General features: G+C 49.3%; 1 protein-coding gene across 1 annotated transcript; it reads left to right on the top strand.

The window, feature by feature from the left end:
- Window positions 1–47,245: 47,245 nt before the first annotated feature.
- On the top strand, window positions 47,246–58,827 carry LOC103630125 (heat shock 70 kDa protein 14). Its single transcript, XM_008651212.3, has 10 exons — window positions 47,246–47,815; window positions 48,133–49,361; window positions 56,055–56,264; window positions 56,340–56,435; window positions 56,527–56,742; window positions 57,064–57,258; window positions 57,337–57,483; window positions 57,582–57,731; window positions 57,950–58,080; window positions 58,165–58,827. The coding sequence occupies exons 2-10, from the start codon at window positions 48,192–48,194 to the stop codon at window positions 58,379–58,381; spliced, it is 2,532 nt and encodes an 843-aa protein (XP_008649434.1). The 5' UTR covers window positions 47,246–47,815; window positions 48,133–48,191; the 3' UTR covers window positions 58,382–58,827.
- Window positions 58,828–71,785: the final 12,958 nt, after the last annotated feature.

Raw genomic sequence — 71,785 nt, 5'->3', positions numbered from 1 at the left:
AGAAGGCCCTGGTCCTTCCTTTTATAGTCGTAAGGAGAGGATCCAGGTGTACAATGGGGGGTGTAGCAGAGTGCTACGTGTCTAGCGGAGGGAGAGCTAGCGCCCTAGGTACATGCCAATGTGGCAGCCGGAGAGATCTGGGCACCCTGCTGGCGTGATGTCGTGGCTGTCGGAGGTGCGGCGGAGCCTGATGGAGGGACAGCTGTTGGAGCGGTCGAGTCCCTGCTGACGTTGTCCTGCTTCCGTAAGAGAGCCGGGGGCCGCCGTCGTCATAGAGCTTATGGAGCGCCATCATTGCCCCTCTGGCGGAGCTGGCCGGATGAGACGCCGGTCTTGTTCTCCGTGACCCGAGTCGATTCGGGATAGGATGATGATGGCGCCTCCTGTTGACGTGGCGGTCTGTGCCCTAGGCAGGGCGACGTGGGGGTTCCTCCGAAGCCGAGGTTGAGTCTGCCTTTTGTTGCCGCGGCCGAGCCCGAGCCAAGGGGTCGGGCGAGGCGGAAGTCGTTCGGCCGAGGCCAGGGCGGAGTCCGAGCCCTGGGGTCGGGCGAGGCGGAGTTTCGTCGTCTTCCGGGTCTTAGCCCGAGTCCGAGCCCTGGGGTCGGGCGGAGCGGAGTTCGCCGTCTTCCGGGTCTTAGCCCGAGTCCGAGCCCTGGGGTCGGGCGGAGCGTAGTTCGCCGTCTTCCGGGTCTTAGCCCGAGTCCGAGCCCTGGGGTCGGGCGGAGCGGAGTTCGCCGTCTTCCGGGTCTTAGCCCGAGTCCGAGGCCTGGGGTCGGGCGGAGCGGAGTTCGCCGTCTTCCGGGTCTTAGCCCGAGTTCGAGCCCTGGGGTCGGGCGGAGCGGAGTTCGCCGTCTTCCGGGTCTTAGCCCGAGTCCGAGCCCTGGGGTCGGGCGGAGCGGAGTTCGCCGTCTTCCGGGTCTTAGCCCGAGTCCGAGCCCTGGGGTCGGGCGGAGCGGAGTTCGCCGTGGCAAGGCCTGACTGCCTGTCAGACTCACTCTGTCGAGTGGCACTGCAGTCGGAGTGGCGCAGGCGGCGCTGTCCTTCTGTCAGACTGGCCAGTGGAGCGGTGGAGTGACGGCGGTCACTTCGGCCCTGCCGGGGGCGCGTGTCAGGATAGAGGTGTTAGGCCACCTTTGCGTTTAATGCCCCTGCAATTTGGTCAGTCGGTGTGGCGATTTAGTCAAGGTTGCTTCTGAGCGAAGCCAAGGCCTCGGGCGAGCCGGTGATGTGTCCGCCATAAAAAGGGGGCCTCGGGCGAGACGGAAGTCTCTCGAGGTCGGCTGTCTTTGGCCGAGGCTAGGCTCGGGCGAAGCGTGATCGAGTCACTCGTGTGGACTGATCCCTGACTTAATCGTGCCCATCAGGCCTTTGCAGCTTTGTGCTGATGGGGGTTACCAGCTGAGAATTAGGCGTCTTGAGGGTACCCCTAATTATGGTCCCCGACAGTAGCCCCCGAGCCTCGAAGGGAGTGTCAGCACTCGCTTGGAGGCTTTTGTCGCACTTTTTTGCAAGGGGACCAGCCTTTCTCGGTTGCATTTCGTTCCGGCGGGTGCGCGCGAGCGCACCCGCCGGGTGTAGCCCCCGAGGCCTCGGAGGAGTGGTTACACTCCTTCGAGGTCTTAATACTTCGCTTAACGCTTCGGCTGGTCTGGTCGTTCCCTCATGCGAACTGGCCGTAGCCCGGGTGCACGGTCGGGGCCCAAGCTCTCGGGCTGGTATGTTGACGCTGTCAACGATTTGGCCGGAGCCAGTTTTTGCGAGAGCAGCCCCTGAGCCTCTGCACAGGGCGAGAGGACGATCAGGGACAGACTCGACTTTTTACATACGCCCCTACGTCGCCTTTCCGCAAGGAGGAGGGGGGGAGTGCGCCATGTTACCCTCGATGGGCACCGAACATGGTGTCTCCGGTGAGCTGCGAGCGGGTAATCCGAGTGGACGTCCGTGCCCCGTTCGTTGGGGGTCGGCTAGGGGCCCAGAGGCACGCCCAAAAGTACCTGCGGGTGATTTGCCGGACCCGGTCCCCTGGCGACGGGGTCCGAGGGCTCGATGCCTCCCTCCGATGGGATTCCGTTACAAGATCGTTCCCGCTGGTCTCGGAAATGTCCTAGGGTACCTCGGGAGCGCAGCCCGAGCCTTGGTTATGTATCGAACGTACCCCTGGTCATCCCTCGCTCGGTGTCTGAGGCGACTGTGAACCCTTCGGGGGCCAGCCTTCGAACCCCTGATCAGTAATGGGCGCGGAGCCCGAGTAGCCTGAGGCGGCCATGGAGCCCTTCGGGGGGCTGGCCTTCGAACCCCTGACCAGTAGTGGGTGTCGGGCCCACGCGATCTGAGGCGACTGTTGAACCCTTTGGGGGGCCAGCCTTCGAACCCCTGATCAGTAATGGGGGGCTCGGAGCCCGGTTCCTTCGCGGAGAAGGATCCCTTTCGGGGTATCCCCCTTTCCCGGTCCCTGTTGCAAGAGATAGAGAAAGAGGAAAACGGAAAAGGATACGAAATCGGACGACGTGGCGTACCTTTTCTGACGCGTTTATTACGGCGAAGGTGAAGCGTCGCGCGCTCCGCCTGCCAGAGGCGCCGCGTGTCCCGCCGCGGAGTTAATGCGACGGGGCGAGTGGTTGGCGGGGCGGCCGTTGCGCGCGTGCGATCCGTTCGAGGAACGGGTCACGGGTGCACCGTTTCCACGCCGTGAGTGGAGGCTCTCTTGCTGTCTCAGGATGGGACGTGAGCCTGGCTGACGACGTGACCGCTGCGCCCGCCCGCCTGCCACCGCTATTACTGCCGGCCCACTTTCGGTCGCTTCGACGCGCCAGGCTGGCGCTGTTGAGTCGCCTCGAGTCGTGGCATAGGCTTTGCAACCGAAGAGGCGCGATGGTGGCACAAGTGGCGGTGCGGTTGCTTGCATGCAGCAACTGGCGCGCCGGTTGCTCGACGCGTGGGCCTGGGTTCCCAAACTGGCGTGTCAGAAGTCGGAGAAGCGCGTCCATCTGGCGCGGTTGCATGCCGCCTGCATGGCTGTCCGCCCCTTCTGCCCGTTGGTCTGGGCGGAAATGGGGGGTCGCTTGTAACCGCCGGTCGGTCGTGCGCACCACGCGCGGCGGTTTGGCTTCTTCTGCCCTGAGCCGGCTTGCATGACATGCGGGACCCAGCCCCCGAGTCGCAGGGGAGGGCCTTGGAGCGTGTTGGAGAAGACTCAGCCCGCGGCGCCTGGGGGCGCACGTAGGGAGAGTTGCCTTTAAAAGGAGGGAGACCCCTTTCGTAAGGCAACCATGTCTTCTTCCTCCCTTAAGCGTCGTGTCTTCCCATCTTCCAAGCCCCCGGATGGGGGGTATCCGCCGCCTTTCCGCCTCCTCGTTGGAGTAACGCAACTCCATGGGAGTTGGTACCTCTCAGCCATCGTTCGGCTTCAAGGATTTTCATCACGCAGCCTGGTCGCACCCCTTCACCGGCGGTCACCCGAGATGGCGACCTCCAGCTTGATGGTGGGGGAAAGCGAGCCGGGCTGCGGCCTCTGCCCCTTCCTCAGCCTCAAGGATTTTCATCACCAAGGCTGGGGAGGGGAGAGTGCCGAGTTGGGGTCGGCTCCTGCGTGGGCGGTGGCCCGCTCCTTCACTCAGTGATGGGGGGAGAAGCGGGCATTGCCCGTGGCGTCCGGCAGCTGCAGCGTGCCTGGTCTTCAGCCGCGAGTGGCTTCGGGGCCACTTGCGGCGCCGGCGTCTGCCACGCCAGCTGGAAGAGGTTCTTCCGCCGGCGCGGCGGCCGGGACCGGCCACGGGCTGACCTCCAACTTCTACGGCCTTCTGCCCGTCCTTGCCTCACGAGTTTTGGCATGGGCGGGGGCCTCCCGGCAGCGGCATCCACCCTGAGGTCAGCGTTGCCGCTGTTCGGCCCCCCGGAGCAGAAGTCGTCGTCGTCGCCGCTGCTGGAGCAGGTGACGGCGCGCCGTTCGTCGGCCTTCCGTTGCTCCGCAGGCCTTCCCCCTCGGAGTGGGGTTGTTCGTACCTGCGGAGGGGGAACCGGAGTTCCGTTTGTAATGGCACTTCGAATGCCAGTGTTTTTTGTTCATTGCGGCTATCGAGGCCTGAACGTGTATGTAATTTCGGCACGGAGCCGTGTTTTTTCCTCATTTTCGAGCATTAAGTCTCGCCTGTTGATTATCTGAACCGCTTTACCAAGCATGAGTTGCCCCGTGTCAAGGTGACGGGTGAGGTATCCGTATCCCGGAGGCGTAGGAATCCCTCGGCCCGTTCGGCCTTGTTGTCTGGGGCTCCTCTAGCTTAGTTGAAGAGACCCCTCGGCCGCCCTTCGGTGGACCGAGGCCAGGGGTAGCGATATCAGTATGAACAGAGGCGGAGTTGGCTCGAGAATGGGAACCTGGTTGGCCGGAGCCTAGCCGTGTTGTCCGTCAGCGGAGCCGACGCCAAAGTCGATCAGTTGATGCCTCGGGTTGGACTGGCGCCCTTGGAAGCCGGTTGACCGAGGCCCCAGGGGTAACCGGTTGAGCCACCTGCTCGGGCCGGATTCCCGGAGGAGTCCCTGGACCGCGGCGCCGCCCGAGGCTGGGTCGGGCTTTGCTGAAGACGTCGTCGATGCCGAGGGTGCTACGGCTCCCTTCAGCGTGAAGACCCGAGCCTGCAGGATCAGATCATCTTGTAGCGTGTGCTTTCTGCGGCCGCCGAGGCCAGAAGAACACACCCTCGCCGCGCTTGCGAAGCTGCGTCTTTTTTCCTCTTGTTTCGAGCGTCTGGACTCTGTCGGTAACAGGGATGTTTGTGTGAGCGAGAGCTGCTTTTCGCGGAAGGGACGAGTGAGGTATCCGTATCCCAGAGGCGTGGGAATCCCTCGGCTCGGTCGGCCTTGCGGCTTACGCGTACTTTCACTCGTCCATGAGGCCCTGTCCCCGACTTAGTCGAGAAAGCTTGAAGGACTGCTTCGGCAGGAGAGCTTCCGAGCGTGATGACTCGTTCGGTCCGCGGAGTCGCTTTATCCGAGCGCAAGTTACTTATCGCAGAAGGTGATGAGTGAGGTATCCGTATCCCGGAGGCATAGGAGTCCCTCGGCTCGGTCAGCCTTGGCTGCTTACGTGTACCTCGTCGTTTCCAGGATCCGCTTTCCGAAGTAGTCAAGAGGCACGGAAGAAATCCTGCTAAAAAGAGATCCTTTTTCGAGGAAAAAATTCGACGCAGAGGGGGTCTCCCCCCTTTTAGCCCCCGAGGGAGGGTCGGGCTTTGCCGAGGCTAGGCCGACCCTTCCTTGACGACTAAACTTTGCGTAGGTGCGAGGTATATGAACAACTTGAAAACATCTTAAGGGTAGAAGCGACGTAGCTGTTTGATGTTCCAAGCGTTGCCGTAGATCTCGCCTTGATTGTTGGCCAGCTTGTATGTTCCGGGCTTCAGAACTTTGGCGATGACGAATGGCCCTTCCCAGGGGGGTGTGAGCTTGTGCCTCCCTCGGGCGTCTTGCCGCAGCCGAAGCACCAGGTCGCCCACCTGGAGTTCTCGGGACCGGACCCCTCGGGCGTGGTAGCGTCGCAGGGACTGTTGGTACCGCGCCGAGTGTAGTAAGGCCCTGTCCCGAGCTTCCTCCAGCTGGTCCAGCGATTCCTCTCGACTAGCTTGGTTACTTTGTTCGGTGTAGGCCCTCGCCCTCGGGGAGCCGTATTCCAGGTCAGTGGGTAAGATAGCTTCAGCTCCGTAGACCAAGAAAAACGGCGTGAAGCCCGTGGCACGACTCGGCGTCGTCCTTAGGCTCCAGACCACCGAGGGGAGTTCCTTCATCCATCGCTTGCCGAACTTGTTGAGGTCGTTGTAGATCCGAGGCTTGAGCCCCTGTAGAATCATGCCATTGGCACGCTCTACTTGCCCATTCGACATGGGATGAGCCACGGCGGCCCAGTCCACCCGGATATGATGATCCTCGCAAAAATCCAAGAATTTTTTGCCGGTGAACTGGGTGCCGTTGTCGGTGATGATGGAGTTCGGGACCCCGAAGCGATGGATGATGTTGGTGAAGAACGCCACCGCCTGCTCGGACCTGATGCTGTTCAGAGGTCGGACCTCGATCCACTTGGAGAATTTGTCGATGGCGACCAGCAGGTGCGTGTAGCCCCCGGGCGCCTTCTGCAAGGGACCGACGAGGTCCAGACCCCATACAGCGAAGGGCCAGGTGATGGGTATTGTCTGCAGGGCCTGAGCGGGCAGGTGTGTCCGCTTCGCATAGAATTGGCACCCTTCGCAGGTGCGGACAATTCTAGTGGCGTCAGCCACCGCCGTTGGCCAGTAGAAGCCTTGCCGGAAAGCATTTCCGACAAGGGCTCGGGGCGCTGCGTGGTGGCCGCAAGCCCCCGAGTGTACTTCCTGCAGCAGTTCCCGACCTTCGGCGATGGAGATGCACCGCTGGAGGATGCCCGAGGGGCTGCGATGGTAGAGCTCCTCTTCGTCGCCCAGCAAGACGAATGACTTGGCGCGTCGCGCTACCCGCCGAGCCTCGACTTGGTCGAGGGGTAGCTCTCCTCGACGGAGATATTGCAGGTACGGGGCCTGCCAATCTTGATCTGGTGTGGCCCCGCTCTGCCCTTCTTCGACGTTCAGTGCTCTGCCCTCGGGGGCCGAGGGTACCTCGGGCTGTGCCGAGGGTACCTCGGGCTGAGCCGAGGGTACCTCGGGCTCGGGCGTGTCGTCGAGCTTGACGGTGGGTTGATGCAGATCCCGGGAGAAGACGTTCGGGGGGACTGTCGTTCGCCCCGAGGCTATCTTAGCCAGCTCGTCTGCGGTTTCGTTGTAGCGTCGAGCGATGTGGTTGAGCTCGAGCCCGAAGAACTTGTCTTCCAGGCGCCGAACCTCGTCGCAGTAGGCCTCCATCTTCGGGTCGCGGCAGTGGGAGTTCTTCATGACTTGGTCGATGACGAGCTGCGAATCACCGCGAGCGTCGAGGCGTCTGACCCCTAGCTCGATGGCGATCCGCAATCCGTTGACCAGAGCTTCGTACTCGGCCACATTGTTGGACGCCGGGAAGTGGAGGCGCAGTACGTAGCGCAAGTGCTTTCCGAGGGGCGAGATGAAGAGCAGGCCCGCGCCGGCCCCCGTCTTCATCAGCGACCCGTCGAAAAACATGGTCCAGAGCTCCGGTTGGATCGGGGTCGTTGGCAGTTGGGTGTCGACCCATTCGGCCACGAAATCCGCCAACACTTGGGACTTGATGGCCTTCCGAGGGGCGAACGAGATCGTTTCGCCCATGATTTCCACCGCCCACTTCGCGATCCTGCCCGAGGCCTCTCGGCATGGATGATCTCCCCCAGAGGGAAGGATGACACCACAGTTACCGGATGGGACTCGAAGTAGTGTCGCAGCTTCCGCCTTGTCAGGATCACAGCATACAGCAGCTTTTGAACTTGTGGGTAGCGGATCTTAGTCTCGGACAGCACTTCGCTGATGAAGTAGACCGGCCTCTGAACGGGCAATGTATGCCCTTCCTCTTGCCTTTCGACCACAATCGCGGCGCTAACCACCTGAGTGGTCGCGGCGACGTAGACCAAGAGGGCTTCTCCGTCCGCCGGCGGCACCAAGACAGGCGCCTTTGTAAGGAGCGCCTTCAGGTTGTCGAGGGCTTCCTCGGCCTCAGGGGTCCAAGCGAAACATTCGGCCTTCCTTAAGAGGCGGTACAGAGGCAGACCTCTTTCGCCGAGGCGTGAGATGAAGCGGCTCAGGGCCGTGAGGCATCCCATGACCCTCTGTACCCCTTTTAAGTCCTTGATGGGTCCCATGCTGATGACGGCCGCAATCTTCTCCGGGTTGGCTTCGATGCCTCGCTCGGAGACGATGAACCCTAGGAGCATGCCTCGGGGCACCCCGAAGACACACTTCTCAGGATTAAGCTTGACTCCTTTCGCCTTGAGACACCGGAATGTCACTTCAAGGTCGGAGAGGAGGTCGGAAGCCTTCCGCGTCTTGACTACGATGTCATCGACGTAGGCCTCGACTGTGCGACCGATGTGTTCGCCGAACACATGGTTCATGCACCGCTGGTACGTCGCGCCCGCATTCCTCAAACCGAACGGCATGGTGACATAGCAGTACATGCCGAACGGCGTGATGAAAGAAGTCGCGAGCTGGTCGGACTCTCTCATCCGGATCTGGTGATACCCTGAGTAGGCATCGAGGAAGGACAGGGTTTCGCACCCAGCAGTGGAATCCACGATTTGGTCGATGCGAGGCAGAGGGTAGGGAACCTTCGGACATGCTTTGTTGAGACCAGTGTAGTCTACACACATCCGCCATTTCCCCCCTTTCTTCCTCACAAGCACAGGGTTGGCAAGCCATTCGGGATGGAATACCTCTTTGATGAACCCTGCTGCCATTAGCTTGTGGATCTCTTCGCCAATCACTCTGCGCTTCTCCTCGTCGAATCGGCGCAGAGGCTGCCTGACGGGTCGGGCTCCGGCCCGAATATCCAGCGAGTGCTCGGCGACATCCCTCGGTATGCCGGGCATGTCCGAGGGACTCCACGCAAAGACGTCGGCGTTTGCGCGGAGAAAGTCGACGAGCACTGCTTCCTATTTGGGGTCAAGCCCGGAACCGATCCGGATCTGCTTGGTGGTGTCGCCACTGGGGTCGAGGGGGACGGCCTTGACCGTCTCCGCTGGCTCGAAGTTGCCGGCATGGCGCTTCACGTCTGGCACCTCCTTGGAGAGGTTCTCCAGGTCGGCGATGAGGGCCTCGGACTCGGCGAGGGCCTCGGCGTACTCCACGCACTCCACGTCGCATTCGAACGCGTGTTTGTACGTGGGGCCGACGGTGATGACCCCGTTGGGGCCCGGCATCTTGAGCTTCAGGTAGGTGTAGTTGGGGACGGCCATGAACTTCGCGTAGCATGGCCTCCCTAGCACGGCGTGGTAGGTTCCTCGGAACCCGACCACTTCAAACGTCAGGGTCTCCCTTCGGAAGTTGGAGGGTGTCCCGAAGCAGACTGGGAGGTCGAGTCGCCCGAGGGGCTGGACGCGCTTCCCAGGGATGATCCCGTGGAAGGGCGCAGCGCCTGCCCGGACGGAGGACGGATCAACGCGCAGGAGCTTGAGGGTCTCGGCGTAGATGATGTTGAGGCAGCTGCCCCCATCCATGAGGACCTTGGTGAGCCTGACATCGCCGACAACGGGGTCGACGACGAGCGGGTATTTCCCCGGGCTCGGCACATGGTCGGGGTGGTCGGCCCGGTCGAAAGTGATGGGCTTGTCGGACCAGTCTAGGTAGACTGGCGCCACCACCTTCACCGAGCAGACCTCCCGGCGCTCTTGCTTGCGGTGCCGAGCCGAGGTATTCGCCGCATGCCCTCCATAGATCATGAAGCAGTCGCGGACCTCGGGGAACTCTCCTGCTGGGCGATCTTCGTTCTTGTCGTCGTCGCGGGCCCTGCCACCCTCGGCGGGTGGCCCGGCCCTGTGGAAATGACGCCGAAGCATAACGCACTCCTCGAGGGTGTGCTTGACGGGCCCCTGATGGTAGGGGCACGGCTCCTTGAGCATCTTGTCGAAAAGGTTCGCACCTCCGGGGGGCTTCCGAGGGTTCTTATACTCGGCGGCGGCGACAAGGTCCACGTCGGCGGCGTCGCGTTTCGATTGCGACTTCTTCTTGCCTTTCTTCTTGGCGCCGCGCGGAGCAGACGCCTCGGGAGCTTCTTCCGACGGGCGGCCCTGGGGCTGCTTGTCCTTTCGGAAGATAGCCTCGACCGCCTCCTGGCCAGAGGCGAACTTGGTGGCGATGTCCATCAGCTCGCTCGCCCTGGTGGGGGTTTTGCGACCCAGCTTGCTCACCAGGTCGCGGCAAGTGGTGCCGACGAGGAACGCGCCGATGACATCCGAGTCGGTGATGTTGGGCAGCTCGGTGCGCTGCTTCGAGAATCACCGGATGTAGTCCCGGAGCGACTCCCCCGGCTGTTGCCGGCAGCTTCGAAGGTCCCAGGAATTCCCGGGGCGCACGTATGTGCCCTGGAAATTGCCAGCGAAGGCTTGGACCAAGTCGCCCCAGTTGGAAATCTGCCCCGGAGGCAGGTGCTCCAACCAGGCGCGAGCAGTGTCGGAGAGGAACAGGGGGGGTTACGGATGATGAGGTTGTCGTCGTCCGTTCCACCCAGTTGGCAGGCAAGGCGGTAGTCCGCGAGCCACAGTTCCGGTCTCGTTTCCCCCGAGTACTTCGTGATAGTAGTCGGGGGTCGGAACCGGGTCGGGAATGGAGCCCGTCGGATGGCCCGACTGAAGGCCTGCGGACCGGGTGGCTCGGGCGAGGGACTCCGATCCTCCCCGCTGTCGTAGCGCCCCCCACGCCTGGGGTGGTAGCCTCGGCACACCCTTTCGTCGAGGTGAGCCCGACGGTCGCGTCGATGGTGCTCGTTGCCGAGGTGGCCCGGGGCCGCAGGCGCGGTGTTGCGCGTGCGCCCGGTGTAGACCGAGGCTTCCCGCATGAATCGGGAAGTCGCGACATGAGGTTCCGAGGGATATCCTTGCCTTCGGGATGCAGTGCTCTCGGCCCGCCGGGCCGCAGCGCCTTCCAGGAGATTCTTGAGTTCTCCCTGGATTCGCCGACCCTTGGTGGTTGACGGCTCCGGCATCGCGCGGATGAGCATTGCTGCGGTTGCCAGGTTCTGACCAACCCCGCTGGATGCGGGCGGCGGTCTGATCCTGACATCGTTGGCGACGCGGTGCTGGAGACCTTGGGGCAGATGGCGTATTTCTCCGGCCAGGGGTTGGCCCACCCATGCCTGTCCGACGTCCCGATGGATCGGCTCAAGCGCTCCTGTTCCCTCGTTGAGCCTGGCCTGCGCCTCGCGGACTTGCTCGAGTTGTGGGTCGTAACCCCCCGCCGGAGCGGGGACCACAGCTAGCTCCCGTGGGATGTCGGCGCGAGGCACCGGCCTAGGGAGATCACCATCCTCCGGCATGCCAAGATGGTTGCCTTCGGTGGGATCCCCTAGCTCGATGTGGAAACATTCGCGGCTTGGGCCACAGCTCTCGTCGCCAAGGCTGCGGCTTCCATCGGAACAGTCGGATAGGCAGTAGTCACATGCGGTCATGAAGTCCCGCACGGCACTGGGGTTGCCAAGTCCGGAGAAATCCCAACCGATGCCGGGATCGTCATCTTCCTCGGACCCAGAGGGCCCGTAGGTCGAGACGTCCGTCAGTCGGTCCCAAGGCGACCGCATACGGAACCTCAGTGGGGTTGCACTCGCCTCAATGAGAGCGCCCGCCAAAACAAGGTCGTTTGGCGGGTTGAGGCCGAGTCGAAATGACGCAAGATGGGAGTTAGTCGTTACCTTTTGGTCGACGAGGAGCGACGTAGTCACATCGGGGACTGGTTGCGCCGTCATCTCTGGTTCGAGGGCGACGTCCTGCAGGCTTTCCGCGAGCGCGCCGGCGTCGTCTTCTTGCTCGGGGTCAGCGCGCCGCGGGGGGACGACGCTTGCCTCCGTCTTGAACGCGAGGTCGACGTCCGGCGTGCCTTCCGTCGGGGCGTCGGGGGCGTCGATTCGCTCGACGGCCGACGAAGCGCGGCCTCCCGTCTGGTCTTGACGGCCCCGCCTCCTCCTCCGTTGGCGGGGGAGGGAACGGAGCGAGCCCGAATGTTGCTCTTCCATCACGCGGGGAAGACGTCGTCGATTCCGCCGCCGGCGGGCGGGTTGTCGGCCGCCATTGTCGTAGTCGCGCGGCGGTGGAAGAAGTATCATGTCGTAGCTGCCGTCGAAAGACATGAACTCAAGAGTCCCGAAACGAAGCACCGTCCCGGGCCGGAGAGGTTGCTGGAGACTGCCCATCTGGAGCTTGACGGGGAGCTGTTCGTCAGCACGCAGCAGGCCCCTACCTGGCGCGCCAACTGTCGGCGTTTCGAGACAGGGGGGTCCCTAAGCCGACGAGTGAGTGTGCTGCGTGCCCCAGCCCAGATGGGTCGAGCGCGTGGGCGAGCGCGAAGGGGGGAGAGGCGAGGTGGCCGGAGTCGAGCGTGAGAGAGGTGTAAGTCCCGCGGCCTTCGTGTTCGTCCCGCGCCCAGGTCAGGTGCGCTTGCAGTAGGGGGGTTACAAGCGTCCACGCGGGTGAGGGAAGCGAGCAGCCCCAAGAGAGCGCCTGTCCCGTCCTCGGTCCCGCGCGGCCAACCTTCTTCTGAGAAGGCCCTGGTCCTTCCTTTTATAGTCGTAAGGAGAGGATCCAGGTGTACAATGGGGGGTGTAGCAGAGTGCTACGTGTCTAGCGGAGGGAGAGCTAGCGCCCTAGGTACATGCCAATGTGGCAGCCGGAGAGATCTGGGCACCCTGCTGGCGTGATGTCGTGGCTGTCGGAGGTGCGGCGGAGCCTGATGGAGGGACAGCTGTTGGAGCGGTCGAGTCCCTGCTGACGTTGTCCTGCTTCCGTAAGAGAGCCAGGGGCCGCCGTCGTCATAGAGCTTATGGAGCGCCATCATTGCCCCTCTGGCGGAGCTGGCCGGATGAGACGCCGGTCTTGTTCTCCGTGACCCGAGTCGATTCGGGATAGGATGATGATGGCGCCTCCTGTTGACGTGGCGGTCTGTGCCCTAGGCAGGGCGACGTGGGGGTTCCTCCGAAGCCGAGGTTGAGTCTGCCTTTTGTTGCCGCGGCCGAGCCCGAGCCAAGGGGTCGGGCGAGGCGGAAGTCGTTCGGCCGAGGCCAGGGCGGAGTCCGAGCCCTGGGGTCGGGCGAGGCGGAGTTTCGTCGTCTTCCGGGTCTTAGCCCGAGTCCGAGCCCTGGGGTCGGGCGGAGCGGAGTTCGCCGTCTTCCGGGTCTTAGCCCGAGTCCGAGCCCTGGGGTCGGGCGGAGCGTAGTTCGCCGTCTTCCGGGTCTTAGCCCGAGTCCGAGCCCTGGGGTCGGGCGGAGCGGAGTTCGCCGTCTTCCGGGTCTTAGCCCGAGTCCGAGCCCTGGGGTCGGGCGGAGCGGGAGTTCGCCGTCTTCCGGGTCTTAGCCCGAGTCCGAGCCCTCGGGTCGGGCGGAGCGGAGTTCGCCGTCTTCCGGGTCTTAGCCCGAGTCCGAGCCCTGGGGTCGGGCGGAGCGGAGTTCGCCGTCTTCCGGGTCTTAGCCCGAGTCCGAGCCCTGGGGTCGGGCGGAGCGGAGTTCGCCGTGGCAAGGCCTGACTGCCTGTCAGACTCACTCTGTCGAGTGGCACTGCAGTCGGAGTGGCGCAGGCGACGCTGTCCTTCTGTCAGACTGGCCAGTGGAGTGGTGGAGTGACGGCGGTCACTTCGGCCCTGCCGGGGGCGCGTGTCGGGATAGAGGTGTCAGGCCACCTTTGCGTTTAATGCCCCTGCAATTTGGTCAGTCGGTGTGGCGATTTAGTCAAGGTTGCTTCTGAGCGAAGCCAAGGCCTCGGGCGAGCCGGTGATGTGTCCGCCATAAAAAGGGGGCCTCAGGCGAGACGGAAGTCTCTCGAGGTCGGCTGCCTTTGGCCGAGGCTAGGCTCGGGCGAAGCGTGATCGAGTCACTCGTGTGGACTGATCCCTGACTTAATCGTGCCCATCAGGCCTTTGCAGCTTTGTGCTGATGGGAGTTACCAGCTAAGAATTAGGCGTCTTGAGGGTACCCCTAATTATGGTCCCCGACAATCAGTTTATTGGATAAAGCGAGGGAAATTTGACAGCACTAAAAATCTGATAACCGGTGTCGCGCCAGATCCCCAGGTCGCGGACCGTCCAGGCTATCAGCATGGATTGTCCGCAGTAGGTTCGGACCGTTCAGGTATGGGTTCCAGACCGTCCAACGTTGCCAGGAAGGTTCTCCTGATCGATTCGACTGATAGCAAAGCCGATGCAATTGATTGGAGGACACCTGTAATTAATTACCTACGAAATCCCAGTGTCAGAACACACAGGAACGTTCAGCGTACATCTTTCAATTATGTTTTAATGAGTGATTAACTCTACCGGCAAACGGTCAACGACGTCCTGCTTAAATGCTTGGGTCTAGATGAGGCTATATTAGCCATGGACGAATTACATTACAGGATTTGTGGTACTCATCAATCGGCTTCAAAGATGAAGTGGTTATTGAAAGGGAAATCAGGTCAGACCTTTTCTTAAATGATTTTGTGGTTAAAATGCCCAACACAAATAATTGGACTAACTAGTTTGCTCTAGATTATATGTTCTACAGGTGCCAAAGGTTCAACACAAACCAATAAAAAGATCCAAGTTAGGGTTCAAAAGAAAGGAGCAAAAGAAACCGAAGAGAACCCTAGTCTGGCGCATCAGACTGTCCGGTGCACCAGGGGCAATCGACTCAAACTCTTTACCTTTGGGTTTCTAAAGAGCCGCTCCGCTATAATTCATCGGACTGTCCGGTGTGCCACCGGACTGTCCAGTGCACCAAGCAGAGCAACGGCTACCGAGCACAACGGTCGACTCCAACGGTCGTCTGCAACGTGAAAAGTGCGCGGGCAGTTCGCGCGGAGTCAGAGCAACGCCAGAAGGCGCACCAAACAGTGAACAGTGCATGTCCAGTTGTCACACCCGGGTTTTAGGGGTCCAAAGCCCGGGTGCGAACATAAACACCAGGTGTGCTGGGACCAAGTCTCACACATATGATGCATAGTGGCACATGATCGAATGTCACGTCTTTACTATATAACAGGAGTTCTATACAAAATAATTAAATAATTACATCATATGAGGAAACGATCCAGCAACCCAAAGTTGACTGGGAGACGACGGCCTAGACCACTCACGAACTCATCATAGCATCCTCCACGCGCCTCATCCTGTGGTACCTGCTCTTGACCTGTGGGGGGGGTGTGAGACAGCAAGAGTGAGCTCACATACGTTCATCGCTCAACAAGTTGTGGGGAATAATGTGAATGAACTCGCCAAAGGTGGGAGTTCATGTGAAGTGTAAGGCTTACCAAAAGAGGATGGTTAGAGCTGAGCATTACTTTTAAAGTTGGTCAAAATTTTATTAGCAATTACTAAGTATAAGTAAATACCAACCCAATTAAATAGTAGAACAGAAGTAACAACATCACCTGCGATGCAATGCATATGACAAATTGAATTTAAGTTCCATAAGTTAATCATGTGAGGGTCCGAGCTGCTCATGACCGTGAGCACGACTAGTATACCAGTTTTACACTCTGCAGAGGTTGCGCATCTTTACCCACAAGTCATGTTACCCATCTGCCAAGGGATCGCGACTTTCCATACACCTCTACCGAGGAGGCGAGGCAGGGTAACACTACGAGGCCTTTACAAAGTTCCACTAGCTTCAGAAAACCCGCTACAGTTTATAGGAAGCTCTAATGCAGGAATCCCTTGCAGGACTGCCATCGCAGCAAAATCCTCCCGAGGGCCTCCCTACACTGACCACTCCCCTACTGCCCTTGCCCCTTTCGGGTAAGGTAGTCCTCCACTAGCTTTCCTAATTAATCAGCCAAGGGCGTCCCATTATACCCTTGTGGTAGCACTGTTTTCCCGGGTGGTCGCTCCATGTTCCAATTAACATAATGATCTTATCATGAACGATAAATAACAACAGATAACAAAAGTATAATCATGAGTAATGTATCTTCATACCCAAAACCACATAAAGCACTAGCAAGTACTACCCAAAAAGTTCAGTGGTAACAAGGTATAAAGATAATCAAACTAGGGTAACCTATTGGGTCCCATCAAAATTAACCTATGCAGATCATTATGATTAATCAGAACATGGCTGGGTAAAAAGAAGTGATCAAGGGCACAACTTGCCTGAGACTTGAGATTCCAGGTACCAGGATGATCTTCAGGTGACTCGTGACCTCACGCTAGTCATAGCAATACAAAAAAAATATGGTATAGGCAAAATTAACATCACACCAAACATAAGAATAAACTGAGTAATAATAATCTACGCGTTGCTACGAGACTAACGCAACTGGAACGAGTCAAATCGGATTTAAAACGAAGGAGATACGAATTTCCTAAGGTTTTATGTATTTGATACGAGATTAGTTAAGAAATAAATTTTAATACCATTTTCATGTTAAAACAGAGGTGCTATGTAATAAACAACATTATTACAAAATTTTAGGAACTAGAATGAAGTAATTTGGAGTTCATATGCATTTTCTATGAATTATTGAAGTTCTAGACATTATTTATACATTGAAAATCAATTTGAAATTTAAATTCTCGGGTTAAAACTATTCTGGACGGGGCCTCATTTTCCAGAAAACCCAGGGGCTATTACAGAAGAATTCCTGAGACTCAGAACCTAGCTAAGTGGACGGTGGGTTCATTAACAAAAAGAACAAGGGCTCTTTTGCAATTGATCGGTCGCGAAGGGGTATCAGTGGTTTCTGGCCGTCCGATCGGAAATCAGGGGCCCGGATTAGATCCAACCCCAAATGAATCCGCACGCCCTGCTACCCGTCGGATCAAGGATCCACGGCCCACAGTATGATCGCACGCGGATCCCATCAGAGCCCCAGGATGTTGATCTAACGGTTACTAACTTCGAATCCCGCCCAAAACACCCGACCGTTCGATCTTATATTAACGGTCCAAATCTACCAGCCCCCAGATCTAATCTTAACCGCACCTTTACCATCAAAGGGCCAAGCGCCCTCTTCCCCCTCCGGCCACCCGTGCGGCCAGGGACAGGGCACCGCGACGGCGCCATCGCCGGCAACACGGTCGGTCGGCCCCCAAACCTAAATCCGAACTGCGCTATACGTAGAGGAGGACGAGGTGATCCGTTCGGATGGGTTTCTTACCGGGATTAGAGGCGGCGAGCACCCAGTCCGCGGCGTGAGGCGGGTCTGCGGTGGCGGAGTTGCTCCGTCGAGCAATTGCCTAGACGCCGAAGGTCCGCAGGCCAAATTGATGGTTTCCGGGGCTCCACGAAATAATGACGCTGCCCCAGAGTACCACACCGAAGTCCTGGTAACCCAGCCGTGCGCGCGCGTTGGTAGCGGACTGCCCGTACTGGTGGTCGGTCTATCGCGACTGCCTCCACAGGTTGGGTGGAGCACGGAGGAGAAGGATAAGGGAAGGGAGAACCCGCGCTATGGTTTTATAGATGGGTGAAGTCCGTGTTGCCAGGTCGAGATGAAGCCGCGATTCTCGCGCGGAGGTTGGGATCGTCGCGCATGCCACGGAGAAGATGACACCAGCTGCGCAATGTAGAGGGTCCACCGCGGCGCGCGAGCGGAACAAGGGGGAAGGAGACTGGCGAGATCCGTGGAGGAAACGCGCCAGATGGGGAGTCCGCGCGGGGGGGGGGGGGGGTCATACCATGGTTCACGGAGCTCGGAATCCTGGGCGCCGAGCGGGTTGTTGAGGAAGGGGATGAGCCTGACGAGTGGGTCCCACCTGGAAGTGCCCCAACCGGAAAAGAAAAGGAAGAGGAGCAGAGTGAGCTGGCGCGGTGGAAAAGCAGTGTTGGGCCGAGGCGCGCGAGAATTCGGCCCAAGGTGAGTTTTTCCCTTTTTTTCTTTATTGTTTCTATTTTCCTTTCTTATTTCCATTTCAAATCAAACCAAGATTTAATTTCTAAATTTCAAATTTATGCACAAGAAAAACTTCACATGATGCACAATTACTACATATTATTTCTTCATTTATTTTATTATTATATTAATTAGGTAATGTTTTCAACATGAAGTACACACACCTCATTATAGCAATATATTATTATTGAGTGTGTAGTCGAATTAAAGGTATATTCAAAAATTCTCCCTTTGTTTTGATAGGAACATTTTTCCAATGTCTGATCTTTATTATGATTTATTTTAACCATCGTTATTTTATTATGATCATTTACCTTTAAAAAGGGTGAGTTTAATTATTTATCAAGGGTACTTTGCTCAGATATTTTCTACCAATCCCAAATTCAGAATTTGGGTGTTACAAATCCTACCCCCCTTAAAAATAATCTCGTCCTCGAGATTTGTACGAGAAAGGATATATATACTCATATTGTTGTGGGAACATATGCACAAACAAAGAAATCTCGGCATGATGCGTAACTTATTAGCAAGACAAAGTGTCAAATCGACCTTATTATTATTCCTAAAATAGTAAAATACGAACTACTGGCCAAACTAATATTTAGGTCTTACAAATAGTAAAATATATATATATATATATCTATATTTATGTTTATCTCTATTCTTGTTGTTCGTTGACTTCTTCACCGACTACTTCATCTTCAACTAGCTCTTCTTCTTGAATTTCCAGATCACCTGGTTCAACCTCTACTTCTGCATGATGGGCATGTCCCCGGTTGATAGATAGGGGTTGACTCTTTCCTGCCGAGGCTTGTCCTTGCTTCATCGGAGCCGGTGTAGTGTAGGCAGCTCTGTTAGGACAGTAGTTGGCGTAGTGTCCCGGTTGTCCACACTTGAAGCATGCCCAGTTGGTGGTTGTGTTAGGAGCAACTGGTCCTGCTGGGGTGCTTGCTTTCGGAGGAGCAGTTGGTGTCTGTTGAGTTTGTTGTCCGGTACTTCCACTAGCTGGTGTACTTGGAGTGGTAGTATAGCGAGGACGGGAACTACTTCCAGCCTGCCCTTGGTTAGCAGCCTTTCTTTTCTCTCCAAATATACTCCTCTTGTTTTCTACAGCAATAGCTTTGTCAAGTAGCCTTTGGAAGGATGGGAATGTGTGCGATACCAGTTGATATTGCAAGGGTCCAATCAAACCGTCCAGAAAAAGCTCCTGCTTTTGCTCATCATCCTCAACATCTCTAGGAGCATATCGAGATAACTGGATGAATTTGTCCCTATATTCACTCACGGACATACTTCCTTGCTTGAGGGAGAGAAACTCCTTTCTCTTAATCTTCATGAGTCCAGCAGGAATATGGTAATTCCTGAATTGTGTGGAGAATTCTGCCCAGGTAATTGTATCGACAGCAGCATGAGCAGCGCAGTACGCATCCCACCAATCTGCAGCAGGACCAGCGAGACGACCTGATGCGTAGAGTACTTTCTCTCGGTCCGAGCACTGAGCTATGTTGAGCATCTTCTCTATAGACTTTAGCCAGTCATCAGCTTGTAGTGGATCCGTGGAGTTGGAGAAGGTTGGTGGTTTGTGGCTCATGAATTCCCGATGCTTATCTCGGGGTGGAACTGGTGGTGGAGGTGGAGGCAATGGCACCTGTTGCTGTTGCTGCTGTTGTTGAAGTTGTTGTTGCAGCTGCTGTTGTTGCACCCTTCTCTCCTGGCGTATCTCTTCCCGCTCTTGGTGCATCTCCCGACGTGCATCCTCTCTTTCCTGGCGCATTTCCTGGCGTTCTTGCTGCATTTGGGCGCGCATATCTGCCATAGTGTCAGCCATTTGCTGCATCATCCTCATTTGAGCTGCAATCAGTGGGTCAACTCCGCCTGGTGGAGGATTAGGAGGATTCATCTCTGCTGGCTGTAGCTGGGGTTGTCTATATATCCGCCGAGTGTGTCGATTAGGAGGTAAATCAATTCCACCACCCCTCCTGGTATTGACCATCTAAGTTAGAAGCATATTGTAAGATAGTTTTGCAAGGGAATCATTTGGTAGGCACAATGAATAGGCTGATAGTTGGTTATGTACTGAAGATTCTTTGGTAGGGCTTGACCAGATATTTTATGTCAAGACTAGGGTAACTAGTTGTATGAGGTGAATGTCCAAAGGTAAGATAGAATCTGATAAGATGAGATAGATACGGAATACTAGATATTTTTTTAGGGGAATAATCTAGTTTATCTAGTTATTTTTATAAACATTTTTTTTATATGTATATGCAGATGTAATTGTGGACATTACTCCACAACTCATCACACTCAATCAAAGATCCAAATCAAACAAGTATCATAAGAACAAGCATTTCAAGCATATAGCTACAAAAAATAGTTTTTTTCCTAAGAGTAGGTCTCCTATTCCTAAAGGTCACTTTTAGGCACAGGACTTCAAAGTGTGAAATCCACATTTGTCTTTAGAATGAAAAGGTAAGAATAATCAGAGTAAGCGGAATTAGATGAGAAAGGATTAAGAAAAGTTTAGAAAAGAATTAGAGTAGCAGAGGTAAGTAGATAATGGTTGTCCAGTTTTATCTAGGTTTCGTCCTACAGTCAACATTGCCTCTGATACCACTTCTGTCACACCCGGGTTTTAGGGGTCCAAAGCCCGGGTGCGAACATAAACACCAGGTGTGCTGGGACCAAGTCTCACACATATGATGCATAGTGACACATGATCGAATGTCACATCTTTACTATATAACATGAGTTCTATACAAAATAATTAAATAATTACATCATATGAGGAAACGATCCAGCAACCCAAAGTTGACTGGGAGACGACGGCCTAGACCACTCACGAACTCATCATAGCATCCTCCACGCGCCTCATCCTGTGGTACCTGCTCTTGACCTGTGGGGGGGGTGTGAGACAGCAAGAGTGAGCTCACATACGTTCATCGCTCAACAAGTTGTGGGGAATAATGTGAATGAACTCGCCAAAGGTGGGAGTTCATGTGAAGTGTAAGGCTTACCAAAAGAGGATGGTTAGAGCTGAGCATTGCTTTTAAAGTTGGTCAAAATTTTATTAGCAATTACTAAGTATAAGTAAATACCAACCCAATTAAATAGTAGAACAGAAGTAACAACATCACCTGCGATGCAATGCATATGACAAATTGAATTTAAGTTCCATAAGTTAATCATGTGAGGGTCCGAGCTGCTCATGACCGTGAGCACGGCTAGTATACCAGTTTTACACTCTGCAGAGGTTGCGCATCTTTACCCACAAGTCATGTTACCCATCTGCCAAGGGATCGCGACTTCCCATACACCTCTACCGAGGAGGCGAGGCAGGGTAACACTACGAGGCCTTTACAAAGTTCCACTAGCTTCAGAAAACCCGCTACAGTTTATAGGAAGCTCCAATGCAGGAATCCCTTGCAGGACTGCCATCGCAGCAAAATCCTCCCGAGGGCCTCCCTACACTGACCACTCCCCTACTGCCCTTGCCCCTTTCGGGTAAGGTAGTCCTCCACTAGCTTTCCTAATTAATCAGCCAAGGGCGTCCCATTATACCCTTGTGGTAGCACTATTTTCCCGGGTGGTCGCTCCATGTTCCAATTAACATAATGATCTTATCATGAACGATAAATAACAACAGATAACAAAAGTATAATCATGAGTAATGTATCTTCATACCCAAAACCACATAAAGCACTAGCAAGTACTACCCAAAAAGTTCAGTGGTAACAAGGTATAAAGATAATCAAACTAGGGTAACCTATTGGGTCCCATCAAAATTAACCTATGCAGATCATTATGATTAATCAGAACATGGCTGGGTAAAAAGAAGTGATCAAGGGCACAACTTGCCTGAGACTTGAGATTCCAGGTACCAGGATGATCTTCAGGTGACTCGTGACCTCACGCTAGTCGTAGCAATACAAACAAATATGGTATAGGCAAAATTAACATCACACCAAACATAAGAATAAACTGAGTAATAATAATCTACGCGTTGCTACGAGACTAACGCAACTGGAACGAGTCAAATCGGATTTAAAACGAAGGAGATACAAATTTCCTAAGGTTTTATGTATTTGATACGAGATTAGTTAAGAAATAAATTTTAATACCATTTTCATGTTAAAACAGAGGTGCTATGTAATAAACAACATTATTACAAAATTTTAGGAACTGGAATGAAGTAATTTGGAGTTCATATGCATTTTCTATGAATTATTGAAGTTCTAGACATTATTTATACATTGAAAATCAATTTGAAATTTAAATTCTCGGGTTAAAACTATTCTGGACGGGGCCTCATTTTCCAGAAAACCCAGGGGCTATTACAGAAGAATTCCTGAGACTCAGAACCTAGCTAAGTGGACGGCGGGTTCATTAACAAAAAGAACAGGGGCTCTTTTGCAATTGATCGATCGCGAAGGGGTATCAGTGGTTTCTGGCCGTCCGATCGGAGATCAGGGGCCCGGATTAGATCCAACCCCAAATGAATCCGCACGCCCTGCTACCCGTCGGATCAAGGATCCACGGCCCACAGTATGATCGCACGCGGATCCCATCAGAGCCCCAGGATGTTGATCTAACGGTTACTAACTTCGAATCCCGCCCAAAACACCCGACCGTTCGATCTTATATTAACGGTCCAAATCTACCAGCCCCCAGATCTAATCTTAACCGCACCTTTACCATCCAAGGGCCAAGCGCCCTCTTCCCCCTCCGGCCACCCGTGCGGCCAGGGACAGGGCACTGCGGCGGCGCCATCGCCGGCAACACGGTCGGTCGGCCCCCAAACCTAAATCCGAACTGCGCTATACGTAGAGGAGGACGAGGTGATCCGTTCGGATGGGTTTCTTACCGGGATTAGAGGCGGCGAGCACCCAGTCCGCGGCGTGAGGCGGGTCTGCGGCGGCGGAGTTGCTCCGTCGAGCAATTGCCTAGACGCCGAAGGTCCGCAGGCCAAATTGATGGTTTCCGGGGCTCCACGAAATAATGACGCTGCCCCAGAGTACCACACCGAAGTCCAGGTAACCCAGCCGTGCGCGCGCGTTGGCAGCGGACTGCCCGCACCGGTGGTCGGTCTATCGTGACTGCCTCCACAGGTTGGGTGGAGCACGGAGGAGAAGGATAAGGGAAGGGAGAACCCGCGCTATGGTTTTATAGATGGGTGAAGTCCGTGTTGCCAGGTCGGGATGAAGCCGCGATTCTCGCGCGGAGGTTGGGATCGTCGCGCATGCCACGGAGAAGATGACACCAGCTGCGCAATGTAGAGGGTCCACCTCGGCGCGCGAGCGGAACAAGGGGGAAGGAGACTGGCGAGATCCGTGGAGGAAACGCGCCAGATGGGGAGTCCGCGCGGGGGGGGGGGGGGGTCACACCATGGTTCACGGAGCTCGGAATCCTGGGCGCCGAGCGGGTTGTTGAGGAAGGGGATGAGCCTGACGAGTGGGTCCCACCTGGAAGTGCCCCAACCGGAAAAGAAAAGGAAGAGGAGCAGAGTGGGCTGGCGCGGTGGAAAAGCAGTGTTGGGCCGAGGCGCGCGAGAATTCGGCCCAAGGTGAGTTTTTCCCTTTTTTTTCTTTATTGTTTCTATTTTCCTTTCTTATTTCCATTTCAAATCAAACCAAGTTTTAATTTCTAAATTTCAAATTTATGCACAAGAAAAACTTCACATGATGCACAATTACTACATATTATTTCTTCATTTATTTTATTATTGTATTAATTAGGTAATGTTTTCAACATGAAGTACACACACCTCATTATAGCAATATATTATTATTGAGTGTGTAGTCGAATTAAAGGTATATTAAAAAATTCTCCCTTTGTTTTGATAGGAACATTTTTCCAATGTCTGATCTTTATTATGATTTATTTTAACCATCGTTATTTTATTATGATCATTTACCTTTAAAAAGGGTGAGTTTAATTATTTATCAAGGGTACTTTGCTCAGATTTCTTCTACCAATCCCAAATTCAGAATTTGGGTGTTACACCAGTGTGGCACCGGACTGTCCGGTGCCCCAAGAAGTCAGAGCTCCAACGGTCGAAACCGTCAGAACCCTAACGATTGGGTGACGTGGCTGGCGCACCGGATTGTCCGGTGCGCCCATCGATAGACAACCTCCCCAACGGTTGGTTTGGTGGTTGGGGCTATAAATACCCCCAACCACCACCACTCCAAGTATCCAAGTTTTTCAGACATCTCATTCAATACAAGAGCTAGTGCAATCAATACAAGACACAATTCAATATAATCAAAGCCTCTCCAAGTCCCAAATCCACTCCAAACACCTAGGGACTAGAGAGAGTTTTGCTCGTGTTCTTTGAGCTCTTGTTCTTGGATCGCTTTCTTTTTCCCCATTCTTGTTCTTCAAGCACTTGTAATCAAAGCAAGAGACACTAATTGTGTGGTGGTCCTTGTGGGGTCTAAGTGACCCGTTTGATTAAGGAGAAAGCTCACTCGGTCTAGGTGACCGTTTGAGAGAGGGAAAGGGTTAAAAGAGACCCGGTCTTTGTGACCACCTCAACGGGGACTAGGTTCATTGGAACCAAAACTCGGTAAAACAAATCACCGTGTCATCTTCTCTATTTCCTTGAGTTGATTTGTTTTTCCCTCTCTTTCGGACTCAGATTTATTTCTAACGGTAACCCCGGCTTGTAGTTGTGCTTTAAGTTTATAAATTTTAGATTCCACCTATTCACCCCACTCTAGGCGACTTTCAATTGGTATCAGAGCCCGATACTTCATTAGAGTCTAACCACTCGAAGTGATGTCGGGAGGATCCGCCAAGAGGGATATAGAAACGGACACAAGCCGCGGGAAGGCTCCATCAAGGGAGTCCGGCGCCAAAGGAAGGGAGGACTCACCTCCCCGCGTCAAGTCGCATCGGAGTGGCGATAAGAATAAAAAGATGAAGAAAGTGGTGTACTACGAGACCGATTCTTTGTCGCCATCCACCTCCGGCTCCGACACTCCATCCGTCACTTCTAAGCGCCATGAGCGCGCAACAAGTTTAGTAAGATCCCTCTACGCTATCCCCGCATTTCCAAACACACTCCTTTACTTTCCGTCCCATTAGGCAAACCACCAATTTTTGACGGTGAAGATTATTGTATGTGGAGTGATAAAATGAGGCATCATCTAACCTCACTCCACGCTAGCATTTGGGACATTGTTGAGTTTGGAGCGCAGGTACCATCCGTGGGGGATGAAGGCTACGACTCGGATGAGGTCGCTCAAATCCGGCACTTCAACTCCCAAGCCACTACTATACTCCTCGCCTCTCTATGTCGAGAGGAGTATAATAAGGTGCAAGGGTTGAAGAGTGCCAAAGAGATTTGGGACGTGCTAAAAACCACGCACGAAGGAGATGAGGTGACCAAGATCACCAAGCGGGAGACGATCGAGGGGGAGCTCGGTCGATTCATCCTCAACCAAGGAGAGGAGCCACAAGCCATGTACAACCGGTTCAAGACCTTGGTCAACCAAGTGCGCAACCTCGGGAGCACCAAATGGGATGACCATGAAATGGTTAAGGTTATTCTTAGACCACTCGTATTTCGTAATCCTACTCAAGTTCAATTAATACGTGGTGATCCTAGATATAAGATAATGTCTCCCGAGGAGGTTATAGGAACGTTTGTGAGCTTTGAGTTAATGATCAAAGGCTCCAAACAAATCGTCGAGCAAGGCGGCACATCCACACCCGAGGTGCAACCCGTCGTATTCAAAGCGATGGAAGAAAAAAAAGAAGAGTCTACATCAAGTAGGCTCCCCATCGACGCCTCCAAGCTCGACAACGAGGAAATGACACTCATCATCAAGAGCTTCCGCCAAATCCTCAAGCAAAGGAAGGGGAAGGATTACAAACCCCGCTCCAAGAAAGTGTGTTACAAATGTGGTAAGCCCGGTCATTTTATTGCTAAATGTCCATTATCCAGTGATAGTGACAGGGGCGACGATAAGAAGGGAAAGAGTAAGGAAAAGAAAAGATACTACAAAAAGAAGGGCGGTGATGCCCATGTATGCTGGGAATGGGACTCCGATGAGAGCTCCACCGACTCCTCCTCCAACAAGGACGCCGCCAACATCGCCGTTAACAAGGGTCTCGTCTTCCCCAACGTCGGCCACAAGTGCCTTATGGCAAAAGACGACAAAAAGAAGGTAAAATCTAGTGCCTCCACTAAATATACAACATCTAGTGATGAGGGTAGCTCTAGTAAAGATGAGGATGATTTGCTTAGTCTTTTGCCAACCTTAACATGCAACAAAAGGAAAAACTAAATGAATTAATAGGTGCTATTCATGAGACGGATGAACTCTTGGATAGCCAAGAGGAATTCCTTATTAAGGAAAACAAAAAGCATGTTAAAGTGAAAAATGCTTATGCTCAGGAAATAGAGAAATGTGAAAAATTGACTAGTGAGCTTAGCATTTGTCATGACACTATCTCCAACCTTAGAATTGAAAATGCCAAATTGATTGCTAAGGTTGAGAAGTCAAATAAATGTGATGATTCGATTGGCAATCTTAAAAATGAGAATGCTAATTTAATTGCTAAGATTGACAAATTGAATGAATCAATTTCTAGCCTTAAGATTGAGAATGATAAACTAATTTCTAAGGCTAATGATTTAAATGTTTGTAATGTTTCTATTTCTTGTCTTAGAGATGAAAATATGTCATGCTAAAATCTAAGATAGATGAATTAAAATCTTGCAAACCCTCTACATCCACTGTTGATCATGTTTCTATTTGCATGAGATGTAGAGATATTAATGTTGATGCTATCCATGATCACATTGCTATGATTAAACAACAAAATGATCATATAGCTAAACTAGATGCTAAAGTTGCCGATCATGAACTAGAAAATGAAAAATTTAAATTTGCTCGTAGCATGCTTTATAATGGGAGACGCCCTGGCATTAAGGATGGCATTGGCTTCCAACAGGGAGACAATGTCAAGCTTAATGCCCCCAAGAAATTGTCTAATTTTGTTAAGGGTAAGGCTCCCATGGCTCAGGATAACGAGGGTTACATTTTATATCCTGCTGATTATCCTGAGCACAAGATTAGGAGAATTCATGCTAAGAAGACTCATTCTGTTTCCCATCATGCTTTTATGTATAAGAATGAGGCTTCTAGCTCTAGGCATTCTACCCATGTTAAAATGCCTAAAAACAAATCTCCAATTACATCAAATGATCATAACATTTCATTTAAGACTTTTCATGCTGCTTATGTGCTTACTAACAAATCAGGCAAAGTAGTTGCCAAATATGTTGGGGGCAAACACAAGGGCTCCAAAACTTGTGTTTGGGTACCCAAGGTGCTTGTTTCTAATGTGGAAGGACCCAAGACCATTTGGGTACCTAAGAACAAGGCCTAAAACTATTTTGCAGGTTTATGCATCCGGGGGCTCAAGTTGGATAATTGATAGCGGGTGCACAAACCACATGACAGGGGAAAACAGGATGTTCTCCTCCTACGAGAAAAACGAAGATCCCCAAAGAGCTATCACATTGGGGGATGGAAATCAAGGTTTGGTCAAAGGACTTGGTAAAATTGCTATATCTCCTGACCATTCTATTTCCAATGTTTTTCTTGTAGATTCTTTAGATTATAACTTGTTTTCAGTTTCTCAATTATGCAAAATGGGTTACAACTATCTTTTTACGGATATAGGTGTTACTGTCTTTAGAAGAAGTGATGATTCAGTAGCATTTAAGGGAGTATTGGAGGGTCGGCTATACTTAGTTGATTTTAATAGAGCTGAACTCGATACTTGCTTAATTGCTAAGACTAATATGGGTTGGCTCTGGCATCGTCGACTAGCCCATGTTGGGATGAAGAATCTTCACAAGCTTCTAAAGGGAGAACATGTTTTTGGACTAACCAATGATCATTTTGAGAAAGACAGGGTCTGTAGCGCATGTCAAGCAGGAAAGCAAGTTGGTGCCCACCATCCACATAAGAACATAATGACGACCGACAGGCCGCTTGAGTTACTCCACATGGATCTATTCGGCCCGATAGCTTACATAAGCATCGACGGGAGTAAGTATTGTCTTGTAATTATGGATGATTATTCTCGCTTCACTTGGGTATTATTTTTGGAGGAAAAATCACAAACCTAAGAGACTTTAAAAGGATTCTTGAGACGGGCTCAAAATGAGTTCGGATTAAGGATCAAGAAAATAAGAAGCGACAATGGGACAGAGTTCAAGAACTCTCAAATTAAAGGCTTTCTTGAGGAGGAGGGCATCAAGCATGAGTTCTCTTCTCCCTACACACCTCAGCAAAAATGGTGTAGTGGAGAGGAAGAATAGAACTCTACTAGACATTGCGAGGATCATGCTTGATGAGTACAAGACTCCGAACCGGTTTTGGGCTGAGGCGATTAACACCGCCTGCCACTCCATCAACCGGCTCTACCTTCACCGAATCCTCAAGAAAACATCATACGAACTCCTCACCGGTAAAAAGCCCAATGTTTCATATCTTAGAGTCTTTGGTAGCAAATGTTTTATTCTTGTTAAAAGAGGTAGAAAATCTAAATTTGGTCCTAAGGCTGTAGAAGGCTTTTTACTTGGTTATGACTCAAACACAAGGGCATATAGAGTCTTCAACAAATCCACTGGATTAGTTGAGGTTTCTTGTGACATTGTGTTTGATGAGACTAATGGCTCTTAAGTAGAGCAAGTTGATCTTGATGAGCTAGATGATGAAGAGGCTCTGTGCGTCGCGCTAAGGAACATGTCCATTGGAGATGTGTGTCCTAAGGAATCCGAAAATCCTATACAAGCACATGATCAACCGTCATATTCCATGCAAGCATCTCCACCAACCCAAGATGAGGATCAAGCTCAAGATGATGACAATTAAGATCAAGAGGATGAGCCACCTCAAGAGGAGGACAATGATCAAGGGGGAGATGATAATGATCAAGATAAGGAAGATGATCAAGAAGTACAGGGTCAAAGACCGCCACACCCAAGAGTCCATCAAGCGATTCAAAGAGATCACCCCGTGAACTCCATCATCGACGATATTCATAAGGGGGTAACAACTCGATCTCGAGTCGCTCATTTTTGTGAACATTACTCTTTTGTGTCTTCTATTGAGCCATACAGGGTGGAAGATGCATTAAGAGATTCGGATTGGGTATTGGCAATGCAAGAGGAACTCAACAACTTCACAAGGAATGAGGTATGACATTTAGTTTCACATCCTAACCAAAATGTTGTAGGAACCAAGTGGGTTTTCCGCAACAAGCAAGATGAGCATGGTGTGGTGACAAGGAACAAAGCCCGACTTGTGGCCAAAGGATATTCACAAGTCGAAGGTTTGGATTTCGGTGAAACTTATGCACCCGTAGCTAGGCTTGAATCAATTCGCATATTACTTGCCTATGCTACTTACCATGGCTTCAAGCTTTATCGAATGGACGTGAAAAGTTCCTTCCTCAATGGACCAATCAAGGAAGATGTCTATGTTGAGCAACCTCCCGGCTTTGAACATAGTGAGTACCCTAATCATGTTTACAAACTCTCTAAGGCGCTTTATGGGCTCAAGCAAGCCCCAAGAGCATGGTATGAATGCCTAAGAGATTTCCTTATCACTAATGGCTTTAAAGTCGGAAAAGCCGGTCCTACTCTCTTTACTAAAACTATTGCAAATGATTTGTTTCTATGCCAAATTTATGTTGATGATATCATATTTGGGTCTAGTAACAAATCTACTTGTGAAGAGTTTAGTAGGATCATGATTCAAAAATTCGAGATGTCTATGATGGGGGAGTTGAAGTATTTCCTAGGATTTCAAGTCAAGCAACTCCAAGAAGGCACCTTCATAAGCCAAACCAAGTATATTCAAGACATACTCAACAAGTTTGGAATGAAGGATGCCAAGCCCATCAAGACACCCATGGGAACCAATGGGCATCTCGAACTCAGCACGAGAGGTAAATCCGTAGATCAAAAGGTATACCGGTCGATGATAGGATCTCTACTCTATTTATGTGCATCTCGATCGGATATTATGCTTTCAGTATGCATGTGTGCAAGGTTCCAAGCCGATCCTAAGGAAGTTCACCTTAGGGCCGTGAAAAGAATCATGAGATATTTAGTTTATACACCTAAGTTTGGACTTTGGTACCCGAAGGGATCCACCTTTGATTTAATAGGATATTCAGATGTTGATTGGGCAGGATATAAAATTGATAGGAAGAGCACATCAGGGACCTGTCAGTTTTTGGGAAGATCCCTGGTGTCTTGGGCTTCAAAGAAACAAAACTCGGTAGCTCTTTCTACCGCTGAAGCTGAGTATATTGCCACAGGACATTGTTGCACGCAATTGCTTTGGATGAGGCAAACCCTCAGGGACTATGGCTACAAATTGAGCAAAGTCCCTCTCCTATGTGACAATGAGAGTGCAATCCGCATGGCGGATAATCCCGTTGAACACAGCCGCACTAAGCAAATAGCCATTCGGTATCACTTTTTGAGGGATCACCAACAAAGGGGTGATATCGAGATTGCGTATGTTAGCACAAAAGAACAATTAGCCGATATCTTTACCAAACCATTAGATGAGAAAACCTTTACCAAACTTAGGAATGAGCTAAACATACTTGATTCTCGGAATTTTGATTGACACTTTACACACATAGCTCTTTTATATACTTTTGATCATATCTCTTTTATGTCTACGACTAAAGTGTTTTCAAGTATATTTCTATGATAAGTTGTAGATTGAAAGGGAAATGGAGTATTCAGCGAAGACAAGGCTTCCACTCTACTCTATCGGTATCACTTACCCTTCGCCATCACTCCACTCTCCACTTTGGTATAATCTTCACTCATATTTATGTGTACCATTGTCGGAGAATAGTAAAAGGGCTCTCAAATGTCTCCGTTTTTGGCGATTAATGCCAAAGGGGGAGAGAATATAGCCCAAAGCAAAAGGACCGCACCACCACCAAATTTCAAAATTATTTAAAGGAGGATTTTTCAATTGGTATCTAAATCTCTTTCATATTGGTAAAACCCTCTTAAACACTAAGAGGAGAATTTCTTCCAGGGAGAGTTTTGTTTAAGTCAAAGGAAAAGCATTTGAAATAGGGGGAGAAAATTTCAAATCTTGAAAATGCTTCTCGAAATCTTATTCATGTACCTTTGACTGTTTGCAAAAAGATTTTCCAAAAGAATTTGCAAAAACAAAACAAGTGGTGCAAATGTGGTCCAAAATGTTAAAAGAAAGAAAGCAATCCATGCATATCTAGTGAAAGTATAAATTGGTTTAATTCCAAGCAACCTTTGCACTTGCCTTATGCAAACAAGTTCAATTCAGCACTTATATATTTGTTTTGGTTTGTGTTGGCATCAATCACCAAAAAGGGGGAGATTGAAAGGGAAATAGGGTCAGACCTTTTCCTAAATGATTTTGGTGGTTGAAATATCCAACACAGATAATTGGACTAACTAGTTTGCTCTAGATTATATGTTCTACAGGTGCCAAAGGTTCAACACAGACCAATAAAAAGATCCAAGTTAGGGTTCAAAAGAAAAGAGCAAAAGAAACCAAAGAGAACCCTGGTCTGGCGCACCGGACACTGTCTGGTCCGGTGCGCCAGGGGCGATCGACTCTTCATCTTCGGGTTTCTGGAGAGCCGCTCCACTATAATTCACTGGACTGTTCGGTGTGCCACCGGACTGTCCGGTGCACCAAGCGGAGTAACGGCTATCGAGCACAACGGTCGACTCCAATGGTCGCCTGCAACGTGAATAGTGCACGAACAGTTCGCGCAGAGTGAGAGCAGCGCCAGAAGGCGCATCGGACAGTGAACAGTGCCTGTCCGGTGTGGCACCGGACTGTCCGGTGCCCCAAGAAGTTAGAGCTCCAACGGTCGAAACCATCAGAACCCTAACGGTTGGGTGACGTGGCTGGCGCACCGGACTGTCCGGTGCGCCCATCGACAGCCAGCCTCCCCAACGATTGGTTTGGTGGTTGGGGCTATAAATACTCTCAACCACCACCACTCCAAGTATCTAAGTTTTTCAGACATTTCATTCAATACAAGAGCTAGTGCAATCAATACAAGACACAATTCAATATAATCAAAGCCTTTCCAAGTACCAAATCCACTCCAAACACCTAGGGACTAGAGAGAGAGTTTTGCTCGTGTTCTTTGAGCTCTTGTTCTTGGATCGCTTTCTTTTTCCCCATTCTTGTTCTTCAAGCACTTGTAATCAAAGCAAGAGACACCAATTGTGTGGTGGTCCTTGTTGGGTCTTAGTGACCTGTTTGATTAAGGAGAAAGCTCACTCGGTCTAGGTGACCGTTTGAGAGAGGGGAAGAGTTGAAAGAGACCTGGTCTTTGTGACCACCTCAATGGGGACTAGGTTCATTGGAACCTTACCTCGGTAAAATAAATCACCATGTCATCCGCTCTATTTCCTTGAGTTGATTTGTTTTTCCCTCTCTTTCGGACTCGGATTTATTTCTAACGCTAACCCCGACTTATAGTTGTGCTTTAAGTTTATAAATTTCAGATTCCGCCTATTCACCCCCCTCTAGGCGACTTTCAGTTATTGTGATGATCTAGCTTCTATTCGCCTAACATGATAGCTGCTTGTTTCAAGTACTACAAATGATGCCAAGTTTGCCAGAAATTCGGCGACTTATAGTTGGTCCCTGCAGCCGAATTATATCCTTTTATCAAACCTTGGCTTTTCAGGGGATAGGGATTGGACTTTATAGGAGAGATTCATCCTTCATCATCAAAATGGCATCGGTTCGTGTTAGTCGCCACATACTATTTTACCAGATGGATTGAAGTCGTTGTTTTGAAGAACATGACATAGAGAAGTAATTGAGTTCATAACTGAGCATATTATTTATAGATTCGACATTTTCCAGACTTTGACCACAGGCCAGGGGCTTTTTTATGTCAAAGGAGGTACGTGAGTTTGCTGAATCATATAAAATTAAATTGCTTAATTCATCTCCATATTATGCTCAGACCAATGGATAGGTCGAGACTAGTAATAGGACATTGATTAGCCTGGTAAAAAGAAGATATCTGATCATCATAAACATTAGCATAAGATGTTGTCCGAAGGTTTATGGACTCATAGAATATCTAAACACTGTGCTACTAAAGTATCTCCGTTTGATCTTGTTTATGGGCAGAGGTAAGCTTAAATGCTATCAGGTTCGCAAGGCAAATGATCTAACTATCGATGATTATTATAACAATAACAATATTGATGAAGTGTCTGACAAGAGAGTGATAGCTCTAGGAGAAATAGAGAAGGACAAGATCATGGTCGTCAAAGCTTACAACAAGAAGGTCAAGGCTAAGTCGTTCCAGGTAGGAGACCTGGTATGGAAGACCATCATGCCACTAAGGAGCAGGGACCAGAAGTTTAGAAAGTGCTCGCCAAGCTGAGAAGGCCCTTACAAAATCACACAGGTAATATTTGGTAACACCTACTTGTTGCAAACATTACAAGACGAAGACTTGCCCAAGTCACTAAACAAACGATTCGTCAAGCAGTACCATCCTAGTATGTGGCAAGATGCCTAAGAGAACTAATGTGATCCCATCGAGTTAGCCTATGTCAGTGCTTTTGGTTCGCTTAGCTTCTCCAAAAGGTATGGGGCATGTGTTGAGCACCAATTGTGGCACTGAACATGGTCGGACGGTCCGGCCGTAGGCGCGAATAGTCCGCGAGTAGATCGAATCAGGCGGTTAAAACTCGTATCTGCTCGCACAATTAGCCCTCTGATCCCGTGGGAGCTGTTGGAGAATGCCTAGAAACAGGTCCAGACTTGCCCCTTATGTATTGGAATTTGGAAGGGGTACGGTCGATTGAAGACTAAACAATCGATCAATCAATCAATATATATCTAGTTCTTTATATTTTGCTATAGGAGTAGACAATAACTTAGATTCCTCTATCTAATCTTCACTCTACGTCGTTTAGAGGCGTCTTTGTTGGCCTGCCGATCCCAAGACAAACCCTAGGATCTCCCCTCCCCGACGCGGTCCCTCTCGAGAAGATCCAGGCACCGTCGGCGAACTCCGTCGCCCCTACGCACACGCGAACTGTCCCGCTCATGAGACAGGAACCCTAACCTCTGCGCCAGGTCGCGAACCGTCCGACCCTAGCCGCGCATCGTTCGCGCCTCCGTAGAGAGCACCACCACCGGTTATCATTGCAGTGATTGGCGCCCGAATCGGCGCCAACGCAATATGGAATATAAAGCAAAAACACGTGTTCCATTGGTTGGTGTGAATGTGTATTTAGAGCTTATAATCATAATGGTCTACTAGGTGAGTACCCGTGCGTTGCAACAGGATCATATAATAACATAATAACTTATATACAAAATGTGTCTTATATTGTTACAAAAATATTTCATAATCCATTTGTAATCCTAGCCATACATAAATTTTGTTATTTTAATTTAGCTGTTTCACTACTCCATTGCAACCATCAGTATCATGCAGACTTCGATATATGCCACGATTTGCATGGTCTCACCATTGAAGAGCACGTGTCACACCAGCTGGTAGAAGTTCCCTCGTACATTGTCAGTCATCAGGTACGCACCACCATACATGCTTGCTTAAACAAAAAAAAGCAAGTGTATGTGTTTGCGAAGAGAATTAAGGGCAGGCCGGCACAAAAGCTACCCCGACGATGGCGAGTAGTTGAAAGGGAAATGTGCCCTTGGGCCATTTCTAAGTATTTTGGTGATTGAGTGCCAACACAAGTGCTTAAATGTGAATCTATGCCCATGGATGAATAAAGTGCAAATCACAAGTAAAGGTATGTTTCTAAGCCTTAGTACATTGTTTTGAAGACTAATGTAGTGTGTCTAAGTGCTTGAAACAGGAGAAATCGAGTCAAAGAAAAGTTGGTTGTGTACAGCCAAAAGGTTGTTCGGTCTGGAGCATCGGACTGTCCGGTGGTGCACCGGACAGTGTCCAGTGGTGCACCGGACAGTGTCCGGTGCGCCAGGCTGCCTCGGGCGAAGAGGCCGCTCTCGGGAATTCGCCGACGGCGTACGACTATAATTCACCGGACTGTCCGGTGTGCACCGGACTGTCCGGTGAGCCAACGGTCGGCCGCGCGATCTGCGCGAGACACGTGGCCGAGCCAACGGTCGGAAGGGGGCACCGGACTGTCCGGTGTGCACCGGACTGTCCGGTGTGCACCGGACATGTCCGGTGCGCCAACGTCTCCCAGATCTTCAACGGTCAGCAACGGTCGACTGCGCTGTTTATGGAAATAAATCGGGCACCGGACAGTGTCCGGTGTGCACCGGACTGTCCGGTGCGCCCGACGACAGAAGGCAAGGATGGCCTTCCAGATTTGTTCTCAACGGCTCCTAGCTGCCTTGGGGCTATAAAAGGGACCCCTAGGCGCATGGAGGAGAACACCAAGCATTCCTACAACATTCCTAAGCACCAAGACATCGATCTCACGCATTCATTTCATTGTGATAGCATATAGAGCTCTTGTGGAGTTGTGAACTCTTTGAGTTGTGTTGCGAGCTCTTGTTGCTGTTTGTGTGCGTGTTGTTGCTCTGATCTTTTGAAGTCTTGTGTGTGTTGCTCATTCCCTCCCTTACTCCGTATTTCTTTGTGAATCTCAAGTGTAAGGGCGAGAGACTCCAAGTTGTGGAGATTCCTCGCAAACGGGATATTGAAAGGCAAAGCAAAACACCGTGGTATTCAAGTTGGTCTTTGGACCGCTTGAGAGGGGTTGATTGCAACCCTCGTCCGTTGGGACGCCACAACGTGGAGTAGGCAAGCGTTGGTCTTGGCCGAACCACGGGATAAACCACTGTGTCATCTCTGTGGTATTGTGTTTTGTTGAGACTCCTCTCTAGCCACTTGGCAATAATTGTGCTAACACTTAACAAGTTTTTGTGGCTATAAGTTTAAGTTTTACAGGATCACCTATTCACCCCCCCCCCCCTCTAGGTGCTCTCAATTGGTATCAGAGTCGTTCTCTTCAAGAAAGGGACTAACCGCCCGAAGAGATGGATCCTAAGGGGAAGGGAATCGTGATCAACGATAAGGAGAAGGAGTCCTTCGTCAACGAGCCCAAAGATGACAAGCCTACCGACTCCGGCTCGGGCCATAGACGGAAGGAAGGGAAGAAGAAGAAGACAAGGCGCATCAAGGAGATCGTCTACTACGACGACAGCGACGAATCTTCCTCTTCCCAAAAGGACAACGACGACAACGACTATGACAAACAAAAGACGGTTAACTCAAACTTTTCTTTTGATTATTCGCGCATTCCGCATAGCTCAAATGCTCATTTGCTCCCCATTCCACTTGGCAAGCCTCCTCACTTTGATGGAGAGGACTACGGATTTTGGAGTCACAAAATGCGTACTCACCTATTTTCTCTCCATCCAAGCATTTGGGAGATTGTGGAAAGTGGAATGAAATTTGATAGCTCGGATAGCCCTTCGTTTATTAATGAACAGATCCATAAAAATGCACAAGCTACTACTGTGTTGCTAGCCTCTTTGTGCAGGGACGAGTATCACAAGGTGAGCGGCTTGGACAATGCCAAGCAGATTTGGGACACCCTCAAGATCTCTCATGAGGGGAATGATGTCACCTTACTCACCAAGATGGAGTTGGTGGAGGGCGAGCTCGGACGATTCGCGATGATAAGGGGCGAGGAGCCGACACAAACATACAACCGGCTCAAGATCCTTATCAACAAAATAAGGAGCTACGGAAGCACGCGATGGACGGATCACGACGTCGTCCGCCTAATGCTAAGGTCATTTACCGTTCTTGATCCTCACTTGGTGAACAATATTCGTGAAAATCCTAGGTACATCAAGATGTCGCCCGAAGAAATTCTTGGAAAATTTGTAAGCGGGCGAATGATGATCAAGGAGGCGAGGTACGTGGACGACGCGTTGAATGGCCCAATCCATGAGCCTCAACCCATTGCTCTCAAGGCAACAAGGAGCAAGGAGGTGCTACCCAGCAAGGTGGCGCAAATTGAGGCGGCCGGTCTTAATGATGAAGAGATGGCCCTCATCATCAAAAGATTCAAGACGGCACTAAAGGGTCGCAAGGGACAGCCAAGCAAGACTAAAACCAAGGGAAAGCGATCATGCTTCAAATGCGGTAAGCTTGGTCATTTTATTGCTAACTGTCCCGACAATGATAGTGACTAGGAACATGGGAACAAGAGGGAAAAGAAGAAGCATTACAAGAAGGCCAAGGGCGAGGCACATATCGGAAAGGAGTGGGATTCGGATTGCTCCTCCTCCGACTCCGACAATGAAGGACTCGCCGCCACTGCCTTCAACAAGTCATCCCTCTTCCCCAACGAGCGTCACACATGCCTTATGGCAAGGGAGAAGAAGGTATGTAATCAAAACAATGTCACTTATGATTCTTCCAGTGATGATGAGTCTAGTGATGATGAAATAGATTACTCTAGTTTGTTCAAGGGATTGGATAGAACTAAAGTAGATAAAATTAATGAATTGATTGATGCCTTGAATGAAAAAGATAGACTCTTAGAAAAACAAGAGGACCTTTTGTATGAAGAGCATGACAAATTTGTAGAGGCACAAAAATCTTATGCTTTAGAAGTTAAAAGAAATGAAGTGCTTTCTAGTGAACTATCTTCTTGTCATGAAACCATTGCTACTTTAAAGAGTGTTAATGATGACTTAAATGCTAAAGTAGCTAGTAAATCTAATTCTTGTGTAGAACATGTTGAGATTTGCACTAGGTGTAAAGATTTCGATGTTGATGCTTGTAGTGATCATTTAGTTTCAATTTCTAAATTAACTGAGGAAGTGGCTAGTCTTAATGCCCAACTTAAGACTAGCAAGAATGAATTTGATAAACTAAAATTTGCAAGGGATGCCTACACGGTCGGTAGACACCCCTCAATTAAGGATGGACTTGGCTTCAAGAGGGAAGCCAAGAACTTAACAAGCCATAAGGATCCCATTCCCGCTAAGGAGAAAGGGAAGGCCCCTATGGCTACTAATGCTAAAAAGAACCATGCCTTTTTGTATCATGATAGGAGACAAACTAGAAATGCTTATAGGAGTTATAATGCGTACGATGATTTTTCTCATGCCATGTTTGCTTCTAGTTCTTCATATGTGCATGATAGAAATGTTGGTAGAAGGGATGTTGTTCATAATATGCCTAGGAGAAATGTTCCTAGGAAAGTTAATGAGCCTTCTACAATATATCATGCTTTGAATGCTTCCTTTGCAATTTGTAGAAAGGATAGAAAGGTAATTGCTAGGAAGTTAGGGGCAAGATGCAAGGGAGACAAAACTTGCATTTGGGTCCCTAAGAATATTTGTGCTAACCTTGTAGGACCCAACATGAGTTGGGTACCTAAAACCCAAGACTAAATTTGCCTTGCAGGTTTATGCATCCAGGGGTTCAAGCTGGATTATTGACAGCGGATGCACAAACCATATGACGGGGGAGAAGAAGATGTTCACCTCCTACGTCAAGAATAAGGATTCCCAAGATTCAATCATATTCGGTGATGGGAATCAAGGCAAGGTAAAAGGGTTAGGTAAAATTGCAATTTCTAATGAGCACTCTATCTCTAATGTGTTTTTAGTAGAGTCTCTAGGATATAATTTGCTATCGGTTAGTCAATTATGCAATATGGGATATAACTGTCTATTTACAAATGTAGATGTGTCTGTCTTTAGAAGAAGTGATGGTTCACTAGCCTTTAAGGGTGTATTAGACCGCAAACTTTATTTAGTTGATTTTGCAAAAGAAGAAGCCGGTCTAGATGCATGCTTAATAGCTAAGACTAGCATGGGCTGGCTGTGGCATCGCCGCTTAGCACATGTGGGGATGAAGAACCTTCACAAGCTTCTAAAGGAAGAACACGTGATAGGTTTGACTAATGTTCAATTCGAAAAAGATAGACCTTGTGCAGCTTGTCAAGCAGGTAAACAAGTGGGAGGAGCACATCACAGCAAGAATGTAATGACCACTTCAAACCTCTGGAGCTGTTGCATATGGATCTCTTCGGACCCGTCGCCTATCTGAGCATAGGAGGAAGTAAGTATGGTCTAGTTATTGTTGATGACTTTTCCCGCTTCATTTGGGTGTTCTTTTTGCAGGATAAGTCTAAAACCCAAGGGACCCTCAAGCGCTTCCTCAGGAGAGCTCAAAATGAGTTTGAGCTCAAAGTGAAGAAGATAAGGAACGACAACGGGTCCGAGTTCAAGAACCTTCAAGTGGAGGAGTTCCTTGAAGAGGAAGGGATCAAGCACGAGTTCTCCGCTCCCTACACACCACAGCAAAATGGTGTGGTAGAGAGGAAGAACAGGACGCTCATCGATATGGCGAGGACGATGCTAGGAGAATTCAAGACCCCCGAGTGCTTTTGGACGGAAGCCGTGAACACGGCTTGCCACGCCATCAACAGGGTCTACCTTCATCGCCTCCTCAAGAAGACGTCGTATGAGCTACTAACCGGTAACAAACCCAATGTATCTTATTTTCGTGTATTTGGGAGCAAGTGCTACATTCTAGTGAAGAAGGGTAGAAATTCTAAGTTTGCTCCCAAAGCGGTAGAAGGGTTTTTATTAGGTTATGACTCAAATACAAAGGCGTATAGAGTCTTCAACAAATCATCGGGTTTGGTTGAAGTCTCTAGTGACGTTGTATTTGATGAGACTAATGGCTCTCCAAGAGAGCAAGTTTTTGATTGTGATGATGTAGATGAAGAAGATGTTCCAACGGCTGCTATACGAACCATGGCGATTGGAGAAGTGCGGCCACAGGAACATGATGAACGAGATCAACCTTCTTCCTCAACTATGGTGCATCCCCCAACTCAAGACGATGAACAGGTTCATCAACAGGAGGCGTGTGATCAAGGGGGAGCACAAGATGATCATGTGATGGAGGAAGAAGCGCAACCGGCACCTCCAACCCAAGTTCGAGCGATGATTCAAAGGGATCATCCCGTCGACCAAATTCTGGGTGACATTAGCAAGGGAGTAACTACTCGGTCTCGATTAGTTAATTTTTGTGAGCATTACTCTTTTGTCTCTTCTATTGAGCCTTTCAGGGTAGAGGAGGCCTTGCTAGATCCGGACTGGGTGCTGGCCATGCAGGAGGAGCTCAACAACTTCAAGCGGAATGAAGTTTGGACACTGGTGCCTCGTCCTAAGCAAAATGTTGTGGGAACCAAGTGGGTGTTCCGCAACAAACAAGACGAGCACGGAGTGGTGACGAGAAACAAGGCTCGACTTGTGGCAAAAGGTTATGCCCAAGTCGCAGGTTTGGATTTCGAGGAGACTTTTGCTCCTGTGGCTAGGCTAGAATCAATTCGTATCTTGCTAGCATATGCCGCTCATCATTCTTTCAGGTTGTACCAAATGGATGTGAAGAGCGCTTTCCTCAACGGGCCAATCAAGGAGGAGGTGTACGTGGAGCAACCACCTGGCTTCGAGGATGAACGGTATCCCGACCATGTGTGTAAGATCTCTAAGGCGCTCTATGGACTTAAGCAAGCCCCAAGAGCATGGTATGAATGCCTTAGAGACTTTCTAATTGTTAATGCTTTCAAGGTTGGGAAAGCCGATCCAACCCTTTTTACAAAGACATGTGATGGTGATTTGTTTGTGTGCCAAATTTATGTCGATGACATAATATTTGGTTCTACTAACCAAAAGTCTTGTGAAGAGTTTAGCAGGGTGATGACGCAGAAATTCGAGATGTCGATGATGGGTGAGTTGAACTACTTCCTTGGGTTCCAAGTGAAGCAACTCAAGGACGGCACCTTCATCTCCCAAACGAAGTACACGCAAGATCTGCTAAAGCGGTTTGGGAGGAAGGACGCCAAGCCCGCAAAGACTCCGATGGGAACCGACGGACACACCAACCTCAACAAAGGAGGTAAGTTCGTTGATCAAAAAGCATACCGGTCAATGATAGGGTCATTACTTTACTTATGTGCTAGTAGACCGGATATTATGCTTAGCGTATGCATGTGTGCTAGATTTCAATCCGATCCTAAGGAGTGTCACTTAGTGGCTGTGAAGCGAATCCTTAGATATTTAGTTGCTACGCCTTGCTTCGGGCTCTGGTATCCAAAGGGGTCTACCTCTGACTTGATTGGATATTCAGACTCCGATTATGCTGGATGTAAGGTCGATAGGAAGAGTACATCGGGGACGTGCCAATTCTTAGGAAGGTCCCTGGTGTCATGGAACTCTAAGAAACAAACCTCCGTTGCCCTATCCACCGCTGAGGCCGAGTATGTTGCCGCAGTACAGTGTTGCGCGCAACTACTTTGGATGAGGCAAACCCTCAGGGACTTTGGCTACAATCTGAGCAAAGTCCCACTCCTATGTGATAATGAGAGTGCTATCCGCATGGCGGAAAATCCTGTTGAGCACAGCCGCACAAAGCACATAGACATCCGGCATCACTTTTTGAGAGACCACCAGCAAAAGGGAGATATCGAAGTGTTTCATGTTAGCACCGAGAACCAGCTAGCCGATATCTTTACCAAGCCTCTAGATGAGAAGACCTTTTGCAGGCTGCGTAGTGAGCTAAATGTCTTAGATTCGCGGAACTTGGATTGAATTGTAGCATACATGTGTTTATGCCTTTTGATCATGTTCATTCTGTATTTTGTTGCTTAATTGTGGTGCTCAAGTTGTACAAACACTCCCTGGACCTCACAAGTCCGTTGCAAAGTGATGCACACGTTTAGGGGGAGATGTGTTACAACTTGACCCTTTGAGACTAACCATATGCTTGAGCTTGCTTGTTGTAGTCTCGAAGGAGAATTGAAAGGGAAAAGATGGACTTGGACCATGAAAGACTTCCACTGCACTCCGATGAGAGGGTAACTTATTCCAAGTTCATCTCATGAACTCTTATTGCCATTTGATCTTAATTGAAGATATTGGTGAGGCAATGGGGTTAAAGGGCCAAAGTTGATCCCGTCTTGGTGCTTGATGCCAAAGGGGGAGAAAATAAAGGCCAAAGCAATAAATGGATCAGCTACCACTTGAGAAATTTTGAAAATAGTAGAATAGAGCTTTTGGTTTGTCAAAACTCTTGTATTGTCTCACTTATCAAAAGTTGGTTTCTTGTGGGGAGAAATGTTGATTATGGGAAAAAGGGGGAGTTTTTGAAATCTTTGATCAATCTCTTTTGGAATGACTCTCTTTATGCTTCAACATGTGTGTTTGTCTTAGAGATAGAGATTTGAATTTGATTTGCAAAAACAAACCAAGTGGTGGCAAAGGATGATCCATATATGCCAAAATTGAATAAAACTCAAATTTATTTTATTTGAAGTGATTTTGCACTTGTTTTAGTTGCTTTATGTTGTGTTGGCATAAATCACCAAAAAGGGGGAGATTGAAAGGGAAATGTGCCCTTGGGCCATTTCTAAGTATTTTGGTGATTGAGTGCCAACACAAGTGCTTAAATGTGAATCTATGCCCATGGATGAACAAAGTGCAAATCACAAGTAAAGGTATGTTTCTAAGCCTTAGTACATTGTTTTGAAGACTAATGTAGTGTGTCTAAGTGCTTGAAACAAGAGAAATCGAGTCAAAGAAAAGTTGGTTGTGTACAGCCAAAAGGTTGTTCGGTCTGGAGCACCGGACTGTCCGGTGGTGCACCGGACAGTGTCCAGTGGTGCACCGGACAGTGTCCGGTGCGCCAGGCTGCCTCGGGCGAAGAGGCCGCTCTCGGGAATTCGCCGACGGCGTACGACTATAATTCACCGGACTGTCCGGTGTGCACCGGACTGTCCGGTGAGCCAACGGTCGGCCGGGCCAACGGTCGGCCGCGCGATCTGCGCGAGACACGTGGCCGAGCCAACGGTCGGAAGGGGACACCGGACTGTCCGGTGTGCACCGGACATGTCCGGTGCGCCAACGGCTCCCAGATCTTCAACGGTCAGCAACGGTCGGCTGCGCTGTTTATGGAAATAAATCGGGCACCGGACAGTGTCCGGTGTGCACCGGACTGTCCGGTGCGCCCGACGACAGAAGGCAAGGATGGCCTTCCAGATTTGTTCTCAACGGCTCCTAGCTGCCTTGGGGCTATAAAAGGGACCCCTAGGCGCATGGAGGAGAACACCAAGCATTCCTACAACATTCCTAAGCACCAAGACATCGATCTCACGCATTCGTTTCATTGTGATAGCATATAGAGCTCTTGTGGAGTTGTGAACTCTTTGAGTTGTGTTGCGAGCTCTTGTTGCTGTTTGTGTGCGTGTTGTTGCTCTGATCTTTTGAAGTCTTGTGTGCGTTGCTCATTCCCTCTCTTACTCCGTATTTCTTTGTGAATCTCAAGTGTAAGGGCGAGAGACTCCAAGTTGTGGAGATTCCTCGCAAACGGGATATTGAAAGGCAAAGCAAAACACCGTGGTATTCAAGTTGGTCTTTGGACCGCTTGAGAGGGGTTGATTGCAACCCTCGTCCGTTGGGACGCCACAACGTGGAGTAGGCAAGCGTTGGTCTTGGCCGAACCACGGGATAAACCACTGTGTCATCTCTGTGGTATTGTGTTTTGTTGAGACTCCTCTCTAGCCACTTGGCAATAATTGTGCTAACACTTAACAAGTTTTTGTGGCTATAAGTTTAAGTTTTACAGGATCACATATTCACCCCCCCTCTAGGTGCTCTCAGTAGTCATTGTTGTCGGTCCTCCTCTGCGTCACCTCTGGTGCCAAGATGACGCCATAGTCCTTGATTTAGTAGTCATCGAACGCGCATGACATGGCGAGTACCGATGACTCTTGGTTGGGCTGCCAAACGAAGTGCACCCCGGGCTCATCAGCGAGGTAGTACACCTAGCTGTTGCACCACCGGATGTGCTACTCCTCTACATAAATCTTGTTCGAGGACACTCACACAACATCAGCAACGACCGTCGTCCCAGCGCACAAGAATTCATGGCCGATCAGTAGTGACTTACGTGGGAGGTTGAGCTTCAGGTGGATGATGAGCTGGACGGTGTGACGACGTCGTTGTCGGATGCGGTGCCCAGAACAACCCGAGAGTCGCCGGCGTTGGCGACGACCATGAGGTCCCCTATTTGAAGATGGACAGCGCGGTGCAGCCGCCCTGGACCGTGTCCAAGCGGCAGCTACGCCGGAGCTTACCGAACACAGCGACGCATGCGGTCACATAGTACTGCTTCCAGAGATCGAACTGGCAGTCGCCAAGCTTCTTTTCGTCGTCGATGAGCAACGCCAACGCGAGCGCCTCCTGCCAGTGGTGTTTGTTCGGGGTTTCCAAGTAAGAAACATGGATTCATCTTTGGCGTTGGTTTATGAAAATGACTCACAAGTCAGAGCCATGGAAAAATATTACGGAGAATAAATGTCACACATATAAAAAAGAATTTAAGTTGAAAACATTATTCAAACAAAAGAAATTGCATGCAAGGCTCTTTTTTAAATACTACTCCCTCCATCCAAAAATATAATTCAGGAATCTCGTTGATAATTATCTACTATTACACATTGTGCAAAGGTAGCAGGTGGGCTTTGGGAGAGATGTAGTATATATTTTTACTGTAACAAATATTGACATAAACACACATGTGGTATAGTGGTAGCTACGAGCACATTTGCTTGAGAGGTCGCAGGTTTGAATCCCATTGGAGCCACATTTGTGTTTTTTTTAATTTAATTTTAGCTAGCCGTGGGATGCACGTGGGAATGGGAATAGGATTTGCGAGGAGGGGGTAATGGGAATGGCAGAACACCCGCCTTAATAAGTAGTAGAGATTAGTTAAATAGGTGTGATTATGTGTTTGAATCTATTAAATATTTATTTGTGCATAATTTTATAGAGATGCATTAGACTATCTCTAGCAACTTACGCATTATAACTTATATTATACTTCTTTGTTTTTTTCAGTTTAGTTCAAATATAAACAAACATACGACGAGTATTGTTTTAGGTGTCTACTAGATATGTGCCCGTGCGTTGCCACGGAAGTAAAAAATATTATAAATAAAATATATATACGAAACGACAAGCATGGCGTATGCGGAGGGGAGGCAGGGGCACGGCGGGTGGGAGCCGCATGGCGCATTGCGTAGGTTTTTGCGATGGGGCGCACGGTGTGGTAGAGCCATCGTGGTGGAGGCGGTCATGGAGTCATTGGCGCAAATGTCATGGAGATGGAGCTACAATAGCAGTTTACGGAGGTTGCGGAGGTCGCGTGCGGAGGTTGGCTATCCGACGCAGGTGGGGGGGGGGGGGTTTCGTGGAGTCGGAGCTCCATGTGCGCGGAGTCGGCGTCGATGTCGCGGAGGTTTCGCGGAGACGGGGGCACGCGCAGAGAGGGGAGGCAGGGGCACGCGGTGTGTGCCCGTGCGTTGCAACGGGAGTATGCTGAGATGAGCATCGACACATATCTAATTGGATCTTATATTTCCTTGGGGTCTGGAGAAAGTTTACTCGTAAGCCAAATATGTTAAGACCTAGCATGTGTTACCCTTATGCTCCATCAGCACACTGTTCCGCGCTTGTATGAGTCTTGTTAATTTGCATGCCTCATGCATAGTCTCTCATGTCTCGGTAGCAGTATCAGATTCCTTCAACCGTGGTCAAACCAACTGAAAGATTACAGAATAGTGGGAAAACGAACTCACTATAAGTCGAGACCTTTTTGTTCTACACTTCTCCTTTACGTGAGCAACATATATATTATCTTATCATCAGCTGCTCTTACCACAACATGCTATCCAGAGTTCAAGACAACAACTCCAATAGAAATTTCAAATCCAAGAACAACAACCAGTGTAATGAGATATATGATATTGTAAAACTGACAATATAAACTGTTAAGAACAAATCTTTAAGACCTCCGGCTTTAATTCTTAAGAAATTAATAAAGAAAAAATATATATTAAATTTACACCAGAACATCTATGAAAATCATGATAAAAACAAACTTACAATTTTATACAGAGTTACATAAAATGCGTGACTTTAGCCTCGTTGAATCCTTTTTGTTTTCCATCTTTTTGTTTTCTTGACATCAGTTTGCTCATTGGGGAACATATATGTGGAATGATGATTAATGAATCTATATATTAATGTATTTTATCATAATATGTTGGCGCCATAATAACGTACAGGCATACACCTAGAGACACGCACTAATACTGGGAGTCAGAATATCAGATCCATCATGACCTTGAGTAACAGTGCATTAATATATGAAAAAATGTCCGTGAGTCGGTCTAGCACGCAGTATATAACAACGCGAATCGTTCAACAGAATTGCTGAGTTCATTCATGGAGTATATATGGACAGAACTCAGAGCAGACGCAGGTCTATGCCTGACTTGCCAACTCTTGAGAAAATGAGGCCAACGACATTCCTATTTGCCATAACTAACCTATGGACCTACCCAGCTAGATCAAATTGCCTACATAATCCAATAACCGTAGAGTATGGAACGTAGTATCTACCGAGAATTCGACGGAGATGAATGAAGGCATGACACCGAGCAGACGCCAGGGAACGTGCAGATCTACACACGGCCCGAGGGAAGGAGCTGCGGCGATGAAGAAAAAAAGGGGGGCAAATCCCACCTGCAGCGACGGCGACCGGGATCCAATCTAATCGAAGCAGAAGGGCAAGGCGAAGAGATGGGGCTTCGTTGGTAGGTGGGCTTACCCTTGCGTGCTCTCCTCGGCGGGGGCTTTTGACGGCTCCTTTAGGGCTTGTTCGGTTATTTTCAATCCATATGGATTGGAGGGGATCGATACGGATTGAGAGAGATTTTGACTTACTAGGGATTAAAACCCCCTCAATCCCCCTCAATCCATATGGATTGGGGTAGAACCGAACAAGCCCTTACCTGGCTGTCTGGCTCTCCTGGGGCAGAGCCGTAGAGGGCAGGGCAGCGCGAGGCGGGAGGCTCGTGAGCAGCGGCAATGGCCAGCGGGCATGAAAAGGCGCTCGTCCTTGGCCCCCTCCTCGCCTTCGGTGGTATAGATACGGGGGGCAGGGCAGGAGCGACGAGGCGTTCAGTGGTTTTTCTATTGCGCCCGACGAACCGACGGAGACCTACCTGGTCGATGATTTTCTATATTTCACCAGAACTGCCATAAACAGGCCGCTACGGGGAACTGGAACCCCATGCTGTGGGACTGGGACAGCCGCGCGCTCACCGCCAGGCCGTTGGCCGATGCGCTCCGCCTCGTCGGTGGCCAGCCCCAACCCTAGCATGCGGCCGAGGAGCACCGTTAGGGGGCCGGGGGAAGCGGCGCGCTGAAGCTCCAGCTCGGCCCGCGGGAAGGCTCCGCGGCCCCGACGGACGCCAGCCCGACGCCTCCCACGACGTCGCTGTCGCCGTCCCCGCCTGCTTCGGGGCAGGACCCGGTGGTCAGGTCGAGCAAGCGGTGGAGGAGACTGTTGCTGCGGTGGCGGCGGCGGAGCACAGATGGGGAGGAGTCCATTGGGGGACTGGAGGCTTTGGAAGCTCCGCGAGGACGGCGCGACGGGCGGAACGCACGAGGCGAGGAAGAGGACGGGGAGGAACACAGGGGGAAGGGGTTTGCGGGGGGAGGGGGGCACGGGCGGCCGCCATTGCCGGCTTACGGTCGGGTGGGGGAGGAGGAGCACGCGCAGAGAGGAGGGCGGGGGCAGTCTACACTAACATTTTAGGGAACGTATCTTGTGCTCACGCAATATCCGTGCTCATGTGAGCACTTTAAATCGTGAGTGTTTCTTCTTAATTCAACGATTAGTGCTTTTTATTCACTTAAGCCCTCCCACCTCAACGATGAGTGTTCCTAACCAGCAGCTTGATCGTTGGATTAAGAAGGAACACTCACGATTTAAAGTGCTCGTATGAGTACGTTCGTCGGGTGAGCACGAGATACGTAATAGTTAGTAGAGATGTGTACGATCTGCTCTAGAGGTAACCAGCAGGATTCCACGACCTCTGTTCGTACAGGAGTCCGGAAGAGCCCAGAACGTTCTATCGTGCGCCTGCGAACGTGGGCCCAACACGTCAGACGGAAGAATGAACAACATCTCTGGCAACTCCTAGAACGTTCACGGCCACACCCCGCACCACGGCGGCCCGCCCCGCCGCCCCCGGCCCTCGTACCCGGTGAGATATATCGCCGCCTTCCCTCGCGAAACCACTCGTGGAGACAACGACGACGAGTGACGACTACGACGCGAGAAGTCGAGGGGCAGCTTCGTGCTAGGACCGAGCTTCAGGAGGTCTCCAACGGCAACGGCCCCGCCCCGCGCCACCGCCCCCCGCAGGTACGATCCGATCCCTCCTCCGCCTTCTTTCTCCGCGCGAGAGCTCTATGCTCGTCTAAACCAGGCAGTTTTCTGTCTTTGAATTTTTTAGCGTTTTGAAATCGCGTTTTATATATGTTTCTCGAGATTTAGCCGAGGGCCGGGCTTTTGGGGTTCCTGAGGTTTTAGATTAGGTTGTGTCGCTTATCGATTGAAAAGCCGATTTCTTCTGTAGATTTTTCAATGGCCGAGGAGGACAAGGTTGACGTTTATATATTCCATGAATTATTGTGATGCCGCTGGCGTGCCTAACAGCTAGCTCTCGCTGCTGTTTGCAGGGACTGATTGCTATTAGAGATCTATTTGGTAGTGGTCAGCAGCTGAGGGTGAACCGAAGATGAGCGTTGTGGGATTCGACCTCGGCAATGAGAGCTGCATCGTGGCAGTCGCGCGGCAGCGCGGCATCGACGTGGTCCTCAACGAGGAGTCCAAGCGCGAGACCCCAGCCATCGTCTGCTTCGGGGACAAGCAGCGGTTTATCGGTACGGCCGGTGCCGCGTCCTCAACCATGAACCCCAGAAACTCCATCTCTCAGATCAAGCGCCTGCTCGGCCGCAAGTTCTCCGACCCGGAGGTGCAGAGCGATATCGCCTCCTTCCCGTTCCGTGTCACGGAGGGGCCCGATGGATTTCCCCTGGTCCATGTACGGTTCCTGGGTGAGGAGCGGACGTTCACCCCCACTCAGCTGCTTGCCATGGTGCTGTCCAATCTGAAGAGCATTGCCGAGGGGAACCTGAAGACTGCGGTTGTTGATTGCTGCATTGGCATCCCTGTGTACTTCACTGATTTGCAGCGCAGGGCTGTTCTTGATGCTGCTACTATTGCCGGCCTCCGGCCTTTGCGGCTATTCCATGAGACAACTGCCACGGCGTTGGCTTATGGCATTTATAAGACTGACCTCCCAGAGCATGACCAGCTAAACGTCGCGTTTGTTGATGTTGGTCATGCTAGCATGCAGGTCAGCATTGTCGGTTACAAGAAGGGACAGCTCAAGATGCTTTCACATGCATATGACCGTTCTCTTGGCGGCAGGGACTTCGATGAGGTCCTCTTCAAGCACTTTGTGGCAAAGTTCAAAGAAGAGTACAAGCTTGACGTCTACCAGAATGCCCGCGCATGCCTTAGGTTGCGTGTGGCGTGTGAGAAGATTAAGAAGGTGCTGAGTGCCAACCCAGAGGCTCCACTGAACATTGAGTGCTTGATGGATGAGAAGGATGTGAGAGGGTTTATTAGAAGGGACGAGTTTGAACACATCAGTGCACCTGTGCTGGAACGTGTCAAAGGACCCTTGGAGAAGGCCTTGACTGAAGCTGGCTTGACAACTGAAAATGTGCACATTGTTGAGGTTGTCGGATCTGGTTCTCGTGTTCCGGCCATAATCAAGATAATCACTGAATTTTTTGGGAAGGAGCCAAGGCGAACCATGAATGCAAGTGAGTGTGTTGCACGAGGATGTGCTCTTCAGTGTGCTATGCTCAGCCCCACTTTCAAAGTGCGGGAATTCCAGGTTTGAGCTCATCTTTTTATCTGGTTTAAGCTACCGAATGGTTATATTATTCCACTGCCGGTCTGTCACACTAATGGATACTAAAATAATTGCATACTGACTTATACATATTAATGTTTAGAAAGCTGTGTTGTGCTGCTGTCAAGCGCCTCAGCACCTAACAGCGCCGGGCCGCGACTACGCAGATTGTAGTCGCGCTCCAGGCCTTCACTGAGAGGGAGAGCCCCTGCCGGTGGCTTGAGAGAGTTGAGGGAGAGAGAGCAGGTTTGGTGATAACTGATTGCTTGATTCCATTCCTCCAAGTCTGATTACATTATATAGGCCATTGCCCCCACTAATGGCTCCTATATTTTAGGCATAGAAGGGAAACTATTGATTTGGGTAAAAAGGGAAACTAATAGAAAGGAAACTATTGATTTGGGGAAAAAGGGAAACTAATCTGCTCCTATAATTTAGGCATAGCAAGGAAACTATTGATTTGGGGAAAATGGAAACTAATCTGCTGTTTGAATTTTGAAATCTCAGCCACTAATGGTGGCGCCATCCTGTGTAGCGTGAGCAGCGCGCTCAGCTGCGCGTCTGATGTCACGACGGCGCCTATACTTGCGCCCGTACATGCCATCTCTCCCCCCCTCGACGTCCAGCTCGTCCTCGAGCTGAAATTGGGGAAACTTGTCGCGGAGCTCAGCCATATCCTCCCAAGTTGCTGACGCAGCCGATTGTCCCTTCCAGTGAATGAGCACTTGTCGACCACCGGGCGCCTGGCGGAAACGGACAGCACGTTCTGGCTCTGGTGTCACAGCCCCATGAAGCAATGGTGGCAGCGGTGGCGGCCTCGCTGGTGGATCACCTATGAACTTCTTAAGAAGCTCGACATGGAAGATATCATGCAGCTTGGCACGTGGGGGCAAATCGAGGCGGACAGCAACCTCGTTGATGCACTCGGTGATGCGATATGGCCCAACGAACCGTGGTTTGAGCTTGCCCGTGGACCGCTGCGGTAGTGAAGAGGCAGCGCGCTGTCGGAGGCGTAGAAGCACCCAGTCGCCCACGGCATAGGAGACCGGCCGGTGCAGCTTGTCATAGAACCTTTTCTGGATGGCTTGAGCTTGTTCCAGCCGCGTGCGGACGTCAGCGAGAAGTTCCTCCCGAGCAGCCATGGTCTCGGCCACTGCAGCCACCCGCGTCTCTCCTGGTTCATAGGACCGGATAGATGGGGGGTCCCTTCCATACACTACCTTGAAGGGGGTGTCGCGGAGCGATGATTGGTACGCCGTGTTGTAGATGTACTCCGCCCATGGCAGCCAACGCAGCCACTGCTTGGGCCGGTCCCCTGTGAAGCACCGAAGGTACATGACGATGATTTTGTTGACAGCCTCTGTTTGGCCGTCCGACTGTGGGTGGAAGGCTGACGTCATATGTAGTTTGGCCCCTGAGAGCCTCATCAACTCCCGCCAAAATGTTGAAGTGAACACGGAATCCCTGTCCGACACCATGGATTGAGGCATCCCATGGAGGCGAACAATCTCTTTGAAGAACGCTTGTGCCACAGACTCGGCGCTGTAGGGGTGAGCCAGCGGAATGAAATGGCAATATTTGCTGAAACGGTCCACCACGGTGAGGATCACCGACTTGCCCCCCACCCGGGGCAAAGCTTCGATGAAGTCCATGCCGATGTCGGTCCACACGGCCTATGGAATGGGCAGGGGCAGCAGCAGTCCCGCCGGATGGAGATGTTCTGATTTGTTGTGCTGGCAGGTTGCACAGCCGCGGACGAAGTCTTGCACCACCCGGCGCATGGCGGGGAAGTGGAAGTCGCGGCGTAGTCGATGTAGAGTACGCTGTACCCCTTCATGGCCGTCCCCGTGTACAGCCGCCACCAATTCCAGCAGCAGTAGCGAGTCCGGGGGAACATACAGCCGGGCGGCGTAAGCCACCATGTCGTCGAGGAGGGACCACGGCGCCCCCTGGTACCCGCGGTAATCTCATCACGGATGGCGACGAGAGCTGGGTCTTGAAGTTGAGCTTGACGAAGACGGTCGATGAAGTCGAAGCGAGGTGCAGAGAGAGCCAAAACTGCCCCCTCCTCGCAGGTATCACGCCGGGACAGGGCATCGGCGACGGTGTTGGCGGTGCCCGGCTTGTACTCGACGGTGAAGGGTGAAGTCAAACCCGAGGAGCTTGCCCACCCAGTGGTGTTGTGGGATCGTCGCGAGCCGCTGATCGAGAAGGAACTTGAGGCTGTAATGGTCGGTGCGAACGAGGAACGAACGTCCCCATAGGTACGACCGCCAATGTCGGACGGCTTGGACCAGCCCAATGAGCTCGCGCTCGTATGCTGCCAAGGAGCGGTGGCGGGGCGCGACCGGCCTGCTGAAATAGGCGATCGGATGCTGATCTTGGAGGAGGACTGCCCCAAACCCATGGGTGGATGATGAACTTCTTGGAGAAGTCCGGGATGAACTTCTTGGAGAAGTCCGGCAGGGCCAACACGGGGGCCGACGCCACGGCAGCCTTGAGCGCCTGGAAGGCTGCCATGGTATCGTCGTTCCAGGAGAACCCCTCCTTCTTGAGTAGTGAGGTGAGGGGGGCTGCGATCTTGCCGTAGTCGTGGACGAACTTGCGGTAGTATCCGGCGAGGCCCAAGAAGCCGCGCACCGCACGCGCCGAGCGCGGTATTGGCCAGTCATGGATAGCCTGCACCTTGGCCGGATCCATGGCCACCCCCTGAGCCGAGATCACATGGCCCAAGTATGCCACCGAGGAAGCGCCAAAAGAGCACTTGGACCGCTTAATGAAGAGGACATGGCGGCGCAACTCGTCGAGAACGACGCGGATGTGGCGTAAGTGATCTGCCCATGTCCTGCTGTAAATTAGGATATCATCAAAAAAAACCAAAACGAACCAGCGGAGGAACGGCCGCAGGACGTCGTTCATGAGTGCTTGAAATGTCGCCGGGGCGTTGCAAAGCCCGAACGGCATCACCAAGAACTCATAGAGGCCGTCGTGGGTACGGAACGCCGTCTTGTGGATATCAGCCGGCCGCATCCGGACTTGGTGGTAGCCGGAGCGTAAGTCGAGCTTGGTGAAATAGCGCGCGCCGTGCAGTTCGTCGAGTAGTTCGTCGACGACCGGGATGGGAAAAGCATCCTTGACGGTGAGGGCGTTCAGGGCGCGGTAGTCGACACAAAACCGCCAAGCCCCATCTTGCTTCTTGACGAGCAGCACTGGAGAGGAGAAAGCGGAATCGCTGCGACGAACGAGACCTTGAGCGATCATGGCAGCACACTGTCTCTCAAGCTCATCCTTGTGTGCTGCGGGGTAGCGGTAGGGCCTTACTGCTACCGGTGCAGCCCCTGGCTTGAGGATGATGGCGTGGTCCCGAGCCCGCTGTGGGGGCAGACCCGAAGGCTCGGCGAAGACGCTGTGGAAGGCTTGAAGCAGGTCGTCGAGGAGGCCCTCCGTGGCCGAGACTGCCGTGACCCGCGGCAGTGGCCCTGCCGCGACGTCAGACCAGCACACCGATCGACCTTGGTAGGCGAACGAGATGGTGCGGTCGATGAAGTCCCAAGTGACTCGGCCTAGGGTGACCATCCATTGAGTCCCCAAGACCAAATCATAGCCGGCGAGCGGCATGACGAAGAGGTCGACGTAGAACCGATCGCCCTTGATGATGACCGGGGCGCGCCGGATGACGCCCGGGCAGGAGACGCGCTCCCCATTTGCCACCATTGCCGTGAGGCGGGGGCGGGGCTGGATGGGCAGCCCAGTTTGGCGAGCTGCGGCTTCGGCGATGAAGTTGTACGTGGAGCCCGTATCAAGGAGCGCGACGACAGTGGCAGCGCCCAACGATGCCTGCACCTGCAGCGACTTGTAAATGGGCACCCCGGCAATGGCTTGAAGAGAGAACACAGGGGCGTCCTCCCCCTGATTAGGAGATGTTTGGTCGTCGTCGGCGCCCTCAATTTCAATGTCGTCCATGAAGAAGATGCGGCGGCAGACCCGGTTGTGTCCCCGGTTGTAGGGCTCATTGCAATTGAAGCAAAGGCCGAGGCGTCTCCGCTCAGCTTGTTCCTCTTGGGACAGACGTTTCAAGGGCTGGCGTTCCGGTGGCGGCGGTGTTGCACCCGCCGGTGGGGCAGGCAGCGGTGGCCGAGTACCCTGCGCGCCCGTTGGAGGCAGCCAGGCCCGGGAGACGCTGCGGCCAGGTGGCTGGGCCTGCTGCGCCAACCCCATCATCTCGACCTGCCGGGCAAGACTCATGGCAGCGGCGAGGGTCTCCGGGTTGTGGATGCGGACGGCGTGGCTCATCGGAGGTAGGAGGCCGCCCGTGTAGAGCTGAACACGCTGGGCCTCCGCTAGTCGACCTGCACGGGGCAGTAGGGCCTGAAATTTGTTGGAGTAGTCCTCCACCGTCCCAGTTCGGCGGCACTCGGCCAGCTCAAACAGAGGTGCAGCTCGGAGGGGTGGCCCGAACCGAAGATTTAGCAGCTCCTTGAACCGTCCCCATGGAGGTGTGCCCTCGTCCTCCTGAAGTTGGATGTACCACAGCTCGGCGACATCCTCCAAGTTGTAAGACGCCATCCACACGCGTTCTTCCACCAAGGTACGCTGTTGGCGAAAGTACGATTCGCACTTGTTGATGAAGAGCATTGGGTCGGCCTTGCCGTCGTAGCGAGGAAGATCCAATTTCTGGAATTTGGGGGGGCGATCGAGATCACGGGGCCCCTCCCGGCGCACGCCCCCATCTGCAGCCGCGGATGAGGACGATTTCTCCTTCATTGACGCCATCTCGGCCTCCATGGTGGTCATCTTCATGGTGAGAGATTGCAGCGCCTCCATGACGTCCTTGATGGTGGGTTCTGCCATGGCCAAAGGTTTGGCGGTTGGAGGTTGTGATGGTGGTGGGCTAGAATGGGTGGCGGCTGCTGTGGATGACTGGGTGGATCGGGTGGGTGAGGATCGACGTGACCGTGATACCAGGTTGTCAAGCGCCTCAGCACCTAACAGCGCCGGGCCGCGACTACGCAGATTGTAGTCGCGCTCCAGGCCTTCACCGAGAGGGAGAGCCCCTGCCGGTGGCTTGAGAGAGTTGAGGGAGAGAGAGCAGGTTTGGTGATAACTGATTGCTTGATTCCATTCCTCCAAGTCTGATTACATTATATAGGCCATTGCCCCCACTAATGGCTCCTATATTTTAGGCATAGAAGGGAAACTATTGATTTGGGTAAAAAGGGAAACTAATAGAAAGGAAACTATTGATTTGGGGAAAAAGGGAAACTAATCTGCTCCTATAATTTAGGCATAGCAAGGAAACTATTGATTTGGGGAAAATGGAAACTAATCTGCTGTTTGAATTTTGAAATCTCAGCCACTAATGGTGGCGCCATCCTGTGTAGCGTGAGCAGCGCGCTCAGCTGCGCGTCTGATGTCACGACGGCGCCTATACTTGCGCCCATACATGACAGCTGCCCACTCTTACTAATGTTTGGAAAAAATGTGTGCCACTGGAATTGCAAGTTCAGGCAAAATAGTTCACATCATCCATGTCAATAATTGAAATCTTATCACCCTTTTACTTCCAATGCCATCTTCACTCTCGAGTTTATGAGATCCGCTTTTTCCTAGAATTAATACTGAATTTGAAGACAGTATTGTATGTGCATTGTCCTTTTTTGTTATTACACAGTGACAAGCTCTATGCTCATAAATTAGTGAAATGGGTGTTTAGTGGAGTAGCAGATATGTATACTTGTGACTACTAGCTACCTTCCTAGTAAGTGCAGATTACCTAGTACTATATTTAATTCATGTTGTCTATTTGTGTTGCTGGTTCGAATATCTAACAAGGAGAACCCTTTTGAAATGGGTTCGAATATCTGGTCAAAATTTTATTCAAAAGATCTTCTGAAACAACCAAGCCTTTCATGGAAAAATTGCTCTAGTTTTTGCTGGAATGTAGGAGTAGAGGTTCCTTTCATTTTCCCATATGCACTACTGTGGTAGTGTTACAAAAACACCCCTGCATTACCTTTGGTGGTGTATTTTGTGGAGACATCTGTCACATTTTTTATTAGTTTCGTGTTCTACAGTAGCAATTTTGTTGTTGTTGTTGATATAGAACCACCTTAAATGTAAGATCAGGATTTCAAAAGAACCTAATTAGACTTGCATTGGCTCTCAATTAAACCTGAAACAAACCCCTAGCGTCTCGTTTAGGGCCTAGGCGTCTAAGAAAACTCTGGACACAGCTAGGCAGTGTGCCTAGGTGTGATGCAGTGCTTAAGTTGCGCAGAAACATGAAAAAGTGCAGCCCGACTGGCTTGGTGGGCTATATGTTCCTGCGCTGGCTGGCAGGCAGGAAAAAAAGCATGCAAAAGAGCCAGTGAAAAGGGAAACAGGACATGCCATGATCAATATTGCAAGTCCCTTCACCACTTCTTTGCAAGTTTGCAAGAATTAGATTCAAAATTGACTGAATGTGTTTCAATTTCTTTGGAGATCGAAGTTGGGCATTCAATCTGAGCCATATGTGCTGCCAGAAAAATATATAAAAATCCACAAACACTAAATTGTGTTTAATCTATGTTTAGTCAATCTAGCGCCTGCCTAACGCCTTGAAATGTAAGATTAGGGTATGATATGTTTTTATGTCTTGTATCATAAGGATTTCTCTGAATTGATGGTTTGCAGGTTAATGATGGGTTTCCTTTCTCAGTTGCGTTGTCATGGAAACAAGAATCCCAGAACAGTGCACCCCAACAGACCCTTGTATTCCCAAAGGGGAATGCAATTCCGAGCATTAAATCTCTAACGTTCTATAAATTGAGTACATTTGAAGTTGATGTTTTGTATGTGGGTACAGGCGACTCGCAAATTCCACAAAAGATAAGCACTTACACGGTAAGCAACCTTTACACAGTGTTCATGTTATAGGGTTCTGTTGCTAGTTGCTATAATGTGCTAAAATCTATGTAGATTGGCCCTTTCCAACCCTCCAAATGTGAGAAGACCAAGCTGAAAGTTAAAGTGTGTCTCAGCATCCATGGCATTGTCACAGTGGATTCAGCAATGGTAAGTTACTAGACTAGGCGATCATTCAGCCTTCTTTGGGATAGCTGTCAAGTGTTGCCAACACTGTGCTTTATGCTATTTTTGCATGCAGATGCTGGAGGAGGATGTGGAAGTTCCAGTCTCATCTGCTAATGAAGCTCTAAAGGATACTACAAAGATGGACACGGATGATGCACCAAGTGATCATGTTTCTGGAACTGATGCGAATATGCATGAGCATAGAAGTGCTGACACTACTGAGGCTCCTGCTGAAAATGGAGCACAAGATTCTGAGGAAAAATCTGTTCCAATGGAAACTGATGCAAAGGTGTGATATATTATTTACAAATCTTGGATTTAGTACATGTGGATGGATGTTTGCAGCATGCTGATGAATTTTATGATTTTTAGATTGTTATGAGTTAGCTTCCATAATCGGTTCTTTCTGTTTATTGTGACTGCTAGTTGTCTCTTGAGATGTCATAGGAGAAGGTTAATTTATAGGCTAGAATTCTTGTTGTGTTCACTTGCGTTAGATTTTACTGATTAGTTTCATGCAAGTTATATATTTGCACTCTTGTTCAGTTCATGAATGTTTTTTATTCAGAAGACTAGTAATTTGTTGATTTACTTTATAAATTTTATTTAGGTTGAGCCATCGAAAAGGAAAATTAAGAAAACTTCTGTTCCGATCCATGAGTTGGTCTACGGCGCATTGTCTGCCACTGACCTGCAGAAGGCTGTAGAGAAAGAGTATGAGATGGCTCTGCAGGACAGAGTAATGGAAGAGACCAAAGAAAAGAAAAATGCTGTGGAAGCTTATGTCTATGACATGCGTAACAAGGTATGTGGAGATGCATGCCCTGATGGTTTTTCTTGTGAACATAAGCAGTATCTAATGGTTTTTCTTCCTTGTATTTAGCTGTACGACAAGTATAACGATTTTGTCACACCCGAGGAGAAGGAAGGGTTGATTGCAAAGCTTCAGGAGGTTGAAGATTGGCTGTATGAAGATGGTGAGGATGAGACAAAGGGAGTATATATTTCTAAACTGGAAGAGCTTAAAAAGGTATTCCTATATGCACTGAATTACAGCACTGCTAGCCATGGAGACTTCTCTTCTTGCTTGCTTGTGGATTAGATGACATGAGTTTTCTAAAATTGCAGATTGGCGATCCAATTGAGGCACGGCACAAGGAGTGGACGGAAAGGGGTTCCTCTGTAGATCAACTGGTGTATTGTATCAATAGTTTCAGAGAGGCTGCATCGTCCAGTGACCAGAAGTTTGACCATATCGACATATCTGAGAAACAGAAGGTGGGTCAGAATGACATTCCTCTTTTTTAATCATTTAGTTTCAGTAGCACTGTGGACTAAGCCTCTGGACACTAGGCTGTGGAAGGCTCATGGGGTAGGGGTGGATGCAATCGATCTGTTCCCGGTTATGATTGTGATGTCCTGTTATTTATTGCCAAGCATGTGCTGTTGAAGATGTAAATCTTACTGTATCTGCTTATCTTTTTTGTTGGGCACAGGTCATCAATGAATGCTCTGAAGCAGAGAACTGGTTAAGAGAGAGGAAACAGCAGCAGGATGCCCTACCGAAGCATGCTAATCCTGTGCTGCTCGTATCGGATCTGAAGAAGAAAGCTGAAACACTTGACCGGTTCGTTGCCAAAGAAGCTTTCTCTCACATCAATTTGAGTATCACACTGATTCTGACAATTGGTTCTAAAACCATGTTTTACAGGTTCTGCAAACCGATCATGACAAAACCAAAGCCGGCTCCAAAGCCACAGACTCCGCCACCACAACCTGAAACCCAAGCATCTGAGCCTCAAACACCAGAGCAACAACAAAGCCGGTCTGGCGGAACTGGTGAGCCGAGGAGTGAGGGAGGTGTGCAGCAGGCCTCCGGTGAGCAAATGGACATGGACAATCCTGAATCTGCTGATGCTGCCGCATAAGTTTGGTTGCCATCTCTATCTTATGATCGATCAAAATTTTCTGTTAGTGTCTGGTAGGTGGATGAGTTAAGGCGACACTAGCATTCTCACAAGCGATTTCGTTTTAGGCAGTTGGATTGAGGTATATGCATCTTGTCCAGCGTTGTTTAGAAAAAAAGTTAGGCAAAATATAGCAAGTTTTACATAAACGTTACATGATCGAAATGCACCATCGGCTATAATCGGATGTCGTGGATGATTCGGTCAATTATAATTTGCACTTAGATTCCTTGAGTTAGGCTGCGTCACAGCTCAGGTCATACATGTTTCTTTGAAGACTACATGTTCTCGACAGAACGGAAAGCTATTGGTTTTTGTGCGGATAGAATTTAAGCCTTTTTTACGTGGTGCACGTTGTGAAGTAATTGCTTTGAGTCTCTTGTGAGCTGGTTTAACCGTTTATGTTATCCTTTATCTTTGCCTATGTACGAGTATATGAGATTGCAATGTTGGTCGCACAAATGTTTAATCTGTATCAGTTGGCGACGGCCAACATCAACCTATGTTTGCATAGGATGATGCCCATGTCAGTTTGAACGTGTTTTTAGAAATAAAAACTCATGTGAATACATTGGACTATTAATAATAGGTACTCCCTCTATTCTAAATTAAAATTCGTTTTATAATTGAACACAAACATAAAAATAAAAATAAAAAATCGTTTTAAGTGATTCGTCATATAGTTGAACACAAACATAAAAATAAAGAGCTAAAATAAATACTATTTTAAAGCAAAGGAGTATCTTATATCCCATTTTTTCGTCCAGTCACTGCATGTAGCCCAATTTCCCCTATCTTATAGGCTAGGGATTCAACTCAAAATTGCATATATTAAGCATCTGTGTAATATATATTTATGTTTACTTTGAAGAAAAAAAAACAGCGCTGATTTTACTAGTAGTACAAAATAAGAGAGAATATAAGATGTAAGTTTTAATGCAACACACAACACGTTTACTATTTTGATACAAACATTTCACTGTTTACTTTGATAGTGTTTGATTCCGAAGTCAGTTAAAATGGTACGGCTCTATGCTAGAAATTAATTAAGGGCTTAATCAAAATGTGAAGAAACGTTTCGATCATGATCTATTATCACCCCTAGTTATCAGTGATCATCATAAATGGGTTTTTTTTATGCCTACGGTTGAGCACCATTTGTGGCACTGGGCGTGGGCGTGGGTGGACGGTCCGGCCCTGAAGTCTAGACGGTTCGGCTTGCGGACGGTCCACCCATAGACGCAAACGATTCACAATAGGATTAGATCAGGCGGTTAAGCTCCTTTCTCCTCGTGTGTTTATTCCTCTAAACTAGTGGGAGCTGTTGGAGAACGTCTAAGAACGTGTCCAGACCTACCCCTTTATATATTTGAAGGAGTACGACCAATTGAACACCCACAGTCGAACCGAAATCAATATATCTTCCGTTCTTTACCTTTTGCTCTAGGAGTAGAGAGTAACGTAGCCTCTTCACCTCAAGCTTCACCTCTTTTCGACTCTACGTCGTCTAGAGACGTCTTAGTTGGTCTGCTGATTCCAAGACAAATCCTAGGTTCTCTCCTCCGTAACGGGGTCCCTCCCGGGAGCGAGATTCAGGTGCTGTTCGCGAACGCTGTCGTCCCTGCGCACGCGCAGACCTTCCGACCACTAGGCATGGACCGTCCAGCTTCACAGCAGGGAAGACCCGCCTTTGTGTCAGATCGCGGACCGTCCGATCCTAGGCCACGGACCGTTCTCGTTGCTGCAGAGAGCACCACCACCGGTACACCACAAGTGATTGGCGCCTAAGTCAGCGCCAACACACCTTTTGGCGACTCCACTAGGGACAAGACGTGAAGATTTATCAGATCGACCCCAATGGTCGGTTGAAAGGATAACTCGGACATCTCTCCCAGCAACATCATCGAGCCAACTATGGAGACTCTATCGACTAAAGATTATTAGGAGTTCGAGGAACACAAGGAGCAGCTAATCAATGAAGCGCATGCGAAAATCGTGGCCAACTTCAAGGTGGATAGGAATCACAAGGTCGTCCGGCTGCGGGCGACTAATCTGTCTTCGCTTCGACCTGCAACTACCCCTAAAGTAAGTGAAACAAACGAAATCCAATCTTTTATATATTACATAGATAAGCAACACGAACAAATGCAACAAATATTAGGGGGTATGCAAGATGATTATAAGAGGCTAGCACGTGTATTTGATAAATCTGCTATCACAAATTTTCCATTGCATAAGGTTGAAACGAGGGAAAACACACGCGATTCATCGGCTCTAAATTGGCACGACCAATCCCAACCCCTTTACGGGATGCTGATAGACACATATTCTAGACAACCACAACCTCCTGCGCAAATCAGGGGTAAATCCACCGATCTACGCATGACCGGTCCATCCACGCTCAACTAAGGACCGTCTGGGCCAGCGGCGGCCGATCCCATTTTTCGAACCGAATTACCGAAGTCAGCGCCAGAGCCACCGCATCTCGCGCAAACCCTAACCGATCAATTCGGACCGTCCACGCATAGCGTCGGACAGTCCGAATACATCACCGAACAGTCAGCGTATCTTACCGGATGGTTCGGTGCGGAGTACATAGAACATATTGATAATTATTATTCCCCATCTATACATCGGTCCCAGCCAAACCTCCAGTTACATTTTGCCCCCAGGATGCCGGAAAGAGACGACCAACCATATCCGCCACATAGGGCAAGAATTAATGTCGTACAAAACCCAAATCCGTGGGTAGGGAGACAACATAATACTCAAAAACCCAAAATTATGCTGGACCAAAGGCTCGGTGGACTACCACCGGCCGCCATGGACATAGTAGGAGAAGAGATAGCTAGGGCGTTCCAAGATAAGCTCGGAGTTAGCATGATCCATAGGGGACAGTCATATCAAAAACCCTATGACAACCGATTTGATTATCACCCGTACCCCATGTAACAAGGATACCCGAATTCACAAAATTTTCGGGTGACCAAAGTAAGAGCACGCACGAACACATAGGATAGTTCCTAGCACAGTTAGGAGAGTTGGCTGATAAAGAGGTGTTCCATGTCCATTTATTTTCATTGTCTTTGTCTGGGACTGCATTTGCTTGGTACGCCACGCTGCCACCTAACTCTATTTATTCATGGATGGATTTAGAACAAAAATTCCCTGATCATTTTTTCTCTAGCGATTATGAGTTAGACCTTGTAGACTTAGTAGCCCTGGCAGGGAAAGGATGATTCGGTTAATGACTATATTCGGAGGTTTCGGGATACAAGAAACCGATGTTTTTAAATTCACCTAGCAGAAAAATAGCTAGCAGGATTAGCATTTAATGGAATGCATTACTATTTAAAAGAAATGTTAGAAGGCATCAATTTTTTACGCTAACTCAGTTACACCATAGAGCTTTGGCTTGTGAGAGACGGAGCAAAGACACTGCTAAGACGGTTCGTCACAACATCCATATGGTAGATTGCGACCAGAGTAGATCAGATGACGAACTGCAAGACATGTACGCTGCTGAGATGGTTTAGTCAAAATAGGCCAAATCTCTAGTTTGTTCCTCTTTACAGTCGGTTCAAAAGAAACGACAAGAAGAGGTTAAATTTACATTTAATATTGGCAAATGTTGGTAAATGTGATAAAATATTCGATGAATTACTCAAAAGTAGCAACATCAAAATAAATCATATTATTCCATCTGCAGACAAACTTAAGTGTCGTGCTTACTGCAAGTGGCACAATTCATTCTCTCATGCCACTAATGATTGTAATGTGTTTCGACGATAGATCCAATTGGCCATTAACGAGGGTCGATTGAAGTTTCAAGAAATGTAGGTGGACACAAAGCCCTTTCCAATGAACATGATCAACTTAGGTGATAAAAAATTCTGGTTTGACCTAGCGTGGCCGATAAGGACAAGGAGATCATCATCAGCAATCCACGAGAGGCCGATGAAAACACCAAAATTTCTTGCAGGAAAGTGGTGGCAGAAAAGACCCCAGATGGAGGAGAGACTTTGAAGATCATCATCACAGTGTCCAATGCTACGGGGCAAGCGCGGACGGGCGACCAGGTGAGGCCTCCTGTTCTACGTAGCGCGGATAGTCCGGCTCAGGCGCGGACAGTCCGGGACACCATCGAACAGTCTGGATGGGTCAGACGGATGGTCCAACAGCGCCCAGGAACAACGACGACCACGTACCTTCAAAGCTCGACGACAAGAAATAGGTATGTGGAAGACGAACACGTTTAAGGCATCCGATCGATCGGTCAAAGCCGACCCGACCTTTGTTTAGTTATTTTTTAAATATGTGAAAAAGAATCGACCTCACTCACCTACCCAAGACCAACGACAAGTAAGACCGATTCGGTCATTTCACCAATCTAAGAAGTTAGCGTATCATGATATCCATTTAATACCTATTATACATACATGGACACCTCCACCCCCACACCCACCTGTGCCATATCAGTATGCATACCGGCCACCACCTTATGTCCCCAATTAAATGTGGGGCATGCCACCGTACCCATACAAGATGCCACAATACCCTGCTTGGGGGCACCCCAAACTTCCGTATTTGACAGGTTGGCACTCTCAGTGCAAGGTCGATTGGGTTCACCTCATTCTGGTCACTAGGTGTAAGTCCAGCAAGATCGTCGGACTACTCGGCCACAAAGGCCGGCCAATACGTCAGGGGGCATATAGAGGAAATGTCCATAGACATAAAACGAACGATAAGAGGAGACATCATCAAAATAGGCACAACATATGTCATCATAAAAGGGAACAACAAAGGGTCGATGATTTTTGGTAAATCGGCCAAGACAGATGAGGGAAAAGACATAGGGGCAACCATCAAAGCAGCCGACCCAAAATACTCCATGCCTCGATGGTGTCCATCGGGTCTAACACGGTCTCAAAAGCGCAAATTGCAGCGCTTGAGAGCAAAGGAGAGCAGGGAAAATGAGGCAAAAATATATTTAATGATACACATCCATATTACCCACCACCATAATAGAGCTGGAGGCCAAAGACCGAAGAAAATCAAACAACCACAAAAATAGAGGACAAAACAGCAGCTGCACAGCCCTCTAGAGGTGCAGCGAACCCTCCGGCTCCAGCATCCTGACCGTCTGAGCCCATCGCGGACATTCCGACCCCTGAGTCCGGATCATCCGCGCCTCGCCAGGAAGCCTCCAACGATGCACCAGCACCTATGGACAAGGACAACATCGAGGAGGACGAACTACTGGGAGAGGATCTGGTCGACTATGGAGCTTCACCCGAGCAAGCAGGTATGGATGTTAATGTAATTACATTTCCAGTCAATTATGGTATCATCGTTGGTGATGAACCTGTAGTTGCTCAATTCGATTTTGGTCCTAATGAGTCTGTCTTCACCAAGCCAAAATATTCGGTCAACCATTTAAAATCGCTCTTCGTGCGCGGCCACGGGCCACATTGATGGAGTGTCGATTGCTAGAATGTTGGTAGATGGTGGGCGGCCATAAATTTAATGCATTATTCATTATACAGAAAATTAGGTAAGTAGTATGATGATCTAATTAGGACTAATATGATGCTCAGTGGTGTTGGGAGCGACTGCCCGATCAAGGCCAAGGGTGTCACATCCGTTGAATTGACCATTGGGACAAAGACCCTCGCTGTTGCTTTATTCGTCGCTGAGCTAGAAGGGAATTATAGTTTGATATTAGGCAGAGAATGGATCCATGCAAAACAATGTATACCTTCTACTTTGCACCAAATGTTATTACAATGGGTAGGCGACGATGTAGAAAAGATACATGCTGATGCATCGGCTTGCATTGCTATAGTTGATGCCCCTGTACTCCGGACCTCTGAGACCGCCACATGTCTCATAGGGGTTGATTTTTCTAACTATCAGTTCATAAGCATAGACAAGAAATGCTTCATTCCTGTAATGCTAGAGTCGATGGAGAATCAGCTAAGTCCTAAGTAAAGGTTAAATGATGCATACATTCAAAGAAAATATTTACCAGGTTGAGGACGGTCTGGTCCCTAAGGCTGGACAATCCAAGGTGGAACAGAGAGGGTTGTAGAGCCCAGTCCTTCTCACAGACAGACTGGCCCCCACGACTAGACGATCTGGCCTCCAAGGTCGGACAGTCCGACTGCTACCAGAGAGTGCCACATCACAAGTCTAGTATAGCGGACGGTCCGACCCCTAAGGCCGAATAGTCCGCAGCCACACAGAGAGCATCCAACTCCTCTGAGGTAAGCACAATAGAGTAGTTCAGAGATCGTGACAAGTTAGGACAGGGATTTACATCGGTCGATTCTTTGGAGGAGGTTGACATAGGAGAAGGAAATACTCTAAGGCCGACTTTTGTAAACCAGACCCTGAAAGCTGATCCTAGGGATAAAATGATCGGCTTGTTAAAAGAATATTCTAATTGCTTTGCTTGGAGCTACACTGAGATGCCAGGACTAAGCTGAGAGCTAGTGGAGCATCGGTTGCCTATTCAGTCAGGTTTCAGGCCCTTTAAGCAGAGACCGAAATCATTTTGTCTAGACTTACTCCCCAGGATTAAGGATAAAATTCACTGACTCTTAAAAGCTAATTTTATTATACCTTGCAGATACGCAGAGTGGGTCTGTAATATTATGCCGATGGAGAAGGAGTTTGGTAAGCTCATAGTATGTATTGATTTTCGCGATTTAAATAAAGCAACTCCTAAAGATGAATATCATATGCATCAAGAAATAGAGTTATTAGCTTTCTTGATGGTAATATCGGATATAATCAAATTCTCATAGACGAGAAAGATGTGCCTAAAACGACCTTTATATGTCCAGGTTTTATTGGCTTATTTGAGTGGGTTGTCAAGACATTTGGTTTAAAAATTGCTGGCGCCATTTATCAAAGGTCTATGAAATTGATCTTTCATGAGTTGTTGGGAAACACTATGGAGGTTTACATTGATAATATTGTAGTCAAATCAACTCAATTTGATTCTCATATAGCTGATTTGCAAAAGGTCTTTGATAAGATACGTCAGTATGGTTTAAAAATGAACCCACGTAAATGTGCTTTTGGGGTGTCGGCTAGCAAGTTCTTAGGGTTCATTATTCATGAACATGGCATAGAGATAGATCCCGACCGAATAAGTCCATTCGGTATGTGGGATCTCCAACTTGTAAACTTGAAATGCAGAAGTTTCTCGACAAGGTAAATTATTTGCGGATGTTCATTTCTAACCTAGCCAGGAAGGTTGATGCTTTCACTCCTATTTTTCGGCTTAAAAATAATGACGATTTTACTTGGGGGCAGAACAATAGGAAGCTTTTGGTCTTATTAAAAACTATTTGTCTTCGGCTGCAGTATTGAAATCTCCACAAAGTGGAATATCATTTAGGTTATACATTGCAGCCAAAGATAAGGTTATTGGAGTTGTCTGACTCAAGAGACCGAAGGAAAGGAGCATCTGGTGATTTACTTAAGCCAGAGACTAATGGATGCTGAGACAAACTTTGTTGAGAATTATGCTATGATTGTTTTATGCATGCACCAAGCTTAGGCGTTATTTATTGTCTAGTCCTTGCATTGTTTCTTGTCAAACTGATGTGATTAAATACATGTTGTAAAACCTAATTATGAGTAGTAGAATTAGTAAGTTAGCTTATGCACTTGTAGAATATGATTTGGTTTATGAATCACTAAAATATATGAAAGGCTAGATTGTAGAATTGATGATACTCATAAACTAGACATGTCATATCTCACTATTACTCCCGGAACTTTGTATTTAATGGATCGGTTTGTAATGAAGGACAAGAGATTAGCATCGTGCTTATTTCACCAAGTATTGCCTCTTTTGACTTCTCTAGCCGATTGATAACTTATTGCACTAACAATCAAGCCGAATATGAAGCTCTCTTATTCGGTTTAGAACTTTTAGATTATGTGGGAGTGAAGTATGTGAAGGCATTTGGTTATTCTCAGCTATTTGTCCAGTAGGTTTTAGAGGAGTATCAATGTTTAGATGGTACTTTAAATAGTTATCTTGAAAAATGTTGGGACATAATCCGCTGTTTTGACAAATTTCACATTCGGCATATAACCAGAGCTGATAGTTGCAGAGCTAATAACTTGGCATAAGATGCATCAGGTTATCGAATAAAGCGAGGGAGATTTCACAACTCTAAAAGTCTGATAACCGATGTTGCGCCAAGTTCCTAGGTCGCGGACCGTCCGGGCTATGGACCCAGAGCATCCACGATGGGTTCGGACTATCTGGGCAAAGAGTTCGAACCGTCCAACTATACCAAAAACATCTCCTAAAGTAATTCGGCTAACAATGTAGCCAATGCGATTGATTGGAGGATGCCTATAATTAATTACTTACGTAATTCTAGTGGAAGGACAAACATGAATGTTTGGCATACAACTTTGAAGTATATTTTAATTGATAATAAACTTTACCACCGAACTATTGGTGATGTCTTGCTTGCATGCTTGGGCTCTAATGACGCTATTTTAGCCATGGTCGTAGTGCATGAAGGGATTTGTGGTACTCATCAATCGGCACCGAAGATGAAGTGGTTGTTGAGAACATCTGGCTTCTATTGGCTTGACATGATAGCTGATTGTTTCAAGTACTACAAAGGATGCCAAGTGTGTCAGAAATTCGGTGATCCACAACTAGTTTCTGCAGCCGAATTACATCCTATTATCAAACCTTGGCCCTTCAGGGATGGGGATTGGACTTCATAGGAGAAATTCATCCTTCATCATCAAAAGGGCATTGGTTTGTCTTGGTCGCCACGGATTATTTTTCCAAATAGACTAAAGTCGTTGCTATGAAGAATATGACACATAGAGAGATAATTGATTTTATAACTGAGCATATCATTCATAGATTCGGCATCTGTTGGGGACCTTCGGCATCCGAAGGTCCTCAAAAATAGGTTTAATAGTGCTTCTGGAGTATAATGTGTGAACAGGTATCTTCGGACTCAAGTCAGGTATCACAGTAGACCAGAATAATACGAAGGTTGGTGAAGCGCCGAAGGTGTAAGCAGGAAAGCTTCGGCGTGACAGCAGCAGGTGAAACCGACTTAAAGATGAAAAGGCTATTTAGACCTTGACAGATTACTATAGAATTATTATCGAGTGTAAAGGGCATTAATGTAATTTTGCACGAGCTGCGTCCCGTGCCTATAAATAGGTGAACAGTACTCCCGTACTGTTCACGCTGACTTGGCATTCGCTTTTTGCGTCACGCTTGTACTGTCATCTCCTTCCAATTGAAGGCACACTTGTAATTCAATGATATTTCTGTTTATGCCTGATAATAATATATAATTGTTCATGTTGTCTTTTATATTCTTTATATTTCATCCTTCGTCATTGTTTAATGAATTTATGAAGGTACGTCCTTCATAACCTTCGTCCATAAACCATTATATCCTAAGGGAAATAATGCTTCGAAGGACGAAGGACTTTAACGATTAACATTTTCTATGTTGCCTTGTTCTTAACTCATAGCACTTGAGAACAAGTCCCCAACATTGGCGCCCACCTCCGGTGAACTCACTTCCACTCTGAGTTTTTTGAACACCTTCGGCGATCATAAACCTTCGTTATGGCGCCGAAGAAGGCTTCAGCGACTGGGGCTGCAGCTCTGCAACCACTGGACCACAATCAGGAGACAGTCTCCCTGCGGGAGGCCCGAAGCCAGAAAAGGAAGGCTGTCAGCCCGACACCACCAGAGGACGAGATAGATCAAGAAATCAGAGATATGGAGATGCTTCATCAACAAGTACAGAGGAAGAAAGAAAAGATGGCCAGGCTAGCTGAACTGCAGAGGCAGATAGACGAAGCCTCTGAAGAAGTTCGTCATCTTGCTCAGGATGAGCAACACCGAAGGCCTCAGCACCAAGACCTTCATCAGGAGGGTTTTCCCAACGAAGATGACTGGTATGACAATTTCCATCATGGGAATTTTGTTTTTGATGATGCTTCTCCTCTGTCCGCTGAGCTGCAGGCTACACCTTGGCCTCCGTCCTACAAGCCGCCTCAGCTTCCCGTATTCGATGGCCACTCAGACCCGAAGCAGTTTTTGATGAGCTACGAAGCAACAGTATCTTCGTATGGTGGCAATGCTTCAGTCATGGCCAAATCTTTCGTTATGGCTGTCAGAAGTGTTGCTCAAACCTGGTATTCCTCCTTTCGACCAGGAACGATCACCTCATGGCAGAAGCTGAAGGACTTGTTGTTAACTAGCTTTCAAGGATTTCAGACGAAGCCGGTCACTGCTCAGGCTCTGTTCCAGTGCACCCAGGATCACAAAGAATACCTTCAGGCGTATGTCCGAAGGTTCTTGCGTTTGAGGGCACAGGCACCAACGGTGCCCAATGAAATTGTCATCGAGGCCATGATCAAGGGGCTTCGGCCAGGACCGTCAGCTCAGTACTTCGCCAGGAAGCCTCCTCAAACTTTGGAGAAGCTGCTCCAGAAGATGGACGAGTACATTCAGGCCGATAATGATTTTCGCCAAAGAAGGGAGGAGGCTTTCAGGTTTTCTGAAATGACCATGGGCTTCGGAGGGAGGTTCTACCCGAGGCACGTGAGATCAATTCATAACTCTACGCAAAATGATGATAGAGGAAGCCAACAGCAAAGGCCACAATGCTCCTCACAGGCTTCGGGGCAACAGCAAAGCTCCTTCCGACCACCAGCTCCAAGAGGCAGAGGCGCCAGGGGCTTTGGAGGAAGATTTGGCGATCAACCGAGAAGAATCTTTTGCTTATTCTGCGGTGAGAACAAAGGCCATACTACCAGGATGTGCCATGTTACTATTCAGAAGCAAAAGGAAATAGCTGAAGCCGCAGCACAACAAGCTCAGCCGAAGCAGGTCATGCATACAGCTTCGTATCATTCGCCCTACATCCCAGAATATGTGGGCAATCATCCTGCAGTTTCTGTTGCTTCGGCGAGTCAGCCTCAAGCTTCCTGGCAACAGCCTCCGCCTCCACCTCCGTTGCAACAAGGCCAGCAGCCAGAAGGGAGCCAGTATGCTCCACACCAGAGGGACTTCAGAGAGCAGTCCGAACCTCGTACAGTCAACAGCACTGTGCCAGAGTCAAAGCACATCTATTGACGAATATCCTACCTTAATAGCAATCTTTTTCATTCAGTTTTATTTTCTATAATAAAGGACATTGTTTAGGTTTCATGTAATTAGTTTCGTTGATTCCTACAAGAAAAATATGTTTTCTTCACAGGCTTAAATTGATTGAAGTTTAAAGACTTGTGATAATAAAAAGGACCTTCGAACTATCGAAAATTCTTCGAAGCAACAAAAAGTCGTTCTAAGAAACGCAGAGTAAGTTTGCCGAAGTCACAAAAAGTCGTTCCAAAGGGAGCGCAGTGTAAGTTTTCTGCTCCAAAGTCGTTCCAAAGGGAATGCAGAGCATACAGCGAAAAGTCAACGCTGATACCGCCTAAGTAAAAGGCGAAGCGCGAAAAGTCAACGCGAATACCGCTGAAAGTAAAAGGCGAAGAAGCTCCTAAGGGAGGCTTACAGCGAAAAATAAACGCTGATTCCGCTGAAGTAAAAGGCGAAGAAGCTCCTAAGGGAGGCTTATAAAAGATTGTGTTTTATTGCAGGGATGCGTATGTATCTTCGGAATAAACATCATCTCACATAACATAACATCATCGCATCATTTCGCATAGCATAAGCATCATACATCATTTTGCACATGGCACAAGAGGTGGACACATTATCAATCTACAGAAGAACGCTTTGAAAAATGGGAGAAATCATAGTCACAAAAAGATACATCATTGATCTTCGGAAGTATAGCTTCAGAAAATATTTTCACGAAGCCTGGATATTATTCATCAGAACATTGGATATTGTTGTGACAAAGAAGAATTCTTCTTCACGAAGCATGAAAAGAAGGGAAGGTGTTTTTTCGTCAAAGACTCAAAAGCGGTACGTGTAAAGTTTCATGCATCGTAAAGAATTGACTAACAAAAATAGGTATATTACATTTGGGGTAACAAAATGTTACAGTATATTACATTTCAGAAGTTTTCGCAAAAATACTTAATCTTCTCTCAAAACGACTTCTGCAGCCTCGTTCAGGAGCCGATTGACGACTTCGTCCATAATATCTTCAGCCATCTTTTTAATTTCGTCGTCTCCCTTCGGCTGAGGGCCCGAAGACGCTTTAGTAGGATCTGAAGTAAGACAGGATACGGCTACATTGCTATTACAAATCGCAAACAAATCTTAAAGCCTAAGATTACAACACAATAAAAACTATTAGTTAATACCTAATTGACCTTCGGCCTCTGCGCTCTTTTCAGCAGCCTCAGCTACTTCTCTAGCATCGTGAATGCCCTTTTCACTTCTTCGAATAATTTCTCCAGCCATTTCTTGGCCACCATTATCCCAGATATCGGTAAAAAAATTTCCACCAATTATACTAGCTTCGGCCGAAGGATCTCTTGCATCTTCAAAGGACAAAGCAGCTTCGGATTGTGCTAAAATTTTTACATGTTCGCAGCCCTTCTTCTCTAAGATGGTGGCAATCCCTCTGGCACCAGAGAAGGCACATATATCTCCTCGGCTATTTAAAATTTCTTCGAAGGTCTCAGCTTCGTGGTCGATCCATTCGATGGGACCTTCGGGATTGCCTCTCGTAAAGTTTTCTTCGCTTGAGAAGGCGCCGACCCTGGCGAAGCTTGCTTTTAACTTCTTAACACACTCTATAGATTTGTTATAGCATCTCTTTCTGGACGAACGAAGCTCTTCAACAGTTATTTCTAGGTGATCGGCCCATTGGTTGCTGAGTTCTCGCTTTGTTTCTTCAAGTATGCGTTCTTCCTTGGCTCTGGCCAGTTGTTTCCGAAGATCTTCAATTTCGCGCTTCTGAGCTTCAGCTTGACCTTTAAAAGCAGCTTCATCTTCCTTTATTTTATTTATCAATGAGTGTAATATTTTATCTTTTTCAAGACCTTCGTTCCTCAGTTCAATAACTTCGGAACGAAGGTTGCTCAGGGCTATAGAACACCCTTCGTCTTCAGCATCTTTCTGTGCCCTGAGGGCATTGCTAAGTATCAGGCCCTGCAAAGAGAAATATGTGTGCGTCAATAGGTTTAAACAAACGAAAAATTTTGGACTCAACAAAAAATACAAGGATTTCATTTGTCGCACCTTTAAACTATTGTAGGTCAGGCTGTCGGCCAGATCGTTCTTCGACAGCACCGAGAGCCCGTCTTCTAAAGTTGGAAATCCGAAGCTCTTGCTCATCTCCCGACAGACAGAAATCTCCTTGCTGTCGGGAAGGCAATACAAGA

This window comes from Zea mays, chromosome 6 (assembly GCF_902167145.1).
Source record: "Zea mays cultivar B73 chromosome 6, Zm-B73-REFERENCE-NAM-5.0, whole genome shotgun sequence".
Classification (NCBI taxonomy): domain Eukaryota; kingdom Viridiplantae; phylum Streptophyta; class Magnoliopsida; order Poales; family Poaceae; genus Zea; species Zea mays.
The sequence above is the reverse complement of the archived record's forward strand: the minus strand, read 5'-3'. Positions and strand labels throughout refer to the sequence as shown.

What these genes read in the sequence shown, in the direction of transcription:
- LOC103630125 (XM_008651212.3), top strand. Translation starts at nt 48,192, where the DNA reads ATGAGCGTTGTGGGATTCGACCTCGGCAATGAGAGCTGCATCGTGGCA. An exon ending in AAAAGATAAGCACTTACACG is followed by an intron (nt 56,265 to 56,339) that starts GTAAGCAACCTT and finishes AAATCTATGTAG; the next exon opens with ATTGGCCCTTTCCAACCCTC. An exon ending in TCACAGTGGATTCAGCAATG is followed by an intron (nt 56,436 to 56,526) that starts GTAAGTTACTAG and finishes TTTTGCATGCAG; the next exon opens with ATGCTGGAGGAGGATGTGGA.